Genomic DNA, 72,089 nt, shown 5'->3' on the forward strand with positions numbered 1-72,089 from the left:
CCCTCATCCTACTTCAATCTGATAGTGGGTTATGTAACATCCCTCATCCTACTACTCCCCATAATAAGCACGTACGCTTAATTGTAGAGAAGAGTGTTGAACCTACATTCACCTTTACATTCCCCAGGCGATGTGGGATTATGACACCCGTAGCCTGCTAGTGTGATAGCTCGTTCGGTGTCTCGCACCCTGCCGTAACAATCACCACCGCCCCCCCCAGGGTCCAACATCCTCGTTGGCTACACTTTCGGCTGAGTTCCAACTCTGATACAATTTGTAATGGCCCTCACCTACCTAACACAATATTGTGTGTTTTTGACTCCCCAGCATAAACATGCTTAACTACAGAGTTCTGATGGATTCACGGCCATCGTGGCTTTAGAATGCGTTGTGTCATAGAAGGGTATTGAATCTATATATATCACTTTACCTTCACCTTCCCCAGCCGATGTGGGATCATGACACCCGTAATCTGCCAGTGTAGTAACTCGTCTAGTGTCTCACACCCACCCACATCACACTCGCCCATAGAGGTCTGGTTAAGTAATATTTTCATAATCCCATAAATACCCTCAACAATTAAAAGAAGAAACTTGACACTTTGAGTCCCACCTTATAAGAGGGAATGATAATAATTTAGTTGTTATCATTTCATTTCTTTTCTCTCTTCTACCTTTTCCAAAAAAGAACACTATCATTTCCTTTTTTTTCATTCATAATTTATCCAAACATGAATCAAGATTATTGTTATTCTTTCTTTTCTTTTCTATTCTATTCTCTCATAACTAATCTTATCGTCGTTTGAATTTTGGCATGCCCTCATTTCTGATTGATCAAGTTGACCGCTCACTTGGAGGCCAAACAGTTTCTCAGTCCATTAACCCAATAACCTAGATACCCATCACTTCTACTACAAATTGAAACTGAAGTTGGGTTCACAAACCCATATCAAGAAATGGGTACCACTCAAAATTTTAAATTTACTATTAAAACTACGAAAATTATTCTAATTTATAGAGAACAATACTTGTGAACGAAATACAAAAATCAAATACAAATTCCAAACCCCGAATTTGATAATAAGATGATTCAAAACAGTATATGGTAGAAAAGAATAACATTGTAGTGAAATTGAAGACATAAAAGAAAGTGAGAAGAGAAATCAATGGATAGAAGGGAAAGAGTGTACTGACTCAGGCTGCGAACAGTAGCATTGACAGTGTAACCACGCTCCAGCAACAACTTCACCAGCCACGAAGCTATGTAACCGGACGCCCCTGTCACGCACACCACTTTCCCTGCGCCTGCACTGCTCATCTCTCTCTCCTCTCTATTTCTCTATCTGAAATTATTGCTTTGCTGCTATTGTAACTACTCCATATGTTTTTATGTCTACCCTGTGATGAGTCTGGTGACGAATGGAGTGACGATGGTGGTAGTTGTTGATGTAAGAGAATATGTCAGCTTTTAGCTGGCAAAGTGGAGTAGTTCAAATACTAGAGCATCCGTTGTCCCGAGTGCAACCGGATAGTCATTCCTGCACTTTAAAAAATTGTGTCTCGTTAGTAATTGTGCTAATGTAATTTTACATTTTTTTTTTCAGATTTCTTTTCTCCTAACGTGTATTTTCTTTTTGACTCTATTTTATTATTTTAAGAGTTTATTTAGTTAAAAAATTAAAAAAAATTAATATATATATTTTTTCAACAACAACTATATTCCTGACTACTATATAATTGTTTGTTTCGATTATATGTTTTTAAAAATTAAAAAAAATATATTAAAAAAAAACAATGATATTACATATGTATAAAAAAAGTACATTACATACCTTCTAATAAATAGAAGAAAAAAATACATTAATATTTTCCCACATACAAAAAATAAAAAAAAAAAAATTAAAAATGTTGATCTCATGATGGAACATTTGTGGAATCAATTTGGTGATGAAGATGTTTAAACTTAGTGTAATCGAATAAATTGTAATTTTTATATTATTATATAAATTAATTAAATTATTATGCAAAAATAAATCAATTAAATTAATAAGTCAAAAAGTGCATCTCTTCTTTTTTAAAAAAATAATAATAATTAAATTCTTATCGAAATTAAATTATGACTCTTTTTAAATTAAATAATTGATATAGTGCACCATAAAAAAAATATATAATAAAATTTAAACGATTGCATACTATATTTATTTCAAGCGTCATCACACACCATCACTTTTTCTTTTTAAAACAAAAGTGAAAGCAAGGGCCCCACATGCAAAATCCCTCTCCAAAGCGTTCCATTCACCACAGGGCAATCCATTGGCCAAAGCAGGGATTGCGCCATGGATACTTTTAGGTAGACTTGTTAAAGAGAATTGGTTGATCAAACAACATTGATTGGTCAAGTTTGCAAGTATATGTATTGCATTTGTCTATCTTTTTTATAAAAGATAACCCCTAAGTGATCTGTCACATTTTTTTTTATAGATAAAGTAGTCTTCGTAAGCTTTAACATCGTTAAGGATACATAGAAATAATTCTTGTCCCATTTTGAATCGTATGTGAAAGTATTCCGGTAAATATGTGCAATTTTCATCAAAATAGTTTTCATTAATTGACGATAATTTCCCTCTCGATCATAATGAATGTTCCGTCGCTTATGCGGTTAAAAGACTGCTTTACCGTTTGGCCTTATTGAATTCAAAAGCTAATTGTAAGGGTCTTGATTCTATTGAATTATAATAATAAAAAATTATTATTATTACTTTTTTTTAAAAAAATAATTAAAATATTAGTATTATTTTTTGGAGAGTGAAAACGCTTCATTATGACACATTTGATAGCCAATATTTGAAAAGTCCAAAATGCTGATGTGTCTCTTAAAAACATTGACGTGACAAATTCGAATAGTTGGATTTTGGAGATTCCTAATATCTGTGTGTGTATATATATATATATATATAATTCTACAGTACCTTGTACATTTTGGCAAATTTTCTCATCGGGGTTGCAACTAACCGCCTTTATCTATTTGAAAATTGAAAGTTACAATTTACTCCCCTATTCTGTTAGGTATAATTTGTCATTTTACAAGGTAAAATAAAAAAGTAAACGGCCAATAACAATAATAATTAACAACTCAACTTTTAAGGGATGATTCACAACATTTTCTTAACACTTTGAAGAGGTTATGGGCAAAAACGAAAGTTGAAAGGGGTAATTTACAAAATCATAAAAGTTAAAGGATTTTTATTTGCAGTTGAATCTAATTATGATGATTAATACAATAATAATAGGAAATTAGAGTTACTCCCTCTAGTTAACTGAAAGAAATTCATTCATGATACTAATCCATCATGCTTTAGATTCCATTTCCGTTGACAGTGAATGCCTAAATGTCAATCTTTAGTTATTTCAACATATGAAAATTTTAGAATACCATCTTTACCCTTAAAATGGGTGATGATTCTGATGACACTGAATGTTTTATGAGAGTAAAGTAGTGAGCTTATTTAAGTGTAAGGGGGAAAACACAAAATTTTCATTATCCCATTGTTTGACCCATTGTTTGACAGTGTTTGAAAGTGTAATTTTTGAATACTACTAGGTCAGTGTAAATTTTCCTAATGACAATAATTAATGTAATAAGTTTTTTCTCATAATTTTTATTTTATTTTTATTTTTTAATAATTTCTTCTTCTTATAACAATATTTTCTCATAGGGTCTGTTTGGTTAAATAAAACTTTATGATAGAAAGTGAGGTGAAAGAAGAGAAAATCAAGTTTCTACCATGCATTTGGTTAGTATGAAATTTTTTCAAGAAAGTTATAAGAAAATATGATTTTTTTAATTTAGGTAGGATGAAAGTGAAAAGAAAGTGATTCTACTCACCAAAACTACTCTTACATCAGTTAAAATTTAATTGTGCAATGGATGATAAAACAAAAAATTTATAATAAAATAAGGCAATTAGAAGTTGAATTAGACATAATTAGAGAGCAGCTCAACCAAATATTAATATTTTTTTCTTTTATTATTATTATTTTTGTAATAAGTGTATTTTTTTTAATTTATTTTTGAACCTCCATATTAGATATTTTATTTTTTTTCATTATTAATCACTATTTAGTATTTACGTCTATAGGGTTGGTGGATAATATTAAAAAAGAAACACTTATCCTATTTTATTCCTATTTTATTGAAAGAAAAAAAAAATCATAAAAATATTCTGACATAGTCACAAAAGAGAGAGTTATCCAAAAATAAATACAAATAAGTTAGTTGGATAAAATAGGAAAGTCAAATAAAAAGACTCCTTTCACGGAAAAATAATATTTTTGTATGTTTTATTGGTGAATATTTTTTTGGGAAAAAATAGGCAGATGCTGGAAACCAATTTTCTCTTTCCTTTCTTTTTTAGTTAATTCCACCTAACCAAACGAAGCCATAATGAATAGTTCACATTGCCAACAAAATGTGAACTAACTTGTGACCAAGACTTTGTCCCTTCAAACGTTAATATACCTGCCCATAATTAGTTCTAATGTTGATACTCGAACTGTATCAACACGAACAACTCCAACTCCCCCCCCCCCCCCAAAAAAATAATAATAATAAAAAAAATAAAAAATAAAAAAGAAGGCTAGTGGACATCACTATATGTTCAAAACTTCTGCTGCTTTCTAACCCCGAAGGCCGGAGGGTAGTTGAACTTCCCCGGATACAACTGTTGTATCATGTAAAACCAAATTCCTTTGCCGGCCGACCTATATCATTCATTTCTAATTCTCTAATCAGCTAAAACCTGAAATGTATTGTGTCAGTCACATTATACTAATGCCAATGACCGTTTAGTACTCAACGGTCTTTTAAATTTTAAATTCTTAACAACAATAGTTTACATGAAAAGTGATGGCAACTCAATCTAAAAAATGCGCATTTCGTGGACTTCTTCAGTATCAAGAAAACTGATCTCATATATAGAAAATTAGCTGTTCATGGTTGTTCATTGTTTGAGACTTAAGAGTTGAACTGATGGGAAGAATTTCAATTTTTTTTTTGATTTTTGCTATTATCAGTATCACAACAACAAAATTTGCTTGTAATGGTGATGCCAATGTCACACATTGTTTAGAATCAAATCGTGAGGCACTTATTGAATTCAGAAATGGCCTGAAAGATCCCGAGAACCGGCTCTCATCATGGCATGGAAGCAACTGTTGTCAGTGGTGGGGGATCAGGTGTGATGATAGAACTGGAGCTGTCACTGTAATCGATCTTCACACCTCGTTTCCATCTAGCTTTGATTCTGCAACCAGGTATGGATCTTGGAACTTGACTGGACAGATTAGACCTTCATTGCTTAAGCTCGAGTCCTTGATACATTTAGACTTGAGTCTCAACACATTTCAGGACATTCCAATACCTGGATTCTTTGGATATCTGAAGAATTTGCACTATCTAAACCTGTCAAATGCAGGGTTTAGTGGCATAATTCCTCCCAATTTGGGAAACCTCTCTAGCTTGATATGTCTTGATGTTTCTTCTGAATCCTACAGTCTAAGGGTTGAAAATCTTCAATGGATGAATGGCCTAGTTTCACTAAAACATCTTGAGATGAACCGTGTTAATCTATCTTTGGTGGGTTCAAGCTGGGTAGAGGTACTAAACACATTCCCATTTTTAACTGAGTTGCATCTTTCAGGATGCAGCTTGTCTGGTTCCATTTCATCTCCTAGTTCTGTTAATTTCACTGCACTTGAAGTTGTAGATCTTAGTTATAACAGCTTCAACTCGAAATTCCCTGATTGGCTTGCAAATCTCACCAGTCTTGTACATGTTGATATGAGTAATAGTGCCCTGCGTGGAAGGATTTCGCCTGGTCTCAGTGAGCTTCCAAGCTTACGGTACTTAAACCTTGCAGCCAACATTAACCTTAGTGCCAGCTGCTTTGAACTGTTCCGGGGAAGCTGGAGAAAAATAGAGGTTCTCAATTTCGCTGAAAATAAATTACATGGAAAACTTCCTTCCTCCATTGGGAACATGACATTTCTAACAGAATTTGATCTGTTTACTAATAATGTTGAGAGTGGAATCCCCAGCTCCATTGGTAAACTTTGCAAGCTGATAAATTTTGATTTATCTGGTAACAACTTGACAGGAAGTTTACCTGAATTACTTGAAGGGACTGGATACTGTGTTTCCAAGAGTCCTTTGCCTAGTCTTTTGTACTTGAGATTGAGCAACAATGGGCTAATTGGTAAATTGCCAGAATGGTTGGGTCAGCTTGAAAATCTTGTGGAACTTGGACTGAACGATAACTTGCTTGGAGGTCCCATCCCTGCATCGTTAGGGACACTGCAAAATTTAACCAATATTGGACTTGGAGGGAACGGATTTACTGGGACTCTCCCAGACAGTTTTGGGGAACTTTCAAAATTGTCTGTCTTGGATGTTTCTTCCAATCATTTGACAGGTACCATCTCAGAAGTGCATTTTTCAAAGCTAAGTAAACTGAAGACGTTACTCTTATCTTCAAATTCCTTCGTTTTGAATGTCAGTTCCAATTGGGTTCCTCCATTCCAAGTCAACAATCTTGAAATGGGTTCATGTCACTTGGGTCCTCCATTCCCACCTTGGCTTGAATCTCAGAAGGAGCTCGCCGCCTTTGATTTCTCAAATGCTAGCATTTCAGGTCCCATACCAGCCTGGTTTTGGGATATTTCTTCTAATCTACTGCAGGTAAATGTTTCCTTCAATCAGTTACACGGCCAGATCCAAAATCCTTTCAATGCATCTCCCTTTTCAGTTATTGATTTCAGCTCCAACCTCTTTGAAGGACAAATTCCTTTACCTATTACCCCGATTGAGGTACTAGATCTCTCCAACAATCAATTTTCTGGTCCAATCCCTCAGAATATTAGTGAATCCTTGCTATTTTTGGTCTTCCTCTCTATTTCCAATAACCAACTAACCGGAGAAATACCAGCCACCATTGGAGAAATGCTCCTCATTGAAGTCATTGATCTTTCTGGGAACAACTTAACAGGAAGTATTCTTTCAAGCATGGGGAATTATTTTGTCCTAAAGGCTTTAGACCTCGGAAACAACAGTTTGTCTGGGGTGATTCCAAGTTCTTTGGGTAAGTTGAAATATCTTCAGTCATTGCATCTAAGTGACAACATGCTTTCAGGAGAAGTCCCCTCTTCTTTCATGAATTTATCAAGTTTAGAGACTCTGAATCTTGGAAACAACAGGTTCTCGGGTAATATTCCAACATGGTTTGGAGTTGGTTTCGCTAACCTTAGAATTCTTAAGTTGAGGTCAAATGTGTTTTTTGGAGGAATTCCAACTGAGCTTTGACATTTAAGTTCATTGCAAGTCCTTGACCTTGCTCATAACAATTTGACTGGTAGCATTCCAGCCAACTTGGGTAACCTGAAAGCTATGGCACAAGAGCGCAAAGTAAACCATTATCTGTTATATGGGATGTACAGAGGTCGTTACTATGAAGAAAGCTTGGTTGTAAATATAAAAGGTGGAACTCAAAAATACACCAAGACTCTGTCCCTGGTGACCTCCATAGACCTGTCTGGAAATAATTTAAATGGGGACTTTCCGGTGGATATGACATATTTGTCAGGTCTTGTGGCCTTGAACTTGTCAAGTAACCAAATCAGAGGCCAAATCCCTGAAAACATTTCAAGTTTGCGTCAATTATCATCTCTAGATCTGTCAAGTAATAAGCTCTCGGGTGCAATTCCTCTAAGCATGTCATCATTAACATTTTTGGGTTATCTGAATCTATCAGATAATAGCTTCTCTGGTAGGATTCCTTATCAGGGGCAGATGACGACCTTTAGTGAGTCAACTTATGCTGGAAATCCTGGTCTTTGTGGACCTCCCCTTGTTGTTAAATGCCAAGGTGAGGATTCCGGTCAACCAAAGACTGTTGAGAATGAAAATGGCGGCAACTTCGTTGACAAGTGGTTTTACTTGAGTGTTGGCTTGGGATTTGCTTTTGGACTTCTGGTTCCTTACTTGATCATAGCAACTAGAAAACCTTCGAGCGAAGCGTACTTCAGTTTTGTGGACAAAGTAGTATACAGATTGCCATGCATGAGAAACAGAAGAGCAATACGCAAATGGTAAGTTTTCTTGTTAGTCCTGTAACGTGTCATAAAAGCTTAGTTTGGAAGTGAATTTCATTACAATGTAAAAAATTTCGAAAATCTTAAAAGTACTTGCCCTTTTATTTTCAGAAAACTACACTGGATGTCTTTTGGTGTCTTAAATTGGTTGTTAGCTTCATTTCAAATTTAATTTATGCATTGGAAAAATAGTAACTCCTTTAATTAAAAAAAAAAAACATTTAAACAAATAAATTTTCAGCTCTTGTTAAAGATTATTTGAATTCAAGTGATTTTTGCCTGTAGAAAAGATGTAATTATTCACCCTTCCCAAAATTTTCCTGTGACACTTGTCACTATCCATTTAAGAGCATGTATGTGCCTTTACAATGGATTGCGTATGAGATTCACAGTTTCAAATGTTGTGCATAAATGTAGCTCTAACAACATAAAGTGAGCTGCTTGATAAGATTTTCACCCCCACACAGATCATAAAGAATGGTAGCTGGGATTTTCACCATTGCATCTTTTTCCTCACTAGAGAATTTCATCAAGGAGATTCAGACCGTGCAGGGTGTAATAGCCGTTAAAAACAAAATGATATAACAAAGAGATAAATAAATAAATTGTTAATATGGAATACTCATATATATGTATTTTGGTGGTTGGGAGGAGAAATTTATTTTTAAAACTGATTATGTAACCTAAATATCTCAACAGTTGCATGACCTACACAATTACAAGTTATAGTTATAGGTTTTAGCACCATTGAAATTCTAGCTATATAACCTTATCGAGAGTTGAAAAGATCGTACGTTAGAAATTCTAGTGAGAGAAGAGAAGATTGGAAAGGAGATCCTGGCAGCGAGTAAAATCAATTTGGGAAACTAACAGGCAAGTGGAATCGTACTGTTAGATTATACATTATTTTAGGCTAAATGATATGCATGGTTGAGATAAAAATTATGAAGAATAACAGTGATTAAACTTTTGGCAACTACTGAAGTTTTTATTAGGAGAATTACACCAAAATTTGCATAGCATATAATTGCACTGTGAAGACATGTAAAATTATTTTCCCATATTTACTATCATACAAGCTTCTAAACATGTGATTGGAATTGACAGTGTAATGAAGTTTCAAAGCTTACAATATATAAAGATGATTCTATGGTAGAAAAAAGACCATTGTAATGAAGTGAGAAGAGAGATTAATAGATAGAAGGGAAAGAGTGGTTCTCACTGAGGTTGTGAACAGTGGCTTTAACAGTGTAACGAAGCTAAGTAACCAGATGTCCCTATCACGCACAAAATTCAGCTGCTCATTGTAAAATAAAAAATCCCTAACTTGAAATTCTGCAAAACTAGTCTAAATCTGCATAAATCATCAAATCCCAAATCCAGAAGACAATATTTTAAAGAAAAAAGTAGACACAAATATTACCATATCTAAATCGCTTGAAAAAATAGTGGATGGTGAGAAAAGAAGAAGATGTTTGTCTTGGAGAGAATAATAAGAAAGGCACTAAAAGGGTGAAGTCTCCCAGGAATGTATGATAGATCTTAAATGCAGGACTGCATATTGCTATGATATTTTCATGATGGAAGGGATGACCAGCTCATTTATGTAGTCACCTTATTGGATAATCCTATATATTTACGGATTTTGGAACTAGATACTTGATTATGCTGACACTTCTGGCTTAAGATTGATAATGTCTCATCTTCCACACACGGTATTTAGACTAACCATATTCAGATGCTAATAAGAATTCTATCTTTGGTTGATATCAGTGAATCACCAAAGTCAGAACAATGCTTCTAAATGACCATGATGCCCCTTTTTACACTTTGTATTATAATATAATATTTCTTAAGAAGGACTAACTTTTCTGATGCAGACAGTAAAATTTGTACCTTTTGCCAAATTATTATACTCAATTAGGTTATTTCTGGGTGATTGCTTGCATATGGCAACATTACGACTCAAAAGGGACTGGGGAAATCTTAATGAACCAATGGAGCTATGCAATTCATGTCGTTGTTTCTGTAGAGCACTCATTTTGCTAATTTTAATCTTTTCCTCTGAAATAAAAGCTCAGTAGTTGTGGCAGTTATGTCTCATCTTTTGATCTAATATCACCTCATATATTGCTTCTTGGCTTTCACTTTGTTTCTTCCATTGGTAAGGTTAGAACTTTAACTGTGGAGAGGACCTAATCTAAAAGCAATATTGAAATTATTTTACTTGGACAATGTATTTAAGCATTTTTCTTTGGTTGGTCAAATATTCAATATGCATAGATGTAGACTCAATATTATACTGGAATGCAATCTATCTACAAGGATGATATCTTTTTATTTATATATTATTATTACTATTATTATTATTATTTTGATGAGTAAGTGGTTTCATTGAATAAGATCAACAAGTACAACAAGAACAAGAGGCATTTCTCTAGAAAACATAGAAAGGGTATAACTAACCAACACTAAACAGAGAATTAAAGGGGCAGAAAAAAAAGAATGAGGAATGGAATACAAAGAAATGCTTCCGGCCAACATATCTATACAACACCCCTTAAACTTGAAAGAGCAAAAGAAAGCAACCAAGATAAACTCTCTCAAGGCAGTAGAAGAAACTTTAGAGTGCTGATGAAGAATTTGACATGTGATTAGATTCTGAAGCACATATCAAAGCCATCCAAGAAACCACCTAACAAAACCAATACAAAGCAAACTACAGCGATCAAACGCGCAACACAAAGCCAGAACCACCTTCATCTAGCAGACCACGATAAAGAATGACAAAAGAAAAGCATAACCAAATCAGCATAATATGCCTATTCACTGAGTTTTCAGTAACCCCTTTCAAGCTTGAAAGCCTAAATCCGATAGCGTCTTCAATTACTTCGATAACAATATGAGGATCTCTTGTAGATTCAGCAAATATTCTGTAATTCCTTTCATTCCAAAGGTGATAGACAATAGATGAAAAAACGAGTTTATTTTTCTAGCAATTTTATTATCTAGTTTATATTCATTTGGACTGGTAGATCAGCAAAAACTTTGGTGAGCCTTTGTTATCGATTTTGTTTTAAACAATAACATTTTATTAGTTCATGGTATTTTCATTTGGAAAGTACAATGGATTTTTAATAGTTATGTATATATACGTTTCTCTCTAATCTCTCTGTGTGTGTAATATTGTAATTCCAGTAGCATGTTACGTGTATTCTTTATTCAGCATTAGAACGAATAGATTTCAGACAGCATTAGAATTTATAGGTTTCAGCAAAGTGGATTTGTCATGTGACTGTCTACAAAACACTCAAAATGTCAATCTGTCATATAGATTATTGGTGTCAAAAGGAAACAGCAGACCTATGTGGGAATTATCCAATCTGCAGAATTATAATATATATTCCACAAATATTTTTCCATTGCACAGGCATTTACATCATTTTCTGCTATATCTAAAATTCAAACGCTGAGAAAATTCTTCTCCTTCAAGCTTTTGACAGTGTCCATGAGGCTCACCTCAAGAGATCGAAAGTCAATGCATAAACTTTTTGCCTTTTCCTTGGAGATGTGGTAAGGTGGCCTGGGACGCTTTTCATCTTCACATCTGCTATGATGAAAAAATGCAAGTCCAGTCATAAATCAGAATTCTACAATCTTCAAGGGAAAGTTCTTCTAGTGACAACAACAAATTTATAGGATAGAGGGTCATTTGGTTTATGAGATTTCCATGTAATCGAGATGGAACTTTGTTAGTCAATATTTTGGTTATTTGTGGGTTTTATTATAATGAATGATTTCATATCAGTGATATTTTTTAAATAATATTATGGTGGATGAATCTGGAAGTTGAATTGAAGTCGCAAACCAAATTTAAGTGTTGGACTAGATGATTCTGTATTTAAATTTTGGGGCATGACAGTCAAAGCGTGTTATACTTCATAATAAGATCAACAGTCGACTAATCTCAGCCACCAAACCACAAATCCTTAGTGTTCGGATGGGTTGTGGCATATCCCCATATGGCACCAAGTTCCTTTTAAGGTGGAATTGCTTGCCTCAGATGTCAGCACAGGAAGATTTTGACCATTGACAACTTAATTTGGAATGCATAATGCTCCCCAAATGATGCTGCATGTGCAAAGGTGGCTCCAAGGAGACTGTGGATCACCTTTTCTTGCCTGCAGGGTTACCAAAGATGGGGTCTTTGCTGTTCCTATTTGGGGTTAGTTGGGTGCAGACCAAATCTGTGGTGGAGATGTACTATAATTTGCAAAGTGGTTGTGTTGGAAGGCTATGGTGTAGAAAGTACTTCCTCTGTCCCAAAAAAATTGTCCCTTTTGGGAAACTGTGAGTCACAAGCACTTGTGAGCCACAGTTTCCCAAAAGGAACATTTTTTTGGGGACAGAGAGAGTTGCTCCCTGCTGTCTCAGTTGGTGTATGGATTGTCATTTAGTATTAAAGTGCTTCGGGATGTGGGTTGTTCTCTTGTATACGATATGTATGGTGCACTACTTCAATGAAGTTTACTTATTGAGGGAGGGAGGGAGGGAGGGGGAAGAAAAGAACTTTACTTGTAGAAAATGCGAATATCTTATCACTCTTTGTTCTTATGCTAGTTGGCACTATTAACATAAATATTGTGATCAAGTAACTTATCTAATATATGCCCCCTTTCTTTCTGCAAATATATCAAATAATACTTCAAGGACCATCATACAATTTTCTTAAGTCAGCATGTATAAGACTAAGGTCCTTTCTATATTGTCTTTAGACCTCTTCATTATTTGCCTATGGAACAAAATAGTTCCAATGGTTTTGGCATTATAGTAAATTGATAGTTTTTGTTTCATTTTGCAGTCATAATGCACAAACTTTGTAAATACAGATATCATATTACCAATATATTTGACAAATTTGAGCTCATAATTATTGGTGCAGCTATGAGTAGTTCTATCAGAATCATATGAAATACATAGATCTTTTCCTCCAAACGTTAGATATTTTTCAAGTTTTATGATCTTCTTGGACAAATTGTTAAGCCATAGTAGAACCATAACCTAGACATTTTAAGCCCCACAATAAAGAAACAAATATAATGGTTCCTATTCTTGTATATTCCACAGCTTTTATAACTTTAGATACCCAAACTTTTCTTTTCTTTTCTTTTTTCTTTATTTTTCTTTATTTATTTATTTATTTTTAAATGACTATAGTTTCTTAAACAGGTCATATTCTAAAATTTCTGGATCGCTCTACTTTCGTCTAACCTATGTGCAGAATCAACTATATATGAGTAAAAATCATCAAATCCTAAACTTCAAGTACTTTTTGTAACTTCACTGCATTGACTTTGAAAGTAAATCTTCTTATTTTCTTTTAATTTCTCCATCATACAACTCTCTAAGCTTACTCACATATAATGTGCTTAACATGATCCAAGTCCTTGGCAATAATTGACTATAAATGTGTTCACTTTTTCAATGCATAAATTTTTATTTAGACGGATGAGGATAGAAAGTTCCCAATTTCTTTCTTCAAATAAAACTGATAAAAACATAAGCACTATGGCATGAGATAGTGTTAATGGGACTGAAGAAATTAAACGAAATACCTGGAAAATAAAAATAACTTACATTTTTGGAAGGTTGAGAGTAGGTTAAAGTTTGTGCACAATCTTCAGAGCCTCAGAAGAGTATATTACTGTCCCGACCAAACAATATCTGCCACAAGCTGAAGGAATCTCAAATGCTTGAATATGTTAAGAGGAAACATCTCTTATATCAACAAATCTATAGATTGCAGCAGAGAAGACTTCACTTTGTGCATTATATAAAAATTATATATTTTGGGTTGTGTTAAGAAGAGAAATGACTTTTGCTGGTAACTAGTATGCAACTGGCAGGGCAACCATTTGGGTTTTATATCACGCCTTTTGACTGGATGTTATAGTAGAAGTCGCTCAATAACAGAACCATGTAACTTGCTTGGTAACTTCTGTCTTCTTTGCACCAAAGAGTAGAGTGAGCGCGGGACAGTGGCAGTTCTTTCAGTAAATAATGTAGTTTCCTAGAACATCTTAAAAGAAGGCCATGTATGTATATCAGCACAAATATAGGTGTGCAAGTGTGCGTCCGAACGTGTTACTCAAAAGCTACTAAATACCATTTCTAAATGACAAAAAGTGCAGCAATTTAGCAAAAGTTAGCAGGGAATAACCTGGATACACATCAATGCTGTTATAAATTAAAGGGATAATTCCTAAAAAAAAAATAGAATTATGGATGCTTTATGCCAAAATGATGGAGTCGAAGTCAACTTTTTCGATACGATGGAATTTTATAAAAGTATGTCTTGATTACCAAATTGTCCTTCCTCTCTCTTCACCTACCCTTACTCTCTCATCATCTCTCTTTTGGGAAAACAATTACACCATTAACAGAGCTAAGGTAAGTACAGTTCCTCAAAATTCCTCCTATCTACGGCGGATTGTCCTTTCTCGTCACCGGCGCTGCCGATCGATTCAGAGCTTCGTCGATTCCGATTGCCGCTACTTCACCTCCTCTTGGATAGGATCCCAATGGGAGAAGTAGGTCCGCAAGTGCGCCGACGACCGCCGCTCCGGTGGTTGTGGATGCGTGTCTGTATAAATCAGAAGGTGCAACTATATTGTGAGAGAGATTGATTCAATTACTTCTACAAAGGATATATATATATATATATGTATGTATGTATAAGTTATTGAAATAATATGTTGGATACCAATCTGATGTGATTAATTGAATGTTTGCATACATTATATATATCAGATACAATTGGGTCTTTGAAGAAGGCAACATCAATCAAATTTTATTACTTATGCAAAATATATACACACATGTACGCTTATATGTGTGCATATATTTTATATATTATAGTCTTTATCAATGGTGGCTAGAGACCATGGTGGAGAGAAGAGAGAGAATCATAGAAAGGAAAATAGAGGGGAGAGAGCAACGGCAGAGAGATAGAGGAAGAAGAGAGAGAGAGAGAGAGAGAGAGTCGCGGCGACGGTTGTGGCAGTGATGCGACGACGGCATTGTCGGCATTGGCAGTGGTGCGACGACGGCATTGTCGGCATGGGCAGTGGTGCTTTTGGGGAAAGATAATATAATATATATATATACACACCTTATAAAATCATTGGCGGTTTGGGAATAAAAGTATAATGTAAAATAAATTTTCATGTTTTGGTCAGACTGAGATGATTTGCTCCTTTTCATTTATTTTATTTTATTTTTTAATTTTTTTATGCCAATTGTCTATTTCAAGAGGGTCATAGTAGACTTTTAATATGCAAATGGCATACTTGGTATTTGGTAAAGATGGAAGGGCCTTTTGGTTATTTCACATGGTCTTACTTTTGACCACTTTAGAGCATGACACCTATATAGGTGATGAGGCAATATTTTATACATGTAATCACACTGTAATACATCTAAAGGACTGGGGATAGGAATTCGGCAGAATGCATTTTCGTTCTTTCCTTTTTATATAGTCATCTTCATTTCTTGCCTATTTGGGATACTATTGTTGGGATTTTCATATGACTCTGTGAATGAAAAGTGGTCTAGAGAGGTTGAACTTTCTTTTGGTATAAAGGTTGCATGGGTGTTTCAAATTCTGGTTTATGAAAGTGGTATTGAAAGAGGAAGGTCCTTGGTTGGACTACAAGGTGGTGTTCTTCATTTTATTACAAAGTTGGTGGCTTTGATTCATCCTTGGTTTGATTTGGATTGTTGTCTAGCAAGGTTTTAAGCTTCTTTTGAAGTAGGGTTGTTTAAATCTCACAGTCTTTATCTTTGGTGAATCAATTCTATTTGTTTTATGCTGAAATTGAAATTTGACAACTAAATTGTGTTTTCTTCCTATGATAAGGTGTACACTTGAATATTGGAATTGTTGTTAAGTTCTTTGTTGCTATAATGATATAATTGTGAAAAGAAAGCATGCCTAAAGGTTTAAGTTTAATGTGAATACAACCAAGAACTTAATGTGACAATGTTGAGTTGATTTTGTTAATGAGCATGCTAGTGTGTTGGAAGAAATGCAATAACCATGTTTATTGTGCATGAGTTGTGATTTAAATGTTGATTGCAGAATGTGGTACATTATATCATTACAAATGTACATTCATCTCGCATGGTTATGGGGATGAGTTTGGAATGGAAAGGAAAATGAAATCATCTCATTAGATGGTTGTTGAGAAATGGATTAGAAAAGAGTAATGTGGAAAGTTGGATGACGAGGATTACCTTGTGTCCAAGTCATTAATGGATCTAGAGAAGACGTAGAGACATCCTCTGCGTGTGGTTGAGTCACTGGGCCCCAAATGGCGTTGGAGATTACTCTGGGTTAGAGACAGATGATCAGTCTTCTTCTCGTGATGCTGGGGATTACCCTGGGCCGGATACATTAACCGTTGGGATGAGTGGTTGGTTGTTGTCTCAGGAAAATGGGGAGTGGCTTTGGCATTGGCATTAGCATTGCATTGCACTTCATTTTTATTATATCACATGACATGTCATTCCCGAGCATGTATGATCCCTTTATCTTATATCTGTTCTATGTTTGGATTCACGGAGGTATTAAGGAGTGCGCTTTAGGCAACTCCCCCTAAGTTGTGGTTGCTCATTCTTATTATATATAAATCTTTTCAGGTCATGGCAAGGATGTCGTGGAGGACGTTCCTCCTCAGATATAGATAGGGTCGGGAATTGTGGTTGTGGTGTTTTCTTCTGTATAACAGACAATGTGTAATAGTGAGACAAAGTGTTGTATGAGACTAGTTCAGTTACATCCCTGGTTTGTAATAAACATCAGTATAGACTTTGAGACTTTACGGTTGTAATAAATGTATCTTACATGTATACTTTCCTGCGTGGGATTGTAATGGGAATGGATAGGTGGATGATGATGTGTATGTGAAACAGGTTACAGGGATGTTAGTATTTGAGATTGTAGTTTATCCATGTGGTGTGTTCACAATCCGGGACTTAGGTCTTGGGGCGTGACACAGACTTAGATAAAAACTCCATCATTTTGGAAAGAGGTGTCGTTGACTCCATCATTTTGGCATAAGCACTCCATAATTCCATTTTTTAGGAATTATCCCTAAATTAAAACTGATTTTTTTTTTTTCTTCTTACTATATACCATTGATTTTCCATTTTTTGTAATATATAACCCTAAAATTTTAGAATTGCCACCACTGAAATTATAGAAAAATCCTACTATTGCCCTCACAACATTTTTTATATGGTTGTTGTTAAAGATAGCCGCCCCCACTTAAATAGTTTTCTGGGTCCGTGTTCATAAACCCATATCAAGAAATGGGTGCCACTCAAATTTCTAATTTGCAATTAAAACTAACCGAATTATTCTAATTTATAGAGAACAATACTTGTTGAACGAAATACAATAATCAAAAACCAATTAAAAACGATTAACAAATAGACCAAACCCCGAATTTGATATAAAGATGATTCGAACCACTATACGGTAGAAAGAAGAACATTGTAGTGAAATTGAAGCAATGAAAGTGAGAAGAGAGATGAATGGATAGAAGGGAAAGAGTGTACTGAATGAGGGTGCGAACAGTGGCATTGACAGTGTCACCACGCTCCAGCTGTTGGGAAACGTGCTAGTTTTAAAAACTTTTCGAGGGATTTAAATTCATAGATCTTGATTTATCACATAGAGACAAGTTTTATGCAAAAATAAAACATGATTTATCATTCAATTAAAAGATTGAATACTTACATCAAGGTTTGAGTAAACCTTAGATCTCTCCTCTAAAGTGAATGTTCTCACTTATTGTAGATCCCTTTTGCTAGACACCTTTTCCATGGATCTCCATCTTCTTAGTAATTGTTTTGCCTTTAGGAATCACTCATAAGCCTCCATGAATGACCTTGGAAAACTAGGCTTGTGGGAGCCTCCATTAGATGAGAACACTAACCCTAATTTTCTAGAGAGAGAAAATATATTACTTTTTTACTTCTTCCAAAAATCACCCCTAAAAATATACATAGACCATGTATATTTTTAGGCAACATAAAGATAAAGAAAAGGAAACAACAAATCATTCTCAATCTCTAATTCACATGTCTCAAATCTAATATGATTCTAATATCAAGTTGGGCTATGAGTGAGAATCCATTGGGCGTATTATTTTATTGGCTACAATGAATTAATAATTGGCCCGGTCCATGGACTCAATTCAATTAATTCATAAATTAATTTCTACTCCACTAAAAGAAATTAATTGAATTCCAATTAAATAATAAATAACCTCTAAGTTAATATTGCACTTTGACCCCTCTATGCATAATTAGTTATCGGATAAATAAAGCCATCAATCCGACTACTTAATTAATATATTTATTTTGGTACCTTTGATTATTTCTGACTCGATCACAATAAAACATTTGTTTGACAAAAATAATAATTTAAATAAATAAATATATAATAAATCATTTTGTCTAAAAACATACGAAGGCCTTCGAATTTACTTTGTGATCAACCATAATCAATACAAAATAAATACAAGTAGCAATGATGCAAATATTGAAAATATAACTATTAATTACATAACTACCCAAAGTGTCGGTCTAAGGATCCCGAAAAATCCGCCGAACAAATCAAAGTAATTATTAATTAATAAAAGAGTCTATACTTTTCTCATGCTTAAGAGTCAAATGCCATGACGGTGATAGGGAGCAATTGCATACGACGGCTCTCGCAACATATCTCAACCTAACGCGGATTCAGTTCTAGTCTTAATTAATTATAAGTCCATCCATAATTACCGACTATGAACAATTTATAATTACTATTTATATATCATGCATTGATTGCCATCACATACATATATATAAATATTTCTTGTAATTACAGGGATACTATCAATTTCATAGTGAATCGAAATATAATACATTGAATTCACCAATTATATAAATCATAAATATTTCAGATATGTCAGGAATATATGTCACTATAATCCAGATAGGAATTTGCTATGCCAGGGCATATAAATCCCAACAGCTCCCACTTGCCCTCATAGCCAATTCAAATTGCACCTAACTCCAATTGTATCCAGATGACGATCAAAACTATTAATCAATGACATTTTTGATAATGGATCAACAAAGTTATATTTCAATGCAATGTTCTAGCTACAAGTACATTTTCTTGCCGGACAATATCATGTAGAACATGATACTTCCTCTCAATGTATCTTGTTCCTCTATAGAACCTTGGGTCATTGGTTTGGACTACTTCTGCACTATTATCGCAACATAGTTCAATAGGTAGGCTAGTATACTCCACAACCTCTAAATCAGTGAGATCAAACCAATAGGCTTCATTTGCCGCCTTTAAGGCTGCAATGTATTCCACCTGCAGGTTTGAGTCAATAGTTGAAGTCTGCTTAACAATCTACCAACTGATTTCCCTTCCATTAAGTGAACATACACTAAGTCATGAACCTCATAGTATCTACTTCTGATTGAAAATCAGAACTAACATACCTGACTAGAACCATATCATCACATCCATAAATGAGTATGATATCATTGATTCTCCTTAGGTACTTAATGATATTTTTCATAACAGACCAGTTATCAAGTCCAGGATTGGACTAATATCATCTGACTATCCCTACAATGTAGCGGATGTCCTATTTGGTATAGACCATGGCATATATGAGACTCCCATATGCCAAAGCATATAATTCCAGTCTCATTTGCTCAATCTCCTCTGTTAGTCTTGGAAAACTACTTACTAGATAGAGCAATCCATATCAATAAAGCAAGAACTCATTCTTTGAGTTATGCATACCAAACCTGGTCAAAACTTTATCAATGTGGGATTATTAAGATAAGCCTATTTTCCTTTTAACCTGATCTTGCAAAAGCTTGATCCTAGGAATATAGCTTACATCTTGAAAATCCTTCATTTAAAAGTAATTGAACAACTACAGCTTTATTGATGACAAAACTTCCACATCATTCTAAATGAGTAGGATGTCATCAATATATATAGAATCAGAAAAATAATGACATTCCCTTGTACACTCATGATTTATTCACTAAGAAACCTTCTGGTATCTTTTTGTAGATTAAATTGCCTTCCATAGGAATCACCCTACTAGAAAGTTCTACAAGATCCCAGAATTTATTAGAATACATAGATTCCAACTCTGATTTCATAGTAACTCGCCAAAACGATCTGTATCCATATTGGTTCACGCTTCCGTGTAGCTTACTGGGTCCAACTCATGTTTAACAGGGATGTCCATAATGGTCTCACCTAAAAACATGATTCTGTCGGATTGGATGATAATCCTCCCACTACATCAATGTACCAATGCAAGAATCTGTGTAGTAGATGATGCTAACGCATCAATAGGGAATTCATATATTATTCTCAATCTCTATAATAAGTGTGTTCACATGTGGTACATCTGGTACTCATACCAAATTCTCTAACATTATGCTACTAGGTATGTGATTCATAATATGATTCTCCTATAGATAAACAGTGAGTGAAAACAATCAACTTTTATCTTTGAAATCATAAAATAATCCATCCTAGTGACTTTTGAGTAGCTATCAAATCTAGCATGCCTATAATCTGCTTCCAACTTACTTGTCTATATCAAGCGCATATGTGCAAGACTACCCCATATGTGCATATGATTCAAACTAATATTTAGTCAAAAACACAGCTCAAACAGTATCCTTGAGATAGACTAAGATGGAATGCAGTTCATGATACGCATCGACATCATTAACGCTAAACTCTTAAATGAAAGAGATAATGTAGCATAACTGTTCATAGATCTAACCATGTTAAGCAGAAATTCTGTTATTCCTATTTGACACCTCAACCCATTGAGCGTCAATTGCGGAAAACTGGTACACAATACCCTCATTGACTATATAGTCTTTGCACTATCCCAAGAAATACTCATATCCACGATCAGATCAAAGTGTTTTGATAAGTTTACCTAATCTGTGCTCCACGTCAGTCTTGACACTTTCGGAATATACCAAAAATTTAAGACTTGTGTCGCATCAGATAAATTTATCCAAAACGTGAGTAATCTTGCTTGGATGTTCATAAGACCACATGTGTCAGTGTGTACCGACTCCCATTGTCCTTTATGTCTATTTCATCTGGCTAATTAAGCCCTTAGAGTTATCTATCCTTCAAAACAGGGTTCACAAGTTTGGTTTAGGCTCCTCTGCCTCACTAGGTAATAAACCTTCTTTGACCAATCTTTGAATCTCATTTTGATTGATAACAACCCAAAAATAGATATTAAAAATACAATGAGTCAGGAATAACAAATTTTCTCTTAACATTCAATCTATAAGATGCAACATTAGTTTCTACATCCTGTAAATCTTAAGAGTTTGTGATTATAGTATATTAACCATCTTTCAATGTACCAGAAGCAATCGCATATCTATTCAATTTTATAAAACCAGTTTTAGAAAATAACAACACAGTTTTTATAAACCACAAGTGAAACAAGAATTAGATAGCGTCTAACTTCTGTGCATAAAGATAGTTCTGATACTAATATCCTCATACTCTCTAATTTCAGATGTAATACTCCCACTGACTTAGCTGCAACCTTGACATCAGGTCAAGTACAAATATATTCCATATCATCGAGGCTTCTGGATTCCTGAAATCCTTACAACGAATTACAAAATGTTTAGTGGCTCCAGAATCTATCCATCAGGAATTAATAGATACAACCACATAACATGGCTCAATGATTAAATATATATTTTCCTATGTCACGTCATTGCTTAGACAGTTTGTCCTTTAGTGTCTTCGTTAGCAGCAAAAGAAACAATTTAATTTGCCCTCAACATACATTGTCTTATTCCCTTTAACCTTTTAGATACCCATGTTTTGTGCTAGCCTAGTCTTATGATCATCCTTCTTCTTTGCTTTGCCCGTCCACTTGGGCCTAGAAGAAGATGGTATAGACTAGGTTAGATTAATAGGAACGCCCATACTCTTGATTATCCCTTCATCTGTTACCAATTCTATAAGAATATCAGCGAGTGTGAACTCAAACTGATTCCTTATTTAGTTCACTCTAAAAACTGAACCAGTTTGGTAACAAGACAATAATCATGTCAATTTGAAACTTACCATTCAAGTTAGCCCTATTGACCTCCAGTTCTATTTTTAAATAATAAACAATCATTTTTCAAAATCCGATATCAAAACTGGAGTTCCTCAGGCTATCTTGATGATATTTAAATTTGACACAGTACTTAGACATATACTCTAACTAATCTCACCAAAACATCTCATTAAGTATCTTAAAGTAAAGGAATTAGGTATAGGATTATACAATACATTTTGTACCCTTACGTTGTGAATAAAATATCTAAGTTCCTTTTCCAGTCATTATAAATGAGGTCCAGTTACATTGAATATGTAAACAAGCAGATAAACTGGATTATACATAATTAATCTGAATATAAATGCATTCATACAATATGCAAGGTGAATTATTAATAATGTCATGCATATTTAAAATTAAAATGAATTTGTTAACCACATAATATAATAAATCTCAATCGAACAAAAGATCATTATCATTATTGGTGAACAATCCCTTTTAATTAATGCGGGTCCCTCAACTCTGTAGCATAATAAATTAACCAATTAATATGTCAATAACTTATCCTGTTGGAGGAGTTCATTATTACTATTGTTGAGATTCATTTACTATTAGGCGAGCACTTCCATTAAAATAGTATGTGGGTCCCTTAACCACTGTATGAAAAATCAGATAACCAATACGCCAATAACTTATTCGGTTGGCGAAATTCATTATTGCTATTGGCGGGCAAATCCCTTCATCTCCATATCTCTTAAGACAATGCCTTGTCTATCTATATGAAATGATTCCCGATTATGTTTAGCCTTTCTAAAATCACCTAGTGTAGACCACTCCGTTGGGGAGCTAACACTATTGATTTTAGATTGAGTGTATAACGTTATTAAAACTCTAATAAAAAATAAAATATTAAATATCTTGTCATTATAATCTAGACTCTTTAAATCATGCGTAAGGCCTTATTTTTAAAGATCTAATTACAATAAACATTTAATATTATTATTTTCACGAGATAACCATTCTTGTAATATTAAGACTCTTCAAATCATGCGTGGGGCCTTATTTTTGAAGATCTAATTACAATGGTGTTAATAACGAAGGCCATGGGGCAATGTATAAAAATTCCCGCTCCCACTCAATTTTTAATCATTCCTAATTAGGGTTTTCATTTTATTCATTTACATGATATAATGCATGCAAAACGTCTTGATTTTAATCCAATTAAATTTAGAAAATATTTGGACTTTCAACGATTCACTAATATTTAATTTGAAGTACACTTTAAAAATAATTTACAAAAATAATTTTTCGTTTCCCAATAAGTGCTCTCAAATTAATTAGTAATCAAATCCAATTAATTTTCATAATTTAATTAATATAAATCAAGTCATTTAATTAAATATCATGGATCCAATGCATGAATAATAATTAATACACAATTATCTATTCCATGCATTACATACATCAACAAATGACAGATAAAGCAAATAAAAATGGCCAATGGAATCAGCTTTTAACATTCTATTGCTCTAAGTATTGCGTGAGGGTCCTTCGTCGGCTTGCAAACACCTAAAGGAGGTTGGTATGCGCCTGAAGAGGTAAAATAGTGCATAGAACGCGCCCGGAGAGTGCGCAACATGTACCCACGTGCTGGGGAAGTCTAGCAGCGCGTGGCACGCGCCTTCACGCGCTGCCACGCGCCTGAAGGATGCTGGAATGACCAGCGCGTGTTACTCACGCGCCTGGATGCGATTGGGGAAGCTTGCAGCACGTGCAAATGCGCCATGTGGCGTTAGTCTTTGCTGGCGCGTGGTCCCCACGCGCCAGACACTTGTGCTCCATGTATGCTAACTCTCCCGCGAAGCATTGGATCATCCCACCCTTGTTGACTTTGATCTTACGGCTCCTGTTGCGGGTGCATGAAGACATTGTTGCACAGAGCAGCTGCCACTTACTCCGGCGCTTCCCTTGCCGCCGGCGACTCTCCGGTCGCCAGAAAATTGCCGAAAAATAATAAAAATTTATAAAAAATTTCCAAAAATTAAATTTAAGCCCAAAAAATTCCAGAAAAATTCCGAAAAATTTTGGAAAAATTCCAAAAAATTCCTGAAGCCTAATTTAACCCTCTTGGACATTCTTGAAGCTTCATAGCATCCTTTGACGAAGATTACATGGCTTTAAAAATATTTACAATTTGAAATACAATGGAAAAAATTAAATTACATCATTGAACTTTCAAACGACTAAATCAAATCCTTAATTACATTCATCCAAAGATAAAATTACATTCAAATAACCTATCAGTTTCATCCATGACCCAAACATACATCATCATTCATTCACAATTATACATACATCATCATGTATCAATATATATCAACATATTAAATCATACATCAACATACATCAATCAAAATATATATGAATATAATTCTGGATCCATGAATGATGAATTTTGATAAAAACATGATCTCTAGTAATGAATCAAACCATGCTCTGATACCACTGTTGGGAAACGTGTTAGTTTTAAAAACTTTTCGAGGGATTTAAATTCATAGATCTTGATTCATCACATAGAGACAAGTTTTATGCAAAAATAAAACATGATTTATCATTCAATTAAAAGATTGAATACTTACATCAAGGTTTGAGTAAACCTTAGATCTCTCCTCTAAAGTGAATGTTCTCATTTATTGTAGATCCCTTTTGCTAGACACCTTTTCCATGGATCTCCATCTTCTTGGTAATTGTTTTGCCTTTAGGAATCACTCATAAGCCTCCATGAATGACCTTGGAAAACTAGGCTTGTGGGAGCCTCCATTAGATGAGAACACTAACCCTAATTTTCTAGAGAGAGAAACTATATTACTTTTTTACTTCTTCCAAAAATCACCCCTCAAAATATACATAGACCATGTATATTTATAGGCAACATAAAGATAAAGAAAAGGAAACAACAAATCCTTTTCAATCTCTAATTCACATGTCTCAAATCTAATATGATTCCAATATCAAGTTGGGCAATGAGTGAGAATCTATTGGGCCTATTATTTTATTGGCTACAATGAATTAATAATTGGCCCGGTCCATGGACCCAATTTAATTAATTCATAAATTAATTTCTACTCCACTAAAAGAAATTAATTGAATTCCAATTAAATAATAAATAACCTCTAAGTTAATATTGCACTTTGACCCCTCTATGCATAATTAGTTATCGGATAAATAAAGCCATCAATCCAACTACTTAATTAATATATTTATTTTGGTACCTTTGATTATTTCTGGCTCGATCACAATAAAACATTTGTTTGACAAAAAGAATAATTTAAATAAATAAATATATAATAAATCATTTTGTCTAAAAACATACGAAAGCCTTCGAATTTACTTTGTGATCAACCATAATCAATACAAAATAAATACAAGTAGCAATGATGCAAATATTAAAAATATAACCCTCTAACTATTAATTACATAACTACCCAAAGTGTCGGTCTAAGGATCCCGAAGAATCCGCCGAACAAATCAAAGTAATTATTAATTAATAAAAGAGTCTATACTTTTCTCATGCTTAAGAGTCAAATGCCATGACGGTGATAGGGAGCAATTGCATACGACGGCTCTCGCAATATATCTCAACCTAACGCGGATCCAGTTCTAGTCTTAATTAATTATAAGTCCATCCATAATTACCGACTATGAACAATTTATAATTACTATTTATATATCATGCATTGATTGCCATCACATACATATATATAAATATTTCTTGTAATTACAGGGATACTATCAATTTCATAGTGAATCGAAATATAATACATTGAATTCACCAATTATATAAATCATAAATATTTCAGATATGTCAGGAACATATGTCACTATAATCCATATAGGAATTTGCTATGCCAGGGCATATAAATCCCAACACCAGCAACAACTTCACCAGCCATGAATCTATATAACTGGACGCCCCTGTCATGCACACCACTTTAGCTGCGCCTGCGCTGCTCATCCCCCCCCCCCCCTCTCTCTCTCTCCTCTATCTTTCTCTCTCTGAAATTATCGCTCTGCTATTCAATGTTGGAGAATCTGCTCCGTGGATGCAGGGAGGATGCTGTAGGCGTAAGAGAGTATGTCAGCTTAGCTAGAAACTTTAAAATAATCCATTTATTATTATTATTATTATTATTATTATTATTATTACAATGACAAATTTAGGTTTAACCCACCCAGGAAAACAAAATTATAAAATAAGGGTTAACTGCATTTTAAAAAAAAAAAAAATTACGATTTTGTAAATATTCTCCATTGTGTTACAATTAACGCCTCAATTATTTGAATGTTGCAATTTATCCTCCCAATTCTTCAAAGTGCCTTTAAGGTGTGTCTGGACTCTAGTATACCATTTTTACCTTGAAGAAATAAAAATTACTCAGTAATTAAATTGCACCAAAAAAAAAAAAAAAATCCTCAACTTTCAAAGGTGATTTATAATATTTCTTAATACTTTAAGAAATTATGTGCAAAAACGAATTGTTGAGGGAATAATTTATGAAATCATAGAAGTTTTCAGTTTACCCAAAAGGCAATTACAGATATTTTACAACTTAAATTTGCAGCATTTTTAATACTTTAAGAGAGTGATGTGCAAAAATGAAAGTTGAGGGGGTTAATTTATGAAAACGTGAAAGTTGAGGGATTATTTATTTATTATTATTTGATTGTGCTTGGCGGTTGGTGGTACTTGAATGGTCCATGGCTTTCTTGAAAAACAATGCGGTTGCTTTTCAATAGAAAATTTCTACAGACTTAGAATTCTTAGTTTGAGATACAGTTTATTTTGTGGACAATGATTTTGTTTAGACCATGGCTCACCAGCAAAATGTGAACTATTTGTTCTATAGAAAACACTACCATTAATTTTTATATTAGGAAGAAACATATTTATGTATATGAAAGGACATGTCCGTCTTAAAGGCTCACCAATGATTTTGTCCCTTCAAACATTCATATACCTGCACAGAAATAGTTTTAATGGAGGTTTTGTTTTTTTAAAGCATCCAGTCTGGTCTTTTCTGAATTTATCGGGGAACAAAATCAGCGCCAAAATTCCTAATAACATATCATATTTACATGATTTGGCATCCCTTGATCTCTCAAATATTCCGGTTTCGAGAACCATTCGGCCTTCGTGAATCTGCATATGGTGGGAAGCCATTTCTCACTGCTGTAACATCACTGCTGTAACATTCCAAAGCAGTGTGCAGGTTGAGAGGAGGACATTGAGCAAATTTTAGCAATGACTCAATCCATATGTGGTTTACTGTGTGTTCAATCCAGTGATTAACAATGTTCTGCTAATTAGAGGCATTGCTTTGGTGCTCATTGCAATTAGCCCTGCACTAATTTTCAGCTTTGAATGACCACATGATTGAGCCTTTGAATTCATTCCTAAATTGCATGTTGTTCATGTATCTACTCTAGACACACGTATCACAAGAAAGAACTGTTGAGACACACCGTTAGCTACTTATTCATGAGATGCAAGAAATTCTACAATACCCGAGAGTATTGTAATACATAATATCCCTCCCAATCAAAGTTCTCTGGGTTTTTTTTTTTTTTATTTTTTATTTTTATTTTAAATGGAGAAGTGAAAATTTTCAAGATAAATGAGAGGCATTGATTGGGAGGGATACCATGCGTAAGTATACCCCCGCAATATAGTTACAAGGATTGCTGAAGATAATGATGACAATAATCAAATTGATTATCAACAGATGTTCAGTCTATACAGGACTAAAAATAGATGATTACTATTATTTTGTACAAAGTGACTACTTTCATACCCAAACCTGCATCTTCACGCACAACTTGAACTTTACAATTGCACAAAAAAATGACCTAACAATTTTTTTACTTCCTTTAACTAAAAAAAATAAAAATAAAAATGCTATTGGACATCACTATATGTTCCAAAATTCAACATTGAAATGCCATGGGAATCAATTCAAGGGACATTAAAGAAGATCCTAAATCAACAACGGTGATGAGTTCACCTGCTGCTTTGCACCCCCAAAGGCCGGTGGATAGCTAAAATGTTTACTTAACCTCTTTTGTTGATCATCATTCATTTTTATAATTAGCTAACAGATGAAATTGCGTCAATCATAATATAATAATGCCAATAACAGATGATTCTTACAGTCTTTCAAAATTTTAATTCTTAACAACAGTATTTTACATGAAAAGTGATAGCAACTCATCTACAAAATGCGCATTTCTTGACTTCATCAATAATTTCTCATCTTCTGAAGTTATCCATGAATATTCTTTCTTTGACCCTTGGATGAAATTTCCTTGCTGAACAAGAAAATTGATATTATACATGGAAAATTTGCAGTTCATTGTCTAAAATTGTTCACTGCTTGAGAGTTGAACTGATGGAGAGAATTTCAGATCTATATCTGATTTTCGCTATTATCAGTATCATAACAGCAGAATTTGCTTGTAATGGTAAATCCAAACCTCACAGATTGTTTAGAATCAAATCGTGAAGCTCTTGTTGAATTCAAAAATGGCCTGAAAGATCCTGAGAACCGGCTCTCAACATGGCATGGAACCAACTGTTGTCAGTGGAGGGGGATCAGGTGTGATAATAGAACTGGAGCTGTCACTGTAATCGATCTTCACAACCCATTTCCATCAAGTTTTGATTCTGGTATCAGGTATGAAATTTGGAACTTGACACCGTTTGAGAAAAAAAAAATTGATTCTGCTACCAGGTATGGATTTTGGAACTTAACTGGAGAGATTAGACCTTCACTACTTAAACTTGAGTCCTTGATATATTTAGACTTGAGTTTCAACACATTTCAGGGCATTCTAATTCCTGAATTCTTAGGTTCTTTGAAGAATTTGCAATATCTAAACCTGTCAAATGCTGGGTTTAGCGGCATTATTCCTCCCAACTTGGGGAACCTCTCTAGATTGAAATATCTTGATGTTTCTTCTGAATCATACTTAAGTCAGTGTTGATAATCTTCAATGGATGACGGGCCTTGTTTCACTAAAACATCTTGAGATGAACTCTGTTGATCTATCTTTGGTGGGTTCAAGCTGGGTAGAGGTACTAAACAAATTCCCATTTTTAACTGAATTGCATCTTTCACAAAGCGGCCTGTCTGGTTCAATTTCATCTCTTAGTTATATTAATTTCACTTCACTTGAAGTTATAGATCTTAGTTTTAACAGCTTCAACTCGAAGTTCCCGGATTGGCTTGCAAACCTTAGCAGTCTTGGATATGTCGATATGAGTTATAGTGCCTTGCATCGAAGGATTCCGCTTGGTCTCAGTGGGCTTCCAAGCTTACGTTACTTAAACCTTGCAGGCAACGAGAATCTTAGTGCCATCTGCTTTAAAGTGTTCAGGGGAAGTTGGAGAAAAATAGAGGTTCTCAATTTTGCTTCAAATAATTTACATGGGAAACTTCCTTCCTCCATTGGGAACATGACACTTCTCACTGACTTTGATCTGTCTTATAATAATATAGAGGGTGGAATCCCATGCTCCATTGGTAGCCTCTGCAATTTGAAAAATATTGATTTATCCGAGAATAACTTGACAGCAAGTTTACCTGAATTACTCGAAGGGACTGGAAACTGTGTTTCCAAGAGTCCTCTGCCTAGTCTTTTCTACTTGAGATTGAGTAACAATAGGCTAATTGGTAATTTGCCAGAATGGTTGGGTCAGCTTGAAAATCTTGTGGAACTTGGACTGAGCAATAACTTGCTTGGAGGTCTCATCCCTACTTCTCTAGGGACACTGCAAAATTTAACCTATATAGGACTTGGAGGGAATGAATTTACTGGAACTCTCCCGCAGAGTTTTGGGCAGCTTTCAGAATTGTATTACTTGGATGTTTCTTCTAATCAGCATTTGCAAGGTACCATCTCAGAAGTGCATTTTTCAAAGCTAAGCAAGCTGAAGAGCTTATTTTTATCTTCAAACTCATTCGTTTTGAATGTCAGTTCCAACTGGGTTCCTCCATTCCAACTTCTCGATCTTGACATGCATTCATATCACGTGGGTCCTTCATTTCCGCCTTGGCTTGAATCTCAGAAGCAGCTCATCTTCCTTGATTTCTCAAATGCTAGCATTTCAGGTTCCATACCAGCCTGGTTTTGGAATCTCTCTTCTAATATGTTGGAGTAAAATGTTTCCATCAATCAGTTATGCGGTCAGCTTCCAAATCCTTTAAATGTAGCTGAATTTTCCTTTATTGATTTCAGCTCCAACCTCTTTCAAGGACCAATTCCACTTCCTATTGTCCAGATTGGGTTTCTGCATCTCTCCAACAATCAATTTTCCGGTCCAATCCCTCAGAATATTAGTGAATCCATGCCAATGTTGACCTCTCTCTCTATTTCCAGTAACCAAATAACCGGACAAATACCTTCCACCATAGGACAAATGATCAGCCTTACTGTCATTGATCCTTCTGGAAATAACTTATCAGGAAGTATTCCTTCAAGCATAGGGAATTATTCTTTCCTACTGGTTTTAGACCTCGAAAACAACAGTTTGTCTGGGGTGATTCCAAGTTCTTTGGGTCAGTTGAAATATCTTCAGTCATTGCTTCAAAGTGACAACATGCTTTCAGGAGAAGTCCCCTCTTCTTTCATGAATTTATCAAGTTTAGAGAACCTGGATCTCAGAAACAACTGGTTATCCGGTAATATTCTGTCATTGTTTGGAAAAAGGTTTACAAATTTTAGAATCCTTGTTCTGAGATCGAATAAGTTGTCCGGAGGAATTCCCACCGAGCTATCATACTCAAGTTCATTGCAAGTCCTTGACCTTTCTCAAAACAACTTGACTGGTAGCATTCCGTCCAGCTTGGGTGACCTGAAAGCTATGGCACAAGAGCATAAAGTAAAACAGTATCTATTACATGGATTTAACATAGGCCACTACTATGGAGAAAGCTAGATCGTGAATATAAAAGGGGGATCTCAAAAATACACCAAGACATTGTCCCTAGCGATCTCCATAGACCTGTCCGGAAACAATTTAAATGGGGACTTTCCTGTGGATATAACAAAATTGTCAGGTCTTCTGGCCTTGAACTTGTCAAGTAACCAAATCAGTGGCCCAATTGCCGAAAACATTTCAAGTTTGCGTCAGTTATCATCTCTTGATCTGTCAAGTAATAAGCTCTCGGGTGAAATTCCTCCAAGCATGCCATCATTAACATTTTTGGGTTATTTGAATCTATTCAATAATAACTTCTCAGGAAGGATACCTTATGCAGGTCAGTTGACGACCTTTAGTGAGTCTGCTTATGCTGGAAATCCTGGTCTTTGTGGACCTCCCCTTCTTGTAAAATGCCAAGGTGAGGATTCATTTCAACCAATGGCTTCTGAGAATGACAATGGCGATGACTTCTTTGACAAGTGGTTTTACTTGAGTGTTGGCTTGGGATTTGCTGTTGGACTTCTGGTTCCTTACTTGGTCATAGCAACAAGAAAACCTTGGTGTGATGCGTACTTCAGTTTCGTTGACAAAGTAGTGTACATATTACCGTGCATGAAAACCAGAAGAGCAATACGCAAATGGTAGGTTTTCTTTTTAGTTCTGTTACATGTATCACATACTTGGCCTTTTGTTTTCTCAGAAAACTTTACTGCATGTCTGTTGTTGTCTTATATTGGTGATTAGGTTCTTTTCTAATTTACTTGGCAGGGTTTGAAAGTTGTTAAAGATTATTTGATTTCAAGTGGTTTTTGCCTGCAGAAAGGACGTAACTGTTCACCCTTCCCAAACATTTTGGGCCTGTTTAGTAACAGGAATTATTTCCTACTTTCTACTTTCAATTCTGAAAAAGCAAAAGTAAAAGTAAAATCACGTTTTCTGTGATACTTCCTGCTATCTATTTAAGAGTATCTATTCCTAGACAATTCAGTGGATAGCGTATGAGATTCATAATTTCAAAAGCTGTCCATAAATGCAGCTTTGATAATTTAAATTGAGCTACTTGATTAAATTTTTACCCCACACAAATAATGCAGAATGGTACGTAGATAAGATTTTCACCTCGCACAGCTCCTCTTTCAACTCTTTCAAAGCCATTGCATCTTTTTCCTCATTAGAGAATCTCCTCCTTTCTTTCACTTCATCCTGAAGATTCTGAATTATTGGCAAAGACGAAGGAAAAAAAAAAAATCATCATTCAACTTAAATCAATTTAAGAATAAGAGAAATAACTAATGCCCCTTCAACTTTTGTGATTGCAACACCAACAGATGGTAATATTGTTAGCTTTTTCTTTGAGGTAGATTAGTTTGTTTTGTCAGATTGGGGGATTTCATCAAGACCACATTTGCTGGATGGTTTGATATTACAAGGTTAAGGAGATTCAGACAATGTAGGGACTGTTGGGGATGTGCGCGACGAAAAGTCAAATGTTTAGTGTTTTTGCTAGAATGTCATAACCTAATTTGTGTAGGAGATCATTTATGGTGAACAAAAGGAGGAGAAGAAGCGCAGAGACAACAGCTATATGCTGCAGAAACCAACCCTAGGAATTCAAAGTGTCATGCCCCGAATCCTGAAGATGATCAGAGAAGGAAGGAAAAGGAAAGTAAATTTGGTGTCCAAACGCACCCTTAAACACCCTTATTGCAACTCTAAATTAAGCATTTAAGGTCCTCAAACAAAGCCCCAAACGGCCCCTCTAAATCTGCCAAACACCACCTTAATTACCTTTATTTATGTTTTATAATACAGACTTTAAAGCCCATTAATTTCGAAAATAACATTTTAGATCAAATATCCCTTTAACACCCGTTTAACACTATGAAGGTCATCTTTCAAGCCCCTTAAGCAAAATCACAAACCAACATTCCTAATATGGTCTAAAATGACATAAAAAGCATGGCCTTTGAATTCATTGAAACAAATATCCTCATGTGAATTACATACAACAAATTATATGATTCTGCTTTAAAATCAGTAACAAAATAATTAATTGTCGATGAAAGCTTATTATGCTTAAAAGGCTTCCATGATTCTGCTTTAAAATCAGTAACAAATTGGTACATAGAATTACCATTAAAATGAATTCATTCCCAAACACAAGCAATGTTACATGGACTTTTCAAAAGTAGCAAAGTACCCGTGTCAGACACATATTGCTCGAACATGGGTATGAAATATATGTTCGACACTTTTACTTAGACATATACTTAAAAAGCATACCCAATCATTCAATTATATTATATTATTACTTTAAAATGAGTTATATGCATATATTGAACATTTTATTAGATAAAAACATTACTTTACTTTAAAAAATAAAACAAAATAATTAAGAAAATGAATATTTAGCCGTCTCCGCGTGTCCTTCTGTTTGAAGATTTGACGCCGGACACACGGATACATAACCACGTCCGACACACGTAACCGAGTCCATGTAACATAGAACACAGGAAAGAACTGGTCAGACACTTTCATCTACTTATTCATGAGATACAGGGTTGGTGAGAATTAGGATGGCAATAATTAAATTGATTATCATACTTATACTTCAACTAAAAAGGGGGGGAAAAAAATGCTATTGGACATCACTATATGTCCAAATTTTAACATTGAAATGCTATATAAAAAGGCTTGGGAATCAATTCAAGGGACATTAAAGAAGACCCTAAATCGACGATGGTGATGAGTACACCCGCTGCTTTGCACCCCCAAAGGCCGGAGGATAGCTTAAATGTTGACTGAACTTCCCTAGATACACCTGTTGTCTAATGTGAAATCAAATTCTTTTGTTGACCATCATTCATTTTTTATAATCAGCTAACAGCTGAAATTGCGTCAATGACAATATAATAATGTCAATAACAGATGATTCTTAACAATAATGATAACAACTCATCTAAAAAATGCACATTTCTTTGACTTCTTCAGTAATTTCTCTTCTTCTGATCTTATCTTTGTGTCTTCTTTCTTCGACCCTTCTGAAAACGATGAAATTTCCTTGCTGACCAAGAAAATTGATGTTATATACCGAAAATTTGCACTTCATTGTCTATAGTTTGTTCACTGCTTGAGAGTTGAACTGATGGAGAGATTTTCAGATCTATATCTGATATTTGCTACAATCAGTATCATAACAGCAGAATTTGCTTGTAATGGTAATACCTGTTGGGATTTATATGCCCTGGCATAGCAAATTCCTATCTGGATTGTATTAACATATGTTCCTGACATATCTGAAATATTTATGATTTATATAATTGGTGAATTCAATGTATTATGTTTCAATTCACTATGAAATTGATAGTGTCCAGTTAATTACAAGAAATATTTATATATATGTATGTGATGACAATCAATGCATGATCTATAAATAGTAATTATAAATTGTTCATAGTCGGTAATTATGGATGGACTCATAATTAATTAAGACTTGAACTGGATCCGCGTTAGGTTGAGATATATTGCGAGAGCCGTCGTATGCAATTACTCCCTATCACCGTCATGGCATTTGACTCTTAAGCATGAGAAAAGTATAAACTCTTTTATTAATTAATAATTACTTTGATTTGTTCGGCGGATTCTTCGGGATCCTTAGACCGACACTTTGGGTAGTTATGTAATTAATAGTTAGAGGGTTATATTTTCAATATTTGCATCATTGCTACTTGTATTTATTTTGTATTGATTATGGTTGATCACAAAGTAAATTCGAAGGCCTTCGTGTGTTTTTAGACAAAATGATTTATTATATATTTATTTATTTAAATTATTATTTTTGTCAAACAAATGTTTTATTGTGATCGAGCCAGAAATAATCAAAGTTACCAAAATAAATATATTAATTAAGTAGTCGGATTGATGGCTATATTTATCCGATAACTAATTATGCATAGAGGGGTCAAAGTGCAATATTGACTTAGAGGTTATTTATTATTTAATTGGAGTTCAATTAATTTCTTTTAGTGGAGTAGAAATTAATTTATGAATTAATTAAATTGGGTCCATGGACCGGGCCAATTATTAATTCATTGTAGCCAATAAAATAATAGGCCCAATGGATTCTCACTCATAGCCCAACTTGATATTGGAATCATATTAGATTTGAGACATATGAATTAGAGATGGAGAAGGATTTGTTGTTTCCTTTTCTTTATTTTTATGTTGCCTATAAATATACATGGTCTGTGTATATTTTAAGGTGTGATTTTTATGAGAAGGAAAAAGGAATAAATTTTCTCTCTCTAGAAAATTAGGGTTTATGTTCTCATCTAATGGAGGCTCCCACAAGCCTAATTTTCCAAGGTCATTCATGGAGGCTTATGAGTGATTCCTAAAGGCAAAACAATTACCAAGAAGATGGAGATCCATGAAAAAGGTGTCTAGCAAAAGGGATCTACAATAAGTGAGAACATTCACTTTAGATGAGAGATCTAAGGTTTACTCAAACCTTGATGTAAGTATTCAATCTTTTAATTGAATGATACATCATGTTTTATTTTTGCATAAAACTTGTCTCTATGTGATGAATCAAGATCTATGAATTTAAATCCCTCGAAAAGTTTTTAAAACTAGCACGTTTCCCAACAATACCAACCTCACAGATTGTTTAGAATCAAATCGTGAAGCTCTTATTGAATTCAAGAATGGCCTGAGAGATCCCGAGAACCGGCTCTCAACATGGCATGGAAGCAACTGTTGTCAGTGGTGGGGGATAAGGTGTGATAATAGAGCCGGAGCTGTCACTGTAATCGATCTTCACAATCCGTTTCCACCAAGTTTTGATTCTGCTACCAGGTATGGATTTTGGAACTTGACTGGAGAGATTAGACCTTCACTGCTTAAACTTGAGTCCTTGATATATTTAGACTTGAGTTTCAACACATTTCAGGACATTCCAATTCCTGAATTCTTAGGTTCTTTGAAGAATTTGCAATATCTAAACCTGTCAAAAGCTGGGTTTAGCGGCATTATTCCTCCCAATTTGGGGAACCTCTCTAGCTTGAAATATCTTGATGTTTCTTCTGAATTCAACAGTCTAAGCATTGATAATCTTCAATGGATGACTGGCCTTGTTTCACTAAAACATCTTGAGATAAACCAAGTTGACCTATCTTTGGTGGGTTCAAGCTGGGTGGAGGTACTAAACGCACTCCCATTTTTAGCTGAGTTGCATCTTTCACAATCCAGCCTGTCTGGTTCCATTTCATCTCCTAGTTCTATTAATTTCACTGCTCTTGAAGTTGTAGATCTTAGCTATAACAGCTTCAACTCGAAGTTCCCTGATTGGCTTGCAAATCTTTCGAGTCTTGTACATGTCGATATTAGTAATAGTGCCCTACATGGAAGGATTCCACTTGGTCTCAGTGAGCTTCAAAGTATACGGTACTTAAACCTTGCAGGCAACAGTAACCTCAATGCCAGCTGCTTTGATCTGTTCAACGGAAGCTGGAGAAAAATAGAGGTTCTCAATTTTGCTTCAAATAAATTGCATGGGAAACTTCCTTCCGCCATTGGGAACATGACATTTCTCACAGACTTTGATCTGTTTTCTAATAATGTAGAAGGTGGAATCCCCAGCTCCATTGGTAAACTTTGCAAGCTGATAACTGGTAACAATTTGACAGGAAGTTTACCTGAATTACTTGAAGGCACTGAGAACTGTGTTTCTAAGAATCCATTTCCTAGTCTTCTGTATTTGAGATTGAGCAACAATAGACTAGTTGGGAAATTGCCAGAATGGTTGAGTCAGCTTCAAAATCTTGTAGATCTTGGACTGGACAACAACTTGATTGGAGGTCCCATCCCTGCTTCTCTAGGGACATTGCAAAATTTAACCAATATGGAACTCGGAGGGAATGAATTCACTGGGACTCTCCCAGAGAGTTTTGGGCAGCTTTCAGAATTGTCAGCCTTGGATGTTTCTTCCAATCATTTGAAAGGTACCATCTCAGAAGTGCATTTTTCAAAGCTAAGTAAGCTCAAGATTTTACTCTTCTCCTCAAATTCCTTCATTTTGAATGTCAGTTCCAATTGGGTTCCTCCATTCCAAGTACGCAATCTTGACATGGGTTCATGTCAATTAGGTCCTTCATTTCCAGCTTGGCTTGAATCACAAAAGGAGCTCAGTTTCCTTGATATCTCAAATGCTACCATTTCTGGTTCTATACCAATCTGGTTTTGGGATATCTCTTCTAATCTGTCGTTGTTAAATGTTTCCCTCAATCAGTTGGTTGGTCAGCTTCCAAATCCTTTAAATGTTGCTTCCTTTTCTGATATTGATTTCAGCTCCAACCTCTTTGAAGGACCACTTCCTCTTCCTATTGTCCAGATTGAGTTACTAGATCTCTCCAACAATCAATTCTCTGGTCCAATCCCTCAAAATATTAGTAAATCCATGCCAGAGTTGATCTTTCTATCTATTTCCATTAACCAACTAACCGGACAAATACCATCCACCATAGGAGAAATGCTCTCCCTCGAAGTCATTGATCTTTCTGGGAATAACTTAACAGGAAGTATTCCTTCAAGCATAGGGAATTGTTCTTTCCTAAAGGCTTTAGACCTCGGAAACAATAGCTTGTCTGGGGTGATTCCAAGTTCTTTGGGTCAGTTGAAACTGCTTCGCTCATTCCACCTAAATGGCAATATCTTTTCAGGAGAGGTCCCCACTTCTTTCATGAATTTGTCAAGTTTAGAGACCCTGGACCTTGGAAACAACTGGTTATCCGGTAATATTCTGTCATTGTTTGGAGATGGTTTTACAAATCTTAGAATCCTTAGCCTGAGATCAAATGCATTTTCTGGAGGAATTCCCACTCAGCTTTCACATTTAAGTTCACTGCAAGTCCTTGACCTTGCAAAAAACAATTTAACTGGTAGCATTCCAGCCAGCTTGGGTGACCTGAAAGCTGTGGCACAAGAGCATAAAGTAAATCAATATCTGTTATATGGGATGTACATGGGCCGGTACTATGAAGAAAGTTTGGTTGTGTGTATAAACGGTGGACCTCAAAAATACACCAAGACTCTGTCTCTAGTGACTACCATCGACCTGTCTGGAAACAATTTAACTGGGGACTTTCCAGTGGATATAACAAAATTGTCAGGCCTTGTGGCCTTGAACTTGTCAAGTAACCAAATCAGTGGCCAAATTCCTGAAAACATTTCAAGTTTGCGTCAACTATCATCTCTTGATCTATCAAGTAATAAGCTCTCGGGTGCAATTCCTTCAAGCATGCCATCATTAACATTTTTGGGTTATCTGAATCTATCGGATAATAACTACTCAGGTAGGATCCCTTATACAGGGCAGATGACGACCTTTAGTGAGTCTGCTTATGCTGGAAATCCTGGTCTTTGTGGACCTCCCCTTGTTGTTAAGTGCAAAGGTGAAGATTCAGATCAACCAAAGACTATTGAGAATGACAATGGTGACAATTTCATTGACAAGTGGTTTTATTTGAGTGTTGGCTTGGGTTTTGCTGTTGGACTTCTTGTTCCTTACTTGATCATAGCAACAAGAAAACCTTGGAGTGATGCATATTTCAGTTTTGTGGACAAAGTAGTATTTAGATTACCGTGCGTGAAAAACAGAAGAGCAAAACACAAATGGTAGGATTTCTTGTAAGTTCTGTAACGTGTATGCATATCATAAGAGCTTAGTTTGGTAGAGAATTTCATTACATTGTAGAAAATTTCAAAAATTTCGAAGTACTTGAACTTTTGTCATCAGAAAACTGTTCTGCATGCCTTTTGGTGGCATAATTGGCTGTTGGGTTCTTTTCAATAACTACTTTAATTGAAAAACAAACTATTTAGACAAAAATAAAACTAAAAATCAAAAGTTGTTGGAGATTAATTGAATTCAAGTGATTTTTGCATATAAAAAGGATGCAACTATTCCTTTGGCAGACCATATTATTCCAAGTCAAATATATATTTTTTTTTCATAAATATTCCCAAACATTTTTGTCCTCATGTAAACTATACTTTTTAAAAGATTAATATTTCGAAAACTTGTCAATCACAGAATTATGTCTTTCAACATGTGATGGCCATTTCAGGATGGCAAATTTCCATGTGGAAAAACCTGCTGATTCCTCACAAAAAAAAAAAAGCATATCATGTCTACAGATGAATTCTCTATTTGAAAATAGTATAGTACTGATTGAATCTAAGCATAAAAGCAATAACTTAATTGTAAGAAAATAGGTTCAAGACACAGTTGGACAGCATAAGTACCAGGCCACTGGAAACTCATTTACACATAGCTCTATTGAGACACTGGGATAAATTAAGTCTCAAGGAAAGTGGTATTCTAACACGTCTTGAAACCCAAAGAATCCACTTTCCTTCTTTTCTTATATCGATTATTTTCTTCTGTATAAGTGACATTCTAACACACCTTGGCAAAAACCCAATGAAATCCACTTTCCTTCTTCTTCTTCTTTTTAATTTTTTAATTTAATTTATTTTTATTTTTCTTTTATGCTTATTTTCTTCCATCTTTCAAAGTGGCATTCTAACATGCCTTGAAACCCAATGAAAGCCACCTTGATCCTTCTTTTCTATATTTGATATTTTCTTCCCTTGTCACAATTTTCTTAATGTCAATGATCTTATTAACATTCAGAGAGGTGAAGGTCATATCTTTAGTGATTTTTAGCACTTTCAGGCTGGACATTGACTCTATATCCCTTTTATATTGGAAGCTTGGTTCAAGCCTTGTGTCCAAGATCAAAAGGAACCCATGCATTTATTAAGAGAATATTACGCGGTAGAGGTAATTCTGTAATTTTAATTTTTTTTACCAATTGAAGTGGAGGAGGCTGTCCTCCCAATGGTTAAGTTCTCTCTTCAAACAAAGACTTCTGGCCTATCTCTACTTATTTTCCCCCTACTTTCTTCCTAAAAGAATATTAGAGGGTTAAGACACAGGAAGCCTTAGGTCAAGCAGACAGATACATCTCAATATAATGTAGGAATGAGCTCCTCATAAGCCATTTTTTCATGTTCCACTATACTAGTTTTGGGGTTTCAGGCTCCGTTTGTTTGGATGAAAAATATTTTTCAGAGATAATTTTTTTTTTTTTTTATCTTCTGGTGTTTGGTTGTCGCATAATATTTACAAAGAAAATGTTTTTAAAACCTAACAAAAATAACTTACGTATCATTTTTCGGCTAGATATTTTACACACGCCCCGCCCGATGGATTCGTCCTTAACCTCGACCTAGACCTACGCCAAACACCGAAAAAGTTTTATATATATATATATATATATATATATATATATATATTAAAACAAATGGAGCCTTAATGCGAGCTAATTTCTTAAAATTATATTGTAACTATTTTCTTTAGTGCCTCGTGGCAATGTTTAGTATTCCATTTTATGCTCTAGTTGGTTGCTAATTGGGTTGGAAGCTGGTCTGCTTTCTTATATAGGTAAATCTAGGAATTTTCTTTTAGAAATTGTGGTAGTGGTGTCAAAGTCGGGTTGGATTTCATGGTAGTTTTAGAGGCTAAACTAGCACGTTATATGGTGTGATATAGGTAGATGTCATAGATGCGGTTGAGATCACGGTAGAAAAGCAATCGAGGTGTACAGTTGGCAGTTGTTATGACTTGGTCAATAAACAAAATTACGTATTCATTTGGGAGTAGTACATCGAACTAGTAAGATGTGAATGGTTACACTTTCAGTGATTGACTATTCCCCTTTTTTTTCTTTAAAAGAACTGTAACGACCTGAACCCGAGGGCTCGAATCGCTAACCGGGTTCTGGGGCCGAACCCGAGGTCGTCTAAGGGCACTATGGTAAGTTCTAAGGCCGATACATAATGTACGTGTCATCCCAAAACTTATACAAAACAAATAAAATCACAAATATAAAAGATAATAAAACAGTCCACTAACCCATTCAACCCTATGGAGGAACGTCATCCGCCATTTCCTTCCGTATCCTGAAAAATGTTAATAATAATGGAGTGAGCATAAAGCTCAGTAGGAAGCGTCTAAGATACACCTCTAACGACCCCGTGAATCCATACAATTAATAGGATACGAGAGAACGGGATCATATCTCGGGAAAAACAAGCAAAACAACGATAATATCAACAGATACATACACAAGTCGTCCAATCACCAAGCGTGCAATGTATGCCAATGCAATGCCATGCCATGCCATGCAATGTCGTTCCCCATTTCCGAAACAATACCGTTTTAACTTTCAAACCGTTAGTGTAATCCGACCCAAGGCACCTCCAAGGCGTCACAAATGGAGGGTTGACTAACTATCCACGACCGCAAGGCACCTCCAAGGCATCGCATCCAGTCTAGTTAGCTCAACCATACTCCCTTCTAGACCACACTAACACCACGGACCACTAGGCGCCTCCTACGCATCCGGTTTTCACAAACACTTCTGAAAAAAAAACTTTTCCCAAAATCAAATTCATTTGTTTTTAAAACAAACTTTTCCCTTTACTTTCCCAATAGCAATGCATGAATTATGCAATTTATTCAATGCCACGACGATATAGAAATTCCGTACACATCATCCACATCATTTAAGCATGTTTAAAATATGAATTTTCACACAATATCGCATTCTTATATTTCTAAATTATGACATTTTACATACTTTCAATTCGTAAATCCAAAAATTAAATTCTACACATTCCATCAACGTCATATTCACATTTTGAAAAAAAAAAAATTCTAAACAATTATTTCTACAACTAATAATCTCAAATTTACATAGCAATTGGCAAACATTTTACATACAACTTGTTATTATTGAGCATGCTTTTCATCACAACAAATTAATTAGGTTCATAGGCACAATTAACACACAACATCACTTATCATCATGAACACAACTAAATACAATCACCATATTCAAAATAACTAAAATTTAGCATGCTTATAACCAACTTTAGAAAGGAAAATTCACAAAGAATCAAAGAAATTGTGAATTAGAAACACCCCTACCTCAAAGAATGTAAAAGCCCCAAATTATGCTCAATTTTCGAAAATCCATTGGTTGGCCAAACAAGGGTTTGCTCCGATCAAAATGTAGGTCTCAACAAGCTCTCCAACATTGCCCAAAGGAGTACCATCAAATTCACAAAAACAAATAAGGAATCAAGCCTTGAAAATCATGGCAAAAGAAAAGAAAAAAAGAAATTAAGGGGAGAAGGAGAGAACTGCCAAGAGGAAGAGAGCTTTGTGGCCTAAATGAACTTATGGCCATTAAAAGAAAAGATAGTGTTGGGTCCCTCACATATAAAAATCTTTTTTTCCTTTGACTTTTTTTTTTTTTTTAACTTATTACTACACATATATATATAAATATATAAAAATTACAAACATTACAAGAATAGTGCCTCAGTTCAGCCAGCACAATTAATGTCTATCAGTTACTGACAAATAACCAACCCGCACGCAAGTGCCGTGTTGGCCGAGTGGTTGGGTTGCTCCCCGTGTCGGAGAGCTCGTGTTCGAGCCTTGCACCCTCCCTTTCCCCTCTAACAACTAACCCCTAACATTCTTCCCATGAAAAATAAATAAATAACCGCAATGAATAAGGAAGGTATAGTAATGCTATTGATGTGAGATGGATGATTGGGGAGAAGATTCTTATTTATTTATTTATTTTCCTTGTCTAAACAAATTCTTATTTAAGAAATATAACTTTGTGACAATCGAAAAACTTTGGAAACAGGATTGACTCTAGATAAGCATAACAATGCAGCTCAAGACACATGTTGGAGATTATAACTGAAAATAGAATGGGAGACAGTTTTAGCAAGTGGATTTGGAATTAGTGGTCTTTGACCGAAATTGGGGATACACAGTATCATCTAGAAACTACAGATAAATGCAACAAAGAAATTTTTATCATGCTGCAAAAGATTGGTTGAAGGATGAACATCAGCCAAAAGAAAGGAGTACAGCCTAAAGTAGGCCTGGGATGATCAACCAAGTTATGAGAACGGTTGGCAGACATATGGCAGTGTAAAAATCCATTGTCAAGACTAATCACTGCTTGTGAGGTCATGGATTCCTTACAGTGCTTAACTGCCTAACAATTGATGGAACTTGAAGTGTAAGACTTAGCATCCCTTATCACTACACAAGCACTACATGAAAAAGACACGCGTGTCACAGCCACCAAGAGAATCCTATGATATCAGTTCAAACGGAGTTGAAGGGGTTAAACACCAACACCCATTGTCTCACATATGTCTTTTCATTTCCTTAACTCTATAGCTTCAATTACTTTTATTTTTAGTTGTAGCTCCATAGATGCAATTCCTTGTCAGCTGTAGCCCTTCATTTGCATTTCATTAACAGTATCCACTATCCATACCTTTAACTGCTCATTTACTTTCCTAAATTAGACCTTAGTCTTGAGCCTAATTGTAACCTTTCTAGATTTACTCTCAACCATTCTCGTAGTTTTAAACCTGCATTTTAGAAAACTTAAAATATTCTTATCCTGTCACCATTCAAGACTAATGAAGAAAGTGCTGCGACTTTCTGTAATGAAGGGCACTGTCTCTTTAAATTCGTCATCTTTAGACAAATCAACCTCTATCTCTAAGGTTGTAAAATCCTTGAAACCAAGGCTGAAGCTATATTAAGGAAAGGGTCATTCCTATTCTGCAACAACCGCCTAAACACAAAGAGGACCAATTTTTAATCTGATTAATAATAGTTTGGCTTTTAATTCATTTCCCTGAGTTCATTTGAATTTTGGCATGCCCGCATTTCTGATCAATTAGTTTCTCAGTACATTAACCCAATAACCTAGATACCCATTAATGCTACTATAAATTAAAACTGAAGCTGGGTTCATAAACCAATGTCAAGACATGGATGCAACTCAGATTTCTAAATTACAATTAAAACTACGATAATTATTCTAATTTATAGAGAACAATACTTGTTGAATCAAATAATAAAAATAAAAAAATCAAACCCAAATCAATCACCAATTAAAAACGATAAATAAAGAATCCAAACCCTAAATTTGATGTAAAGATGATTCAAAAATCAAAACAGTGAATGAAGAGCATTGCAGTGAAATTGAAGCAATTAAAGAAAATGAGAAGAGAGATCAGTGAATAGAAGGGAAAGACTGTACTGAATGAGGGTGCGAACGGTGGCATTGACAGTGTAACCACGCTCCAGGAATAACTTCACCAGCCATGAAGCTATGTAACCCGACGCCCCTGGCACGCACACCACCTTCCCTGCGGCTGCTCATCCTCTCTCTCTCTCTCCTCTTTCTCTCTCTGCTATTATAACCATGTTGGAGTTTATTACAATTACCTCCCTGTGTTCTGAATAATTATAGTTAACTTCCTTCTAATTATATGTGCCACGAGTTTTACCAATGATTAAAGATGAATGCTGAAGGACAATTTTTATTTTTATTTTTTATTTTTAACATCATAAAGCAAATATGTTCTTCAAATTATTATGAGAACACTTTTTTCCTATACTACTGCAAAAAGAAAATTATATCCCTAACTAAAGAAAATTATATTGATGGAAATATCATGAGTTGGGCATATAATTATCTTTTTGCACAACAAGCTTCGGACAAGAGTGTCTTAACAACAATTTACAGGGCATACTTGTTAGTCATCTCACCATTACCATCACAGCCTTTATCTCATAGAAACATAAACGGGTCAGCCATATGGATCCTCTTTTTTACACCTTTCTATTATATGTCATACCTTCTACTAAATTTAATTCGTTTCACTTCCTTCCATGTTAGTTCTGGTCCGCATCTTTGTCTCTTACTCTTTATGCAAATCAATCTTTCCCTCCTCACAAATGCATATTTTGGTATTGAATATGTTCGTATCACCTAAGTCTACCTCCCTTTATTTTCTTTCTAACAGGCACAACACCTAGTCTCTCCTAATCCTTAAATTAATCATATTTTTACTAAATGATTCTTAACATTCATTTGAATATCTACATTTCCACCAAATTGATATGTTATTCGTGTTTGTTTTATAGTGCCCAACATTAGGCACCATATAACATAACCAACCTGTAACACCCCGAATTCAGTGATCTGGTTAGTCAACGATAAAGACCCGAAACCCTTACCTGATACCGGGTTCGAATGCGGAAGCGAAACAAGAGAAAACGTCTCTAAAGGCAAACTCAGTTTGTCTGGGGTGATTCCAAGTTCTTTGGGTCAGTTGAAATATCTTCAGTCATTGCTTCAAAGTGACAACATGCTTTCAGGAGAAGTCCCCTCTTCTTTCATGAATTTATCAAGTTTAGAGAACCTGGATTTCAGAAACAACTGGTTATCCGGTAATATTCTGTCATTGTTTGGAGAAAGGTTTACAAATTTTAGAATCCTTGTTCTGAGATCGAATAAGTTGTCTGGAGGAATTCCCACCGAGCTATCATACTTAAGTTCATTGCAAGTCCTTGACCTTTCTCAAAACAACTTGACTGGTAGCATTCCGTCCAGCTTGGGTGACCTGAAAGCTATGGCACAAGAGCATAAAGTAAACTAGTATCTATTATATGGATTTAACATAGGCCACTACTATGGAGAAAGCTTGATCATGAATATAAAAGGGGGATCTCAAAAATACACCAAGACATTGGAAACAAGAGAAAACGTCTCTAAAGGCAAACTCACCCTCTAGGACACGAGAGAACCTCCAAGAGGTTAACAAGACTCAACTTAAATACAAATGCGGAAGCAAAGACAATAAGGGAATCAAACCGATTCCTAAAGCGGAAACTGAATGGTAAAATGCTTATTTCAAGACAACTTTGGTGAACGATATGTACGCCATTGGATAGTCAGCTCAAAAACAATAAATTTAGGCTCAATTACGGCCTAAATCGGATTTAAATCTTATGGAGTCGGTTTTGCGAGGAAGGCATTTTGGTTTCGGTGTGATTAGGATTTTCATCCTAATTTGAGGTAGGGGTGTCTAATTCATGGAGTTTTGGGGTTTTGTGAGTTTTTATGTGTTGAATTCATGATAATGCACGCGATTGACACCATGTTGTTGTTGTTTGATTAAATTCGTAAGTATTTCAAATTTATTACTTTGCAAATTTGATGCTTTTTTATCTGAATAACATGCCACCTATATAAATAAGTTTCAAGCATGCTTTGTGTAAGGAAGATGTGCTAATTTGGATGCTAAACAATATGGATGTTTTACCAAGCATGTTTTAGTTATGGGAATTAATTTTTTTATTGTGTGTGTAAATGACAATTCATGATAACGACGATAGAATTGGTAAAGACGATATATTTCATGATTAGAAATGGAATTTTATTGAACTTAATCATGCTAAGGGTTTTATAATTGACTATATGAAATAAAGTGTTGAACCTTGTGTTGTAGAAGCATGTTAATATGAAGTAGTTTTGATGGTATTTCATAGCATGTTCATTCTTGAGGCTAGCTAGGAGTCTAGTCATTTTAAGTTGAAAGGCAAGCACTCATTGAGGTATTTTTAGCTTATGCATTGGATAGGAAATGTGTGAGTGAAAGGGTGATGTGAGAAAGATGAGGTTCAGGTTTAAGGAAGGTTGTGATGGACGGAAGATAAGTGGTAATCTTGTTTCTGAGATTTCGGTAGTTAGGCCCCAAATGGTTGGATGAACGGTGGTCTCACGCCAGGGATTGTTTGCGAGTGTTCCAAGTGGTGGATAAGCAGTAGACTTGTGCCATTTGGAGTTAGAGGCCTCTAGTGTGGATCTGTATAGTGAGGTGGATTGGTTGAGAAAGTGTAATGTGTGTAGGATGAGATCATGGGATTGGTTCAGGAAGAGTCATGGCATAAGCATGGATTTGCATTGATAGTTTTTGTGATGGACTTATGTGTGTGTGAATGTGATTAAGTTGTTACATGTATATTGTTACTAATGCCATGTATAGTTGATTCTATTATTTTTCCCGCAATAGTATGATCCTCCTATCTTGACCTCCCTTTCTTTATGTGTTTACTCACCGGGCTTTAAAAGCCATGCCTTAGGCATACTCTACTGAACGGTGGTGCTTACCCCTTTATTTTAAACATTTTTAGGGCTTGGGAGAGAAGTAGTGGATGACGTATCTTTATGAGTTTAGGCATAGTTATAGAATCTATTTTCGTCACCTTTTTGTAACCAATGTTATATTTGTAAAGTTTTGGGTATAGATATATATTATTTTGTAATTATTTCTATATGAATGTAAATTTGTTGTCTTGGAAATGTAATATATTAACTTGTGATTATTTTGAGCATGCATGCTTGATGATGGTTATCTTTAAAAGATTTTCCAAGAAAGATTTCTATTTGGTTGATAATCGATTTTCAATTAAAAATGGGTATTTTCATCAAATGATCCATGCTTTCAAGTATATGATGCTTTCCTCACTTTATACAAGTTTTGGAACTGATATAAATTCATTTACAATGTCACAATTGAGCCAAGAGGGATGCCAAATGCTTAAGGCACTTAAAAGGATTTAAAAGTAATTCTGGGGAGAATCAGTTGACGTGCAAGCTTTTCACTTCGACCAGTATCTCACTTTTTGGAGCAGTGGGCAATTTACTATTGGGGAGCCAAATCGGTCAACATGTACGTTCCACGTACAGGTTGATTGAATCACCAGAACCAGTCGACATGTATGTCCTACACATCGACTGGTTCTTGCATGTTAGGCCTATTTGTTTTAAAATTAGATTTTGTAATTCCTTTGACCCTTTTATGACTCTGTTGAGTCTTATAGATCTCGATAAATCCTTGTATAATACCTCGACAAAGGAAATGAGTGTATTGCCCTTGAGAGTCCTCGGGTCGGGTAAGGACCCAATTAATGATTCAGACCCCGGGTTCTGGGTTGTTACATATCCAAAGAAATACCTTCGATCCGTGTTCGTCACGAAAGAACTAGGGTTTCAGATTCACGTCACAGAAGTAGAGAACAGAGAGAAACTAGAGGAAACCCAATGGTTTTGCACAAAAATACCTTCGATCCGTGGTCATAAGCGAAGAACTAGGGTTTCAGTGTTTCAGATTCGCGTCACAGAAGTGGAGAACAGACAGAAACGAAAGGAAAACCAATGGTTTTGTAGAGAAAAACCATCGATCTATGGTCACAAGCGAAGAATTAGGCTTTTAGATTTGCATCACATAAGCAGAGAACATAGAGAAATGATAGGAAAACCAAATACGAGAGGAAAATGATAGGGTTTCTGTAATACCCCTAATATTTAAAAGGATATAGTTGGAATTTAAATTAAATTTTCTTTGAATTTTGTTTTCCTTTTTATTTAATTATTTGGATTTTGTGTTTTAAGTGAGTATTTGGCTATATGTTTAATTAGCATTGTTTTTGTGTTAAATTAATTGTTTATTTATTTTAATTTAATTGATTGATTGATTCATTGGTTTTAACTGACGTGTGTTGTATATGGCTTATATGGTTTATAAATTAAGTTTAGGGTTTATGTTGTACAGCCGTCATATAATGAGTCGTGAAATTAGGATTAAGGTTTTAATGGAGCCTATATATATATAAGTTGTAGGTCTGGCAAGGGTTTTAAAAACAAACTCTGTTCCCGTAACTAGAGAAAAAGACAAACAGAGAGGCTGAGGGGTAAAACATGAAAGGCAAACTGGGGAAAGGCTTTCAGCAATGTAACTGAAGGTCATATCAAGGAGGAAGGAATGGTTTACTGTGAGATTGAACTGAAGCAGTGATTAGAGGAAGGAACAGCCTTGGAGAAATTCTGAAACTTAGAGACGACGATGAAGATTTCAAACCGGAATCTTAAGGCAAGTTTCAGTCTATTCCTGTCCTGTAAAATTGTGTTCTGTGCATCTTATATAGACTCCAGGAACTTAATTAAACTTTTAAAAACGGACTTTATGCATGCTAGATGTTTTCTGTAATCTGTTCTGCGTTTTTTTAAAAGTTTAAACTTATTGTTGCATAAACTATTTTGTTGTGAGTTTACTTTTTGTCGATTGATTTACACTGGAGTATGAGGGGTTCTAGGACTGTAAGAAACTTAAATAGAGTCCTAAAGATGCTACAAAGGTTTGGGGATAGGATAGGAAACTTCGCCGGAAGCACAGAAGGCAACCGAACGAAGCAGAGATGAGTTTGGAGCAGAAGAGAAGGCTCAAAGTGAGAGAGAGAGAGGGCTCCAAATTGTGGGAGCCATCTCCCCCTTCTTAGAGCCGGCTCCAAGGGGTTAGGGAGCTGGCTCTAGGTAGAATAGAGCATGCTCTTTGATTTTAGAGCAGGCTCCCTTGGTTAAGACACGTTTGGATGCATTTTGGAGCTGTTTGGGCACTGTTTTGGGCTATGTTTGAAATTCTAAAAGGTTTCAGGGAATGGAATGAGAATTCTAAAAGTATTTTCAAGGGATTTTAATTCCTCTAATTGTATATTTTGGTTCATAGGGCAAATGAAATAAACAGTGTAAAAATAAGCGACTTTGTACGCTGCTAACGGATACGAAGGACTAGTGCGCTAAGTTTTGTTCTAAAAATTTAACGGACTGTTGCATGGAATCTAAACATGATATTATGCTATATTAGGACTCACAATGAATAATTTATCCTAATATGCTAAGGGTTTTCACAGTGTGAGAGTTTTAAGTAATGACGCACATTGTTGGCGATTGTAAAGTATCTAGTTGTGTAAATTTAATTTAGCAACTTAGATGACTGGAGAATGGTTTTGAAATTTATGTTAGATACAGAATAGGGTCATGTATTTATTAGACCTTATTTGTGCATAGGTTAGATTTTAATTAAGGAACTAATAAATTAGGTTCCATTAATTAAATGGAGATTGTTATTTTAATGGTTAAACTGTTCTTTATGTTTCTGCAACTATTGGTTAGTACTGTGGATTTTTCTGAATTATAGTTTGGCATTCTCAGCTATATAATTGACTGTTACTATTGTTAATATTGTCAACTGCTAGACTGTACTATGGGTTAGTTGAAATTTAATTAAATGAATTAAATTGTCAATGACATGGATGGATACTGGATCTTAACTTGATGAATTATTAAACTTTGTTTCATTAATTACATGGATGGATTCTGAATTTTCAAGTTGATGAACTGTTTAAATTTTGTATATCAACTATTTGGATTACGTGGATATGATTTGATAAACTGTATAAAATGTTGCATCATTCAAGGATCATTTGCATTATATGTACCGGTATGGGACGGTGACATATCAGGGATGGATTAGATCAAAAAGCTAAGTCCTACCCCTTCATACATAAGGAATGAATTAACTAAAACAGTTAAAGCCTACATGGATACATGTCCTATCAACTAAAACAGTTGAACGACATAATGGATATTTGTTTTATCTTTCCGCACTAGGAAGGAATTTATATATATATTTATGGTATCGTGGTACGAGCTTGAGTCTCCTGATCATGGTTAGGGTGCGTGTATTGTAAAGGTTGAGTAGTTAGATATAGCTAAAGTTCCCTAGTAGGTCTAGGTACTTGGCCGCTGAAAAACGTGTTTTATATATCACCTTCTACCTAGGCTGAACTATGTTATAGGCTAGTGAGCATCCTATAGTGTGTGTGTATATATATTTATGGACTATTGTAGATATTACCGAGCTATCTAGGATGTATCTGCGTATCGGGTTTATATATGGATTGTAGTAGATTGGAACTTGCATGTGAGCTTGACCCATTCCTATTTTTCAGGTATTCGCGTACCAGGCTTAGAGTTTGATCGTGTTGATGCAGATATAGACACTTACTCTTCCGGTTACATAGGATTTCCTTTCTATTTTGGTTTTGGATTTCAATTCTGTACATTTATTTAAAGATTTGGAATTAGGGATCCACTAGGTAGATTTCCGAGTTGTACGGATTTAAATTATATTAATTTATTATTTAAGGTTTGAGGATTTTCATTTTAGTTTTCTTCCAGCGTATTATTAATTTATTTTATTTTATTTTTTTTAATTCAATTTTTATTATTCCTGCTTATTTATATATTGATTGTTTGGTATTCCTTGATTCTGTGCTCGGAATTGATCACCCGTAGCTCTAGAATCGAGGGGTATCACAGTTGGTATCAGAGCACTCCAGGTTCTAGTGTCCTTAGGAGTGTCTTTCGTTAGAAGTCTTCCGTGTTGCATCTTTTAAAAACTTAGAGCCATATTAGGATTCGTTGTATTCTTTTACGGTTCGTTAGGAGGAGCTTATGTCAATTATATTTCATCTTTATGGAATGGTTGACACTAGAAGGAGGATCGATTTGTGGTCTAGCAACCACGGTCTAAGTTAAAGGTCAAATCGCCTATGAAATCGCTTCCAACGAGTTGTGAGAAAAGAGAGAAATGAGAGGGACAAAGTGGGTAGGGTTTCTGAAATATTTATGATGTTTTATACCTGTTATGGCCACTACAGTGACCATAACACCCAATATCAAAAATTTGGTGATATAGGTTTGGGCCATTATTTTGGACTTGTTTTGATACTATTCAATGCCACGTTAACATGCCCTAAACGTGATGTGGGCCCAAAATGCAAAATCAAAACACCCAAAACAATAATAAACCACATGCCTAACGGGCCCTAACATCTACGCTTATTGCTATCAAAAAAATAAAAAATAAAAATCATAATATACATATAAATATAAAATTTTAATTAAATAATGCTACTTTGACCCGACTGAGTATTGTTTACTCCGCCCTAATTGCGCGTGTGTTTCCTACGCATGCACCTCCTTACGTGAGTTTGAGGAATAGAAGAACATAATGGATCAAGATGAATCTTAGTTGATATATAAATTGCATGTATTAATAATCAGTTAAGCTTTATATATAACTTTTCTTTCAGTTACAACACAAAGAAGATGATATCAGTGTTGTTACACTGCAAACTTTTGTTTTGAGCATTTTGTTTGTAGCAGTTACAAAAAAAAAAAATAATAATAATAAAATAAAATTGTTTTGGTTGTAATTTCTTTGTTGTTGGTCTTCCCCATATGGGGCTCACTGTAAATTCTTCAATCTTATATACAAGCTTACCTTTAACGAAAAAAATAAATAAAAAAAAAAAAAAAAAAAAAACTGCAAGCTTTTACAATGAAAAATTAATAATAAGGAATGTTTTAAGAATAAGGCTTAATTTAACTTACCGAATTTTTTTTTTTACCGAAATAAAAATAAGGCTTAATTTATAGATCTTGATTAGAATGCTAGTTTTAATGAAATGGTTCAACCACAAAGCAGACTACTATTGCACCTAGGCCAACTTGCTCAGGTTTCATATAATCCCTATTAATACTAGCTAGGTATATTAACAATAAAGTGCTATATATATTCATCCATAATTAATTAAGGATGATCCTCCATTATCAGTTGGGTTATTCACCAGTATGGCAACACGTAATTTTGTTGCAACCACGATGGTAGGGGTTGGCTGGCTTAGGAGGGCTCTTAGGATCAGTGTGGCAACCTGGAGTCCCTGGGATCCTGCATGGATCAAGGTTAAGATGGGTACCCGTTACACCATTGTTTAGCACTGCCATGCAGATGAGAAGCATACATAAGAACCATGACTTCATGTTGCAAAGTCCCATGAATGCTTCTTCTAGCCTAATCTCTCTGGAGATTAATCCTCCTTCTGGTTGTGCCAGTAGCTACTAAATGTTGAAGGTTTATACATAGGCTTCCAAAGTGTGGTTCATGGCTTAAAATAGAAGTTGTTGAGAAGCTTATTACTGGTTTTTGCTTGGAAAATTAGTTACGGTGGGAATGATTAAGTGGTTTTGACAGAGAACAACTAAAAAGATTACACATTGATTCATTTTTTTAGCAATTTTTTTGAACCGTACGTCAAAAAGTGCATGTACGGTTACATTTTTGCTCTACTCAACTGACTTTATCGAGAAAGATTACTTTTTTTTAGGTTAAGAGATTGATAGCGAGACCTTGAATCAAATTATTGGGCTTATGGTATATCTGAGTATGGAGGATGCATGATACAAAGATTTGTATTTGCTTATAAACTCTCCTAGCGAATGGGTAATACCCGGAATAGATATTTTTGATACTATGCAATTTGTGCAACCAGATGTACATACAAAAGGCACAGGAATGGCTGCTTTAATGGGATCTTTCAGTCCCTCATGCTTGGCACCAACGAGGTTTGTTTTTATTTGAGAGAGGAGAAAAAAAAAAAAAAAAAAAAAAAGACTATGCCATGGCCATATGAAATATGAATATTATGTATAACAGCATGGCCATATGAAATATGAATATTATGAAGGGTCATGTGTAAAAAACACCCTTATAGTATGCTTATAGTGCATATTGCACCCCTCTAGTGCAAAAAACACCCATAAATTATGACATTTGTGCAAATAGGTCATATTTATAAAAATTGGACTAAAATACCCTTAGCAACACATTTTTTAATATATATATAAAAAGTAATATTTTGTGAAATGACTAAGAAGGATTTGTCCATTAAAACCGGTGAGCTAAGAGACTGTTCTAGTGGGCAAGGAAAACTAGGCCAGTGGAGACGGTAATAAATATATATCCATACAGATGGGGTCAGAGGATCAGAGGAGCTGAGAATCAAGGTGGGTCGATAAAGCAAGATGGGTTGATGAAGACGACAGAGAGCAAAGAACAGAGTGGGGCGGCATGCGGCGTAATGGCGGCGACGGCGACGACGTGATGGTAGTGATGAGGAACTGCGGCAGTGAGCTCAGCTAAATGGCTCAGCGTCGGATGATGGCGGTGGTGAGCTCGGCGGGATGGCTCGGCCGTGAAGAAGAAGCTCGGTTGCAGATAGAGGCGGCGGCGAGCCCGAGGGGGCTCGGTGGTGAACTGTGGACGGCTGTGTGCTCGGAACACTGCTGTATGCCAGTGACCTAAAACCAAGAACAGAGTTTCAAGCCCCGTTTCCACTCCACATACACTATCCCTCGCAAGATCTTTCTTTTTCTGGTTATAGATCTGAATAGAAGATCTAATACATATATCAGTGCATATGAATTATTGTTGCTATGTTTATTTCAATTAGCTTAGATCAGAATACATGTGTTGATACATATATAAATAAATAAATATATATATATATATGGCAACAATTGAATGAGAATTGTAGCATTGTTCAAATACTTGTTGATGAACCCAAAATCGAAACAAATTGTGCAGCTTCATCACTGTCTAGAAACTTACAACTGAGATGGGTGATATATATAAATGAACAGAGATTACTGAATCGAGAGAGAAATAAATAGAAATAAATAAACCGAAGAAGAAAGAATAAGGAAATAAAATTTCTGTGTTATGCATTTGTTAATTTAAAAGACACAAGAATTAGATGAAATTATAGGCTACATTGGGTTGGATTTTGAGTGTCCAGTGGACTGTTTGTAGAGAACCAGATTCTGGGTCTTTGGATTGTGTTGTGGGAAGGAGATGATGGGTGTGGGCTTGTTTCAAAAGCCACTTGAGAGGCATTTTTGGAAGAGTAAAAGGGTAAAATGAGTATTATATTAATTTAGGGGTATTTTTGCACAAATTGAAAAGAATAGGGGTATTTTTTGCACCCCTTTTTATATAGGAGTAAAAATGCTATGAAATGTATACTTCAGGAGTATTTCTTGCACTTACCCCATATTATGTATAATAGCATGGCACTTCGAATTCGATATGAGAAGAATTTTCTATTCATTTTTCAAAATATTAGATTATGTATCGAGAGAGTAATATGAGATAAAGAATATTTCTAATTTTATTTTATCTATCGAAAGTCCAGTTCAGCGTCAAACTATTTATTATTATTATTATTATTATTTTTGCACGGGAAGGCTCTTAACAATATTAATGTTATGAAAGAAGAGTGCCAAAACAAAAAAAAAAAATCTTTTTTCCTTATTCTATTTGATGAGATCAAAAAGAAACTTTGGGATTGCTGTCCATTCTAGACCTAATTGATGTTTCCAATGTTTTGTTTTGTTTTTTTCTTTTTCTTTTTTTTTTTTTTGAATTGAAAGTTCAAATTCATATATAAATATATAAACAAATGTACATCCCATAAGGTTACCCCAAAACTAACCAAAGGCACCTGAGTGCAACATCAAACTCGACTCCAGGCAGAAGTATCCAAACCCACAAAGTAGCCCAGCCCTAAGACAAAGGGAACAATTGTAGCATGTTACACATCCGGTGATTACAGGTGGAGAACCTCTCCTCAGTTGCAGTGGTCGGCAGGTTTGCGAGGTGGCCTGATAATTGATGATGGGAGATCCCATTCAGAGACAATTAGGGGCGGACCTGGGAAAAAATATTTGGGGGGGCTAAATTAGTTAATATAAAATTAAATTTAAAAAATAAAATACATATAATTCTTTCAGTTTATTTTTAACTTTAAAAGCATGTGTTTATAGATGCATGCAAAAGAAAAATAAAGCAAATTAAGAACAATTGAGGTTTTCAAGTGTCAATTAACCATATTTTTTTTTTCTTCTCTCTAATTCATAACAAATAATATATATATGTGTGTTTATATAAATTATGTTGCAATAAAAATTATCATAATAGTGGTTATTATTATTATTATTATTATTATTATGTTTTACTATATTTTGAATTTATTAAAGCAATAGGTTTATTCAAATTTGAAGGATTATAAGTAATTTCATTCACAAACCATATTCAATAATCATTAGGTAAACCATAAATAGAAATTTTTTTAGAATTTGGAAAAGGCAAGTTTTAATTTTTATATAAAAAATCACCATTAGTACCTATAAAATATTTTTTTTTTTTTTTTTTTTTTTTTTTTTTTTTTTTTTTTTTTAACTATATTTTGAATTTTTTTGAACCAAGATGTTCCCGGCGGCCCCTGGAGACAATGCGTCTTGTATGTGTAGAGCCAAAAGGAGAGCAAGACATCACTGGTTCTAAGGTTCGGAATAGGATTGAATTAGCAAAGAGCTTCTTCTTGAAGATTCTTCGATTTCGTTCGTTCCATACATTGTAGACCAATGATGCAAAGGTGAGTTTTGATGATGCCTTCCTAATATCATTCATATTTCCTTTCCAATGGTGAGAGCGCCATGCCACTAACTCAGACCGGGGGAAGGATATAGAACCCGCAACTTGCTTGTAAAGATGGCCAAAGGGGTTTGACAAAGGAACATTTAAAGAAAAGGTGGCCATGAGTAAGGGTGGAGCCGAGTATGCCTAGGGTGTGCCCCTCTGGCCTAGCCCCGCTTGCTATAATACATATGTATTTATATATATATATATATGTGAAAAAATTAATATAATGCACCCTCCTAAAATTTTATTTTTTTAAATTATTGATCTCTTAAATCTTGTATTTCTTCTCTTTGTAACTCTTTAAATTCATTTAATTTCTTTACAAAAAAGTCAAAATTTCCTTTTTGAATCAAAGTCCATTTTTTTTCCCTTTCAAAATTTTCTCGTTTTTCTTTCCTTTTTAAAATTTTTGTTAACTATTTATCTTTCTTAAAGGACTCATTGACATATTATTTTGAGTAATTTTTCTTCTTTGCATTTTGATTTGAAGAATCTATATTTATTGTTTATGTTTATTGAATTTTTTTTTTTTTTTTACACTGTGCTCCCTTTGATTTTATTTCTAACTCCGGCGACCCTGCCATGAGATTCTGGTTCACTGCTACAGAGACAATTGAATCCAATTTTTCCCACTATTTTCATATAAGTAATAGTGCACATAATGAGGAGTTGATGTGAGAAGTGCATCTTCTGTCCAAAGTTGGTAATCGATGTTTGATAGCTACCCAGAGTATGAATGAGCGCTTTAGTATAGCTGGTTTGGACCAGGCTAGTTGTGGTCATGGCAAGGTAGCAAGGTGTTTGTTGAAGTGTATCATGGTGTAGCAGATAGAGAACTGTTCCTTTATTTGAGGGTAGCTAAGAAAATATGTCATGGTTGTGTGGATTGGGTGGAAGGAGTACTGATGGAGTGAGGAGCTGTGGAACGATAGATGTGATGGTAGAAGGGAAACTCCAATGAGATCCATTGATGAAGCTGTTAACAGTTGTTATTGATGGGAAATGTGTTAGTTTTAAAAACTTTTCGAGGGATTTTAATTCATAGATCTTGATTCATCACATAGAGACAAGTTTTATGCAAAAATAAAAATATGATGTATCATTCAATTAAAAGATTGAATACTTACATCAAGGTTTGAGTAAACCTTAGATCTCTCCTCTAAAGTGAATGTTCTCACTTATTGTAGATCCCTTAGCAAGATTCCTTCTCCTTGGATCTCCATCTTCTTGGTAATTGTTTTGCCTTTAGGAATCACTTATAAGCCTCCATGAATGACCTTGGAAAACTAGGCTTGTGGGAGCCTCCATTAGATGAGAACATAAACCCTAATTTTCTAGAGAGAGAAAATAGCTTCCTTTTTTCCTTCTTCCAAAAATCCCCCTAAAATATACATAGACTATGTATATTTATAGGCAACATAAAAATAAAGAAAAGGAAACAACAAATCCTTCTCAATTTCTAATTCACATGTCTTAAATTTAATATGATTCCAATATCAAGTTGCGCTATGAGTGAGAATCCATTGGGCCTATTATTTTATTGGCTACAATGAATTAATAATTGGCTCGGTTCATGGACCCAATTCAATTAATTCATACATTAATTTCTACTCCACTAAAAGAAATTAACTGAACTCTAATTAAATAATAAATAACCTCTAAGTTAATATTGCACTTTGACCCCTCTATGCATAATTTGTTATCGGATAAATAAAGCCATCAATCCGACTACTTAATTAATATATTTATTTTGGTACCATTGATTATTTCTGACTCGATCACAATAAAATATTTTTTTGATAAAAATAATAATTTAAATAAATAAATATATAATAAATTATTTTGTCTAAAAACATACAAAGGCCTTCGAATTTACTTTGTGATCAATCATAATCAATACAAAATAAATACAAGTAACAATGATGCAAATATTGAAAATATAACCCTCTAACTATTAATTACATAACTACCCAAAGTGTCGGTCTAAGGATCCCGAAGAATCCACTGAACAAATCAAAGTAATTATTAATTAATAAAAGAGTCTATAATTTTCTCATGCTTAAGAGTCAAATGTCATGACGGTGATAGGGAGCAATTGCATACGACGGCTCTCGCAATATATCTCAACTTAACGCGGATCCAGTTCAAATCTTAATTAATTATGAGTCCATCCATAATTACCGACTATGAACCATTTATAATTACTATTTATATATCACGCATCGATTGGCATCACATACATATATATAAATATCTCTTGTAATCAAATGGACACTATTAATTCTATAATGAATCGAAATATAATACATTAAATTCACCAATTATACAAAACATAAATATTTCAGAAACGTCAGGAACATATGTCACTTTAATCCAAACAGGAATTTGCTATGTCAGGGTATATAAATCCCAACAGTTCCCACTTGCCCTTATAGCCAATTCAAATTGCACATAACTCCAATGTTATCCAGATGATGATCAAAATTATTGATCATTGACATCTTTGATAATGGATCAACAAAGTTGTGTTCCAATGCAATGTTCTAGCTACAAGTACATTTTCTTGCCGGACAATATCATGTAGAACATGATACTTCCTCTCAGTATATCTTATTCCTCTATAGAACCTTGGGTCATTGGTTTGGACTACTTCTACACTATTGTCGCAATATAGCTCGATAGGCAGGCTAGTATGCTCCACAACCTCTAAATCAGTGAGATCAAACCAATAGGCTTCCTTTGCAGCCTTTAAGGCTGCAATATATTCCACCTGCAGGTTTGAGTCAGCAGTTGAAATCTGTTTAACAATCTACCAACTGATTTCCCTTTCATTAAGTGAACATACACTAAGTCATGAACCTCATAGTATCTACTTCTGATTGAAAATCAAAATTAGCATACCTAACTAGGACCATATCATCACATCCATAAATGAGTATGATATCATTGGTTCTCCTTAGGTACTTAATGATATTTTTCACAACAGACCAGTTATCAAGTCCAGAATTGGACTGATATCTACTGATTATCCCTACTATGTAGCGGATGTCCTGTTTGGTATAGACCATGGCATATATGAGACTCTCATATGCCAAAGTATATAGTTCCAGTCTCATTTACTCAATCTCCTCTGCTAGTCTTGGAAAACTACTTACTAGAGAGAGCAATCCATATTAATAAAGCAAGAACTCATTCTTTGAGTTATACATACCAAACCTGGTCAAAACTTTATCAATGTAGGATTATTAAGATAAGCCTATTTTCCTTTTAACCCGATTTTGCAAAAGCTTGATCCTAGGAATATAGCTTACATCTTGAAAAATCCTTCATTTAAAAGTAATTGAACAACTACCTCTTTATTGATGACAAAACTTCCACATCATCCTAAATGAGTAGGATGTCATCAATATATATAGAATCAGAAAAATAATGACATTCCCTTGTACACTCATGATTTATTCACTAAGAAATCTTCTAGTATCTTTTTGTAGATTAACTTGCCTTCCATAGGTATCACCCTACTAGAAAGTTCTACAAGATCCCAGAATTTATTAGAATACATAGATTCCAACTCTGATTTCATAGTAACTCGCCAACACGATCTGTATCCATATCGGTTCACGCTTCCGTGTAACTTACTGGGTCCAACTCATGTTTAACAGGGATGTCCATAACGGTCTCACCTAAAAACATGATTCTATCGAATTGGATGATAATCCTCCCACTACATCAATGTACCGATGCAGGAATCTGTGTACTAGATGACATTAACGCATCAATAGGGAATTCATATATTATTCTCAATCTCTATTATAATAAGTGTGTTCATATGTGGTACATCTGATACTCATACCATATTCTCTAACACTATGCTACTAGGTATATGATTCATAATATGATTCTTCTATAGATAAATAGTGAGTGTAAATAATCAACTTTTATCATTGAGATCATAAAATAATCCGTCCTAGTGACCTTTAGAGTAGCTATCAAATCTATCATGCGTATGATCTGTTTCCAACTTACTTGTCCATATCAAGGGCACATGTGCAAGACTACCCCATATATGCATGTGATTCAAACTAAGATTTAGTCGAAAACACAGCTCAACGGTATCCTTGAGACAGACCAAGATGGAATGCAGTTCATAATGCGCATCGATGTCATTAACGCTAAACTCTTAAATGAAAGAGATAATGTGGCATAACTGGTCATAGATCTAACCATGTTAAGTGGAATTCTGTTATTCCTATTTGACACCTAAATGCATTTAGCGTCAATTGCGGAAAACTGGTACACAACACCCTCATTGACCATATCATTTTTGCACTATCCCAAGAAATACTCATATCCTCGATCAGATCGAAGTGTCTTGATAAGTTTACCTAATCTATGCTCCACATCAGTCTTGACCCTCTCGGAATATACCAAAAGTATAAGACTTGTGTCGCAACAGGTAAATTTATCCAAAATGTGAGTAATCTTGCTTGGATGTTCACAAGACCACACGTGTCCGTGTGTACTGACTTCAATTGTTCTTTATGTCTATTTCATTTGGCTGATTAAGCCCTTAGAGTTATCTATCCTTCAAAACAGGGTTCACAAGTTTGGTTTAGGCTCCTCTGCCTCACTAGGTAATTAACCTTCTTTGACCAATCTTTGAATCTCATTTTGACTGATTACAACCCAAAAATAGACACTAAAAATACAATGAGTCAGGAATAACAATTTTTCTCTTAACATTCAATCTAGAAGATGCAACATTAGTTTCTACATTCTGCAAATCTTAAGAGCTTGTGATTATAGTATATTAACCATCTTTCAATGCACCAGAAGCAATCGCATATCTATTCAATTTTATAAAACCAGTTTTAGAAAATAACAACACAGTTTTTATAAACCACAAGTGAAACAAGAATAAGATAGCGTCTAACTTCTGTGTATAAAGATAGTTCTCTAATACTAATATCCTCATACTCTCTAATTTCAGATGTAATACTCCCACTGATTTATCTACAACCTTGACATCAGGTCAAGTACAAATATATTCCATATCATCGAGGCTTCTGGATTCTTGAAATCCTTGTAACGAATTGCAAAAATGTTTAGTGGCTCCAGAATCTATCCATCAGGAATTAATAGATACAACCACATAACATGGCTCAATGATTAAATATATATTTTCCTATGCCACGTCATTGCTTAGACAGTTCGTCCTTTAATGTCTTCGTTAGCAGCAAAAGAAACAATTTAATTTGCCCTCAACATACACTGTCTTATTCCCTTTAACCTTTTGGATACCCATGTTTTGTGCTAGCCTAGTCCTATTATCATCCTTCTTCTTTGCTTTGCCCGTCCACTTAGGCCTAGAAGAAGATGGTATAGACTAGGTTAGATTGATAGGAACGCCCATACTTTTGATTATCCCTTCATTTGTTACCAATTCTATAAGAATATCAGCGAGTGTGAACTCAAACCGATTCCTTATTTAGTTCACTCTAACAGAGTCGAACGAGTTTGGTAACAAGGCAATAATCATGTCAACTTGAAACTTACCACCCAAGTCAGCCCTATTGATCTCCAGCTAATTTTTAAATAATAAACAATCATTTTCCAAAATTCGATTTCATACTGGAGTTCCTTAGGCTATCTTGATGCTATTCAAGTCTGACATAGTACTTTGACATACTCTCTATCTAATCTCATCAAAATATCTTATTGACATATAACATGATGCTTGAAGAAAATAAAATAGTATAAATGTTAGCTTTGGAGCGTATTCGAGGTAAACTCTAGAATATTGCACCAAGTCATCTCATTTGCCTTATTTCACTTATTCAAAGCATTAATGTTCTCTTGGGTACCTTAAAGTAAAAGGATTAGGTTTAGGAGTAATAAATACATTTGTACCCTTACGTTGTGAATAAAATATCTAAGTTCCTTTCCCAATCAATATTAATGAGGTCCAATTACATTGAATATGTAAGCAAGCAGATAAACTGAATTAGACATAATTAATCTGAATATAAATACATTCATACAATATGCAAGGTGAATTATTAATATTGTCATGCATATTTAAAATTAAAATGAGTTTGTTAACCACATAATATAATAAATCTCAATTGAACAAGAGATCATTATCATTACTGGTGAACAATCACTTTTAATTAATGCGGGTCCCTCAACTCTGCAGCATAATAAATCAACCAATCAATATGTCAATAACTTATCCTGTTGGAGGAGTTCATTATTACTATTGTTGAGATTCATTTACTATTAGGCGAGCACTTCCATTAAAATAGTATGTGGGTCCCTTAACCATTGTATGAAAAATCGGATAACCAATACGCAAATAACTTATTCGGTTGGCGAAATTCATTATTGCTATTGGCGGGCAAATCATATCATCTCCATATCTCTTAAGACAATGCCTTATCTATCTATATGAAATGATTCCCGATTATGTTTAACCTTTCTAAAATCACCTAGTGTAGACCACTCCGTTGGGGAGCTAACACTATTGATTTTAGATTGAGTGTATAACGTTATTAAAGCTCTAATGAAAAATAAAATATTAAATATCTTGTCATTATAATCTAGACTCTTTAAATTATGCGTAGGGCCTTATTTTTAAAGATCTAATTACAGTGAATATTTAATATTATTATTTTCATGAGATAACCATTCTTGTAATATTAAGACTCTTTAAATCATGCGTGGGGCCTTATTTTTGAAGATCTAATTACAATGGTGTTAATAACGAAGGCCATGGGGCAATGTATAAAAATCCCCGCTCCCACTCAATTTTTAATCATTCATAAATAGGGTTTTCATTTTATTCAAATACATGATATAATGCATGCAAAACGTCTTGATTTTAATTCAATTAAATTTAGAAAATATTTGGACTTTAAACGATTCACTAATATTTAATTTGAAGCACATTTTAAAAATAATTTACAAAAATAATTTTTCGTTTCCCAATAAGTGCCCTCAAATTAATTAGTAATCAAATCCAATTAACTTTCATAATTTAATTAATATAAATCAAGTCATGTAATTAAATATCATGGATCCAATGCATGAACAATCATAATCAGCATTAAATGATTCCATGCATCATATAAATAATCATACTACAGACAGAAGCAATTTAAATGGCCAATGGTTCAACTTTTAACATTTAATTACTTTAAGTATTGTATAGGCGTCCTCCAACAGCTTGTAAACACTTGTAGGGAGCTGGTACGCGCTTACGGAGGCAAAACAGCACTTGGAATGCGCCCGGAGGGCCCCACACGCGCTCACACGCGCCTGGGGCATGCGCCAGGTAATGGCACGTGCTCCCACGCTCCCCTACGTGTTCGGACGCTCCTATGGCGCGTGGGACGCGCCCCCACGCGCCTCCACGCGCGTGGGAACAATTTCCCTTGGCTGGCGCGTGAGATCCACGCGCCAGCCCATGTCCACCTCCTGGCGCGTGTTCCACACGCGCCAGGTGCACTTCCTTGCGCCGCATGGGATAACTTCCCATCATCCAAAAGCTCAGATTCCAGTTGCACCATATAATTGTGTTCCGCGAAGCATGTAATCATCAGTCCTTCTATCTCCGGCCAATACCTCGCCGCCGGCAATTTTCTGGTCGCCGGAAAAACGCCGAAAATTCCAGAAAATATTTTAAAAATTCCAGAAAATATAAATTAAGCCAAAAAAAATTCTAGAAAAATTTTGAAAAATTCTGAAAAAATTCTGAAAAATTCCTGAAGCCTAATTTAACCCTTTTGGACCTTCTTGAAGCTTTATAGCACCCTTTGATGAATATTACATGGCTTTAAATAAATTTACAATTTGAAATACAATGGAAAAAAATTAAATTACATCATTGAACTTTCAAACGGCCAATTCAAAGCCTTAATTACATTCATCTAAAAATAAAATTACTTTCAATTGACCTATAAGCTTCATCCATGGCCCAAACACACACCATCATCCATTCACAATTATACATATATCATCATGTATCAATATATTATCTCATACATCAATATATATATATAATTTTGGATCCATGAATGATGATTTGATAAAAACATGATCTCTAGTAATGAATCAAACCATGCTCTGATACCACTGATGGGGAACTTGCTAGTTTTAAAAACTTTTCGAGGGATTTTAATTCATAGATATTGATTCATCACATAGAAACAAGTTTTATGCAAAAATAAAAATATGATGTATCATTCAATTAAAAAATTGAATACTTACATCAAGGTTTGAGTAAACCTTAGATCTCTCCTCTAAAGTGAATGTTCTCACTTATTGTAGATCCCTTAGCAAGATGCCTTCTCCTTGGATCTCCATCTTCTTGGTAATTGTTTTGCTTTTAGGAATCACTCATAAGCCTCCATGAATGACCTTGGAAAACTAGGCTTGTAGGAGCCTCCATTAGATGAGAACATAAACCCTAATTTTCTAGAGAGAGAAAATAGCTTCCTTTTTTTCTTCTTCCAAAAATCCCCCTAAAATATACATAGACCATGTATATTTATAGGCAACATAAAAATAAAGAAAATGAAACAACAAATCCTTCTCAATTTCTAATTCACATATCTTAAATTTAATATGATTCCAATATCAAGTTGCGCTATGAGTGAGAATCCATTGGGCCTATTATTTTATTGGCTACAATGAATTAATAATTGGCTCGGTTCATGGACCCAATTCAATTAATTCATATATTAATTTCTACTCCACTAAAAGAAATTAATTGAACTCTAATTAAATAATAAATAACCTCTAAGTCAATATTGCACTTTGACCCCTCTATGCATAATTTGTTATCGGATAAATAAAGCCATCAATCCGATTACTTAATTAATATATTTATTTTGGTACCATTGATTATTTCTGGCTCGATCACAATAAAACATTTGTTTGACAAAAATAATAATTTAAATACATAAATATATAATAAATTATTTTGTCTAAAAACATACGAAGGCCTTCAAATTTACTTTGTGATCAACCATAATCAATACAAAATAAATATAAGTAACAATGATGCAAATATTAAAAATATAACCCTCTAACTATTAATTACATAACTACCCAAAGTGTCGGTTTAAGGATCCCGAAGAATCCACCGAACAAATCAAAGTAATTATTAATTAATAAAAGAGTCTATAATTTTCTCATGCTTAAGAGTCAAATGCCATGACGGTGATAGGGAGCAATTGCATACGACGGCTCTCGCAATATATCTCAACCTAACGCGGATCCAGTTCAAATCTTAATTAATTATGAGTCCATCCATAATTACCGACTATGAACCATTTATGATTACTATTTATATATCACGCATTGATTGCTATCACATACATATATATAAATATCTCTTGTAATCAAATGGACACTATCAATTCTATAATGAATCGAAATATAATACATTGAATTCACCAATTGTATAAAACATAAATATTTTAGAAACATCAGGAACATATGTCACTTTAATCCAAACAGGAATTTGCTATACCAGGGCATATAAATCCCAACAGTTATAGAATCAAATGTGGAGGTAGAGATTGCTTGACTTGTGGTTAATTGATAGAGGGGATCCAAGCTGCACCATTTCTCAAACTAGAAATTGGTGGAATTTCCATTGTTAATTTATATTTTGACAAGAGGCTGGAATGCTAGTCTGAGCTTAAGAAGTTTTCTCCATGTCCATGAACATTGGGCGGGGGTCTTTGGTTCCCAAGTGCTTCTTCCTTTGAGTAGATATGTATTAATCCATTGAAGCCAAATCATGTCCTTTGAGCTAAAGATGTACCATAAATGCTTCATGATGGCAGCCTGTTCTATAAGGAGAGATTTGGAATCCCTAAACCACATACATTTCTTGGGATGCAATATTTATCCCATGCCACTTTTGTACCTATCTTCTTTAGAACTGGACCTGACCAAAGAAAACTTTTAAAGATGCATTCAAGTTCAGATATAATATTCATTGGGAGGATAAACTTTGTACACCAGTAGATTTGGGCTGAAAAGAGGACAACTCTAATGAGTTGGAATTTTCCAGTAAATGAGAAGGATTTGCTAGACAAGTGCCCAATTCTACTAGTGATTCTGTTAATGAAGACTCTGCAATCATTTGCCTTCAACATGGTCGTGATGAGAGGAACCCCTAGGTACCTCATTGGAAGAGTACCTATCTCAAATCCCAAAACTAAAGGATATCAGACTGAATTATCTCATTAACACCTAAAAAGAAAACATGGATTTTTGAATGGTTAATTTGCAGGCTGGAGAATGTATCAATGGCCTTCTTAAGAGTCATGATTGGCTCAAGACTTCCATGGTTGAAAAGCATGAGATCATCAGCAAATATTGGTTATTGAGTGAGTGAAAGAGAGATGTTTGTGTCACCAGTGATGCTTAAAAGGCACTAATGTGGTGAATAAGCTGATGATAGGTGTGAATAAGACAATTACATAGAGAAAGGGAGAAAGTGGATCCTCCTTCCTCAGCCCCTTTACACCTTTAAAGTAATCATTGAACTCACCATTGATGGAAGTGGTGAAAGATCGAGTGGTGATACAAGAGTGAGCCTATGAGATGAAAATAGGTGGGTAACCAAATAGCCTCATAGTGTCAAACAAGAAGTCCCAAGATACATAAATCAAAGGCCTTTCTAAGGTCAATTTTTAAAGCACGTCTAGGAGAATTCCATTGCATATGGTAGCCAGACATAAGTTCCTGGGCTTATAGGATGTACGTTGTCATCAATCTATTTGGCTTGGATAAAAGCACATTGAGTTGGACCAATGACGTGAGGTTTTTCACTATTGGCCTTCTTATTGTTCTTTTCGAGGTGTTTAGGTGCTTCATTAATTACTTTCTTTCCATGTAAATTGAAAGATATAAAAATTGGAGAAAGAAATTAAACATCAAGAAGGCAAAGATATAACGAGGTTGGGGCACACCACCTACATCTACCGCACACAAAGTTCAAAGGATTATATCATTTTCATTATATTCTTAATGTTGTTTACAATCTTATTGAACATACATATATTTATAGGTGGAAGAATACAAGTGATAATATTAGAAATAAATTATTGGAGGATTCCTAAAATCAATTCCATATATCTCTCCGGTCAATTAATCATTAAAAATTTTAAGAACTGAATTTTAAGGGCCTGTTTGGAAGCCCATATCTGATATTGTTTTGATGTTTTGATTTTGGTTCTGGGCCAATATCATGTTTGGAGTGGGTTGATGTGTTATTAAATAGTGTCAAAACATTATCTTTGGGCCAAAACCCATATAAAGGAATTAGTGATATTGGATGATATGATATACTGTAGCAGCCATATCAACCTAAACCAAAAACATATCACCCTCGTTTTTACTGTAGCGGTGATATCAACTATAAAAGATTCGCATATCAGAATTGGCCCATTTTTTAGCCTTACTTTCTTTCTCTTCGCGCAGCTCCTTGGAGGTGATAACTCCATACACAAACTCTTCCACCACCGATCTGGAAGATCTCCACCACCAGCTACGTCCTTCCATTTTCGCCTCTCGGTTGTCTGTCTTCTCGCAGGTCGGTTGAGGCGATTTCATTTGCGCCCCTCATTTCTCTCTATTGTTGCAGATCGGGGTTGGATAATTGCAGATCTAGCCTTTTTGGTATTGCTGGCCCTTTCTTTTATCTTGTTCGCCAAACTCAACCTTCTCTCCATTAACAGAACTCAAGCCCTAGTTTTCTAGTCGATCCCTACTTCGACGATGGAATTATCAATATATCCCAGCCTCTCTCCATCTCATCTCATAGATAGATTACGAAAGACGATTCAAACTGAATCTCTTTCTCCACCTTCACTCAGTCACTTCATGGAGAGAATTCGAACGAAAAGCGTCGATTCAACAACAACACAAGCATCAAGCACCACAAAAGCAATCCAATGCGGCTGTGGATTAATAATCGTATGAATTAGGTTTGTTGAGCTCTCTTTTCTTTTATACGGAGTATTTTAGAGAAAAGATAAAAGTAGTAATTTCATATTTTTATTGCTTTGTGTTCAATTTGTATTTGGATTTTGAATTCGGAAATGATATTATGGAAAATTTTCTAATCTAATGCAGTTAAAGTCTCTAGCTTTTCAATATCTTTTTTATTTTTCCAAGAAATCGACGATGGCGATGAGGAATTTTTATGATATAATGAAGGTATTTGTCATAGATTTTGGATTGTGTTTTGTTAGTTTATAATTAAATGGTCTGATATGCAAAATATAGTAAATAATGAACTCAAATAATTTGGATTGAAGTCATAGTGGAAGTTTATAAGACTTGAGGGTTCCTTAATGTGGTTATGATTGTGACATACCAACAGAAAAGAAGTATGATGATGGTTTTGAGAAGTAATTAATTACTAGGTGTGATTGTCACAATAGGAGACTTGGTTGATGAAGAGAGATAAGTGCATATCGAAATTTAAATTTGACTTATCAAAAAGATTGTCAAAATTTAGATATATAGAGAACTTGATGAATTGAGATGTACTCTTTTATAAGCAAATCCCAAATGGTGATCTTATTGTTTAGAAAATTAAGTAGATGCTTTATCCACTCAATCGAAGGCTTAAAGTTGTTTATCGTATGCATTTTATGAATTATGGGATCATTTTGGTCTTACACCTTTCTTCCTAGCTAGTCCCATACAATCAGATTTTCCATCCCAATGTGCATATATGTTTGCTCTCTAAGTTTCTTTCTATCAATTTACCTGGTGGTATAATTGTTTATTCATATATGGACGCCGTCTAACTTTGACGGTTGTTGGTAGCTTGCAAGTAGCAAGTAGAATTATGAGATCTCTAATTCAATCTGTGAAGCATAGAATCAACTAAAGTAAGCATACTCTAGTTTCAGCAAAGAGTCAAGAAGATGGATGTGAGTGTATAGAACATCACACTATTACAAGCATTTAAATCACTGCCTTGCGCAAGTAGCTCTATTGTACAGTGACTTTGCTCTATGAAATTGCTGAAATAAATATCATCCTTAAAAAGAGATAGCGGCAATAGGATTAGATGGGAATCGACTACTTGGGAGCTTGCAGACTAACAGTAAAGTGTAGCGTGCTTGAAAGAGGTAGATGCTGTAGAATGTGTGACTAGACTTCTAGGAAATATTTGGAACTTTTACTCTTCACATATGATTCTGGGTACCTTTTGGGTCAGCAAAGCGTTGAGGAATATTATGCGTGGTTGATTTAGGCAGAACCAGTCAGAACCAAAGATCTAACAGCAGCTTTCTAAACGGCCATTCTACCCTTGTGAGTTAGGCTTGTCCATACTCGGGTGCTCATGGTTGGACCTTCAAAAGACATTTATTTTTTGTGCCGTTGCACATTGGCCGATGCCATGTGGCGACTCAGGTTGAATACCAGCTATAATATGTTGATGCTGGCGTGTTTATACACAGACCAATGTGATAAACATAAGTGGATCAGATGACAAGAAAGTGGTATAAGATAAAAACTGAGGCCAAATTTTTTATTTTATTTTTAATTAAATGGGCTGGACTTATTCCTTTACTGTAAGTGTCGGTTTGGCATGGCCTTCATCACACTGAGGAAATGCCAAGTCATCGCTCAACAATTTGGTCTTAGTGCCATTGTACATTGGCCGATGCCATGTGGCGACTCAGGTTGAATACTTGCTATACCAGATATACCAGCTATAACTTTAGTTGCTTATAGCAACATAGTTAATCTGGATTGCATATAATAAGATAATCTTAGTAAAATACGAACTTGGGCTTCAGCAGGGCCATTCTTCACCACTTCTTTTTCTTGTTTTCTTGAACCTAATACATCTGTGGTATCCATAATACTATCAAGCTAATTGGTCTATCATTTGCAGGTGTCATGTTTGCAGCCAGATCCTCCCTGCATTCTGCAGGTTAAGCACCTATTCGATTAGTGTATGTGTCTGTAAATTGTGTATAGTTTATGTTTACTATAAGTATTGTAAATTGTGTATAGTTTATGTTCAGTGTGCTTCTACAAACTGCTATTGGGTACTAAAATATATGCAGTTTTTCCTTGTTGAGCAGCATGGTTAAAACATGATCATTACAATGACTTTGATATGAAAAGGATTGACAAAAACAATTCATGAAGGACATGGTAGTAAGTTGTGGGCAGTGGCAGCAGTGGGATTTATAGGAAGCATTCTCCAGTTGCTGCAACTCTAGGAAGGTAGTGATCTCTAAGTTACTTAAATGGAGGCCTATGCAACTATAAAGAAGTGTGTGTACATTTTATGAAATGAATTTTAGTGATCTCCAGTTGTGTGTACATTTTATTTAAGTATAATGAAGTGTATGTACACACATACTATTTTTAAGGAATGTCTAGCTCCCTATATGTGCAAGTATATATGAGAATGGTGCAACAACAATTTATTAAGTTTGTGATATACAAAAAAAACTTGTGATTTGGTGTGTTATTTATGATTGATTAAAATCCTACAAAATATTTTCAAGTACTTGTTTGGATGTCAATAATTTTTCTAGCAGGTTGTTTGATGGCATGCCTCTCTTTTATTTTTTTCGAGGTGATTTATTGTTCAGTCTTGTAAGGGATGGATCTTCCTTGATTGTTTGCTTTTAATCTTTCTTCTAATTTATCAATTCTGGTTACCATTCACAAGCTTCAATGTCCACCAAACCTCAACTGTGACCAATTCTGGTTACCATTTATCTTCCTTGATTGCTTGCTTTTAATCTTTCTTTCAATTTATCAATTCTGGTTACCATTCACAAGTTTCAATATCCACCAAACCTCAACTGTGACCAATTCAAGAAGATCAACGTTTTGGCTTTGCTTCTTGATAGTTTCAACTAAAAGGATTTCTTTCCCTATCATTCATAATGAATTTATATAATATATATATATATATATATATATATATATATATATATATACATGAAACTAAACAAAGTTAAATGAAGTACAATCCAAAAGAAAAAGATAAATGGAGTGCAAAGATCTCCTCTCATTGAAAGATTATTACAAAGTTAAATTTGTAATTTGGTTGCCACTAATCATAATTTTTTTTCCTAACTCTTTAATGCAGAATAATTTTTTATTTTTTTATTTTAACAAATTATTTCAAATCATAAAAAAAAAATGGACTATTACATATAAACTTATAATTGTATTCATATATATAATTATTCAAAACAAAAACAAAACATTCTTTACTAAACAGGTATCCTGTTATTGATTCAGAATTTTGACAACAAAACTAACTTCCCAAACGTGTTTTGTTTTCGGATTCCTTAAAACACATGATATTACCAAATACGTTTTCATGTTTTTGATATACAATTATCAAAAACAAAACAGTCGTTACCAAACATGGTTCTGATTTCTACTAAAAATATACTAATACCAAAACAGTTGTTTTCATATGATACCAAATCATAACATATAACGTTATCGCGATCCAAACGGGCCTTAAGTATTGAAGTTTTTAAATGATAATTAAAAAATAAATATTTT

At 34.7% G+C, this 72,089-nt stretch overlaps 2 protein-coding genes and 2 pseudogenes across 3 annotated transcripts in view; 3 read left to right on the forward strand and 1 right to left on the reverse strand.

Moving 5' to 3' along the window:
- Positions 1-1,480, reverse strand: part of LOC132295077 (phenylacetaldehyde reductase-like) — a 20,418-nt gene extending 18,938 nt beyond the window's left edge. The window contains exon 1 of one of the 2 annotated variants that reach the window (XM_059793153.1): positions 1,194-1,480. In XM_059793153.1, coding sequence (XP_059649136.1) covers positions 1,194-1,317 — 124 coding nt within the window. In that variant the 5' untranslated portion in view covers positions 1,318-1,480. The remainder of the gene's footprint in view (positions 1-1,193) is intronic. The other variant, XM_059793155.1, reaches the window with a different exon arrangement.
- Positions 1,481-4,917: 3,437 nt separating this feature from the next.
- On the forward strand, positions 4,918-8,145 carry LOC132296276 (receptor-like protein EIX2; annotated as a pseudogene).
- Positions 8,146-28,785: 20,640 nt separating this feature from the next.
- Positions 28,786-32,094, forward strand: LOC132296277 (receptor-like protein EIX1; annotated as a pseudogene).
- A 2,370-nt stretch (positions 32,095-34,464) lies between these two features.
- On the forward strand, positions 34,465-38,997 carry LOC132296278 (receptor-like protein EIX1). Its single transcript, XM_059794489.1, has 2 exons — positions 34,465-34,537; positions 35,984-38,997. The coding sequence occupies exons 1-2, from the start codon at positions 34,465-34,467 to the stop codon at positions 38,995-38,997; spliced, it is 3,087 nt and encodes a 1,028-aa protein (XP_059650472.1).
- The last annotated feature ends 33,092 nt before the right edge of the window (positions 38,998-72,089 follow it).

The sequence above is a fragment of the Cornus florida genome, unplaced genomic scaffold (assembly GCF_030987335.1).
Source record: "Cornus florida cultivar Cherokee Brave unplaced genomic scaffold, ASM3098733v1 CherokeeBrave_3.0.0_Hap2_Chr02, whole genome shotgun sequence".
Lineage (NCBI taxonomy): Eukaryota > Viridiplantae > Streptophyta > Magnoliopsida > Cornales > Cornaceae > Cornus > Cornus florida.

Excerpts from the sequence above, each read along its gene's own strand:
- LOC132296278 (XM_059794489.1), top strand. The coding sequence starts at position 34,465 with ATGGAGAGATTTTCAGATCTATATCTGATATTTGCTACAATCAGTATC. Across the intron at positions 34,538-35,983 it reads AGCAGAATTTGCTTGTAATG|ATTGTTTAGAATCAAATCGT; the intron begins GTAATACCTGTT and ends CCAACCTCACAG.